The sequence below is a fragment of the Aplidium turbinatum genome, chromosome 1 (genome assembly GCF_918807975.1).
Source record: "Aplidium turbinatum chromosome 1, kaAplTurb1.1, whole genome shotgun sequence".
NCBI classification, from domain to species: Eukaryota; Metazoa; Chordata; class Ascidiacea; order Aplousobranchia; family Polyclinidae; genus Aplidium; species Aplidium turbinatum.
Genome location: NC_137472.1, coordinates 50483470 through 50555558, shown reverse-complemented (window position 1 = coordinate 50555558; position 72089 = coordinate 50483470). Strand labels below are relative to the sequence as shown.

At 38.3% G+C, this 72089-nt stretch overlaps 3 protein-coding genes across 4 annotated transcripts in view; all 3 read left to right on the top strand.

Annotated features, from left to right (window-relative positions):
• LOC145782357 (fermitin family homolog 2-like) overlaps positions 1-2752 on the top strand; it is a 15714-nt gene extending 12962 nt beyond the window's left edge. Inside the window, exon 17 of the mRNA XM_082594145.1 lies at positions 73-2752. Coding sequence (XP_082450271.1) covers positions 73-193 — 121 coding nt within the window. The 3' untranslated portion in view covers positions 194-2752. The remainder of the gene's footprint in view (positions 1-72) is intronic.
• Positions 2753-41279: 38527 nt separating this feature from the next.
• LOC145778814 (uncharacterized) lies at positions 41280-53616 on the top strand. 2 transcript variants are annotated; one of them, XM_082590408.1, is made up of 9 exons: positions 41280-41476; positions 43488-43562; positions 43800-43873; positions 44445-44611; positions 47886-48054; positions 48131-48185; positions 48269-48332; positions 50946-51054; positions 53145-53616. In XM_082590408.1, exons 1-9 carry the CDS (start codon positions 41377-41379, stop codon positions 53280-53282), a joined length of 951 nt encoding a protein of 316 aa, XP_082446534.1. In that variant the 5' UTR covers positions 41280-41376; the 3' UTR covers positions 53283-53616. The 2 variants fall into 2 exon arrangements, with proteins under 2 accessions (XP_082446534.1, XP_082446526.1); XM_082590400.1 differs by having other exon boundaries at positions 44442-44611; positions 53145-53615.
• A 14274-nt stretch (positions 53617-67890) lies between these two features.
• LOC145766789 (zinc finger MYM-type protein 1-like) lies at positions 67891-70383 on the top strand. The gene has a single exon (XM_082578498.1). It carries the CDS (start codon positions 67891-67893, stop codon positions 70381-70383), a length of 2493 nt encoding a protein of 830 aa, XP_082434624.1.
• The last annotated feature ends 1706 nt before the right edge of the window (positions 70384-72089 follow it).

Here is a 72089-nt window from a genome sequence, read left to right as displayed (position 1 = left end):
CTTTTGATGATTGATTCTGCTTGCGTGCGATTTTGTTTCGATTTTTATAGCGGACCGTTTCGTCTTTTTCAGCCCAAAACTAGTCCACGAGATGATCGGAGGATACATTTTCCTTTCCATGCGCACCAAAGATGCAGATGAGGCTTTGGATGATGAGAAGTTTTTCAAGCTCACCGGTGGATGGACCGGGTGAAGAAAATCGAGATTTGTTTCAATTACTTCCGGCATTGTATTTGACGTTTGCAATCATCAACCAACAAAATACAATGAGCCTTGCTGCTAGTCATCATCCCCAGCTGCACTGAGTCACAGAAAGCAACTGCCATGTTTCTATTGGACGTTTATACCCAGATAACAAAATGCGTCATTTTGCATTGATTCAACTTCTGTAGACGTTGAATCAGTGTAAAAATGGCGGATTTTGTTGTCTGGTTGGTCGTTTACGTTAAAGATCATAGCTGTCGAATCAGTTCTTTTTTGCATTACTGTAACAACTGCAGACCTAGATTCAATGCAGAAAAGGACTGATTTGCCAAGTGGGATGATCCAAGACCATGTTTGATTTTCATAATCCAGGTTGACGTTTACGAGTGTTATAAGTGGAAGTATTTCCATAATTGTTTTTTGTGTGTAAACCCTACACAACCCTGTTGAAGCCCATGACTTTTCCTTCGATACACAGCATCGAAACGCAATTGAATAACCCGCCGAACAAGACATGCCTAGAATCAAATCAACTTTGTAATGAGATCTTATCACATTTTTCTTTTGATTGTTTACGTTTTACTTTAAGCTAGAAGTTTTTTCAAAGCAAAACTAGAACGAATCTTATCAAGTCGAAACGAAATTCTCTCAATACTTCATACAAAATCGAAAAAAATAGTTGTTCGACCAGGCGATTGTGCGTAATTCTAATCAGTGGAGCTTTTTAATTCATTTTTGTGGTCGTTTTTGCATTGTTTTATATTCACTTCATTCAAATGTACGTAATATTCTGCCAAGCTCGTGCGCTTGTGTGTTATAAATTTATTTCTTCCTGTGGGCAGCAGCAAATTTTCAATCCGGCCGTAGCATTGTAGACGTACAAAGCTCACATTGATATAGGAATTTACCCAACTTTTACGCATTTACGCAACCTAAGATGTCATCTTGGTGGAATATCTATTTCAACTAAAGTTTTTTACTGTTAGTTTCCGATTGTTAATCACGTTGTATGTACTTTAGATTGCTTGTTTTTGCTAAGGTAGTTTCTGCTTGTTATGTCAGGTTTTTACTCGTAGGCGCAATTATCTTTGTAAGAAATGTTTCTGTCTGGAAATGCCACGATGCCACCTTCTCCAACGCAACCTTTAGCCGGTGTTGTACACATAGGTTGTGTCATTACTATTAGATAAACGAAACAGAGAGCCGCACTTTTGAAGGTACATTGTTTAAAAATTATCTCGTTTTTGACGCGAAAAGATTAGATAGCGCAGTTTTTTATGATTAGTTTTCAGAGGGGACAGTTACATCATTTTTGTAACATGAGAAAACAAACTTTCTTAATTTGTTTATTTTCGTTGATCATACTTGGTGGCGAGGTTCTTGGGGGATGAGAAGGCTAGGAAAACCAATTTTAAAGCAAAATGAAGCGATAAAAATTAAGCTGTCAATTTGACTGCATGCCAGAATCTTCCGTTTTGAGTTTCAAGCTTCCCGTATTTCCGTTTTTTTATTGTAAAAAAACATTATTTTTTGCCCTTTGAAATGTCAGCCATATAATCAACATTGTATAGAAATACTAGAATTTATTGTTATTGACCTTGTATGTTTTTCACAAGTCGACGTTGATAGACACTCAGTTTACATAAACTTGATGCAATGCATGTACAATTGTACATTTTATATGAAGTCCCTCGCCATTATGTGTAATATTATTTTATGCTTAGCTTAAAGAAACACTTGCTTGTATTTGCGTATATTATTCAAAAGTTTCCTATTTAACCATTTTCCGCTTGAGACAACTCAAGCCAATCAGGCCAACGGGAATGCTAATATATCGCATAGCGGCTAAATCTTTCACTTCCGCAAGACGCTTTTCGTCTTCGGTTCATTCTCTGGCCTTGCAAAATTCGTGTTTTTTTGCATTCGGCAGACGTTGAATCAGTGTAAAAAAAGACTGATTTTGCTTGCTGGAGAAGATTTCCTGAACAACAGGAAATCGTTCAATGTTGTGTACGTGCGCAGGTTATGTCATGTCTTGTATCAGTTGCTGTAATGATATTTTTAAATTGACCTGAACGTGCTTTCTCTTTATAATATTGATGTGACCTGTGTCTGCCCCAAACATGTCTTGAAAATCTCCATAGATTTTGTTTTGATGAATTTGGTTAAATTGATGCACTTAAATATTATGTTTTTTGTATCTGGTTTTTATATCTAGATGCGAAACCTTTTGATGTTGTTTGAAAGCTTGGAAGATACAGCTTCACGATAATCTGCAAGAGTTGCTACCTGCTGTACATTCGTTCAGTATAAATGTCATATCTGCGCTGTTAAAAGCATTCGCATTTCACCCACAAACTGCCACTTCTCAGGCTTCCCTAAAAGTGCAAATTTGTGTGGTCGTTAAGAGATTTACGTAGAATTCTTGCGTAAACGTCTCAAGCAAGTTTGCTGTCAGTGTTTTGTCTTATCAATTAAACGCACTAACATTTGTTGATATCGATTATTTCTTCGTTTATCAGCGTAAATATTAATCGGCTCACAAGTTTATGTTGAGTGTATGGCTGGCGTTCGGTTCTCGTCTGAGAATTTACATCTAGGAGAGCTTTTTCTGAATTTAATCACGGCAGCGTTATGCAGGCTGTTGACGTTAAACTGTGGTTTTTATTTAGGTTATAAAAAAGTGATGCTATTGCAACTAAGAGAAAGGTGACAAATATGCAAGGTTGTAAGCTGATGTTGTATTTGCTCTGATGACGAAAATTTATTTGAACTCAAAAGTTCAATTTTATAAGTCAAGTTACATTAATTTTTAAATAAGTGCGTATAGGCTACATACCAGCAAATAAATATATAATAATAATCTAGTTTTATTTGCGCCCATTGCGATTACGACATCATACAGTAGACTGCAACCACAGATGCAATACAACAGGAAACAGCGAAGTGACATAGAGTCTTCGAATCAGCTGCTGCATTATTTTGGCATACCGTTAAGTGTCTGCGCCGAGTCACGACCGCGTGCTCTGGAGCGGTGTCGAACCCACGTCCTTTCGAACGTCACGCAGACGTTTTCACCATTCGGCAACGCAAAAAGAAACTGAAATTACAACAAAATGTGGCTCAATCACACAGTTTTCCAATTAAGTTACGATTACTTCTAGATGTGATTAAATACGCGTTTCAATTGCAAATATTGAATAAATGTTTCAATATTTATGTTCATCAATGATTTTATCAAAAACAGAACTGCATTTGATGAAGATTTGGTTGCGATTTTGAATCCAACTAACGACTCAACAAGAGTAGACTACTGTACAACTTACTACTGTGCAACTTACCAAATGTAATTTTGCGAGTAGAATATTGCTCATAGCTCGAACCGGCCGGTTTTGGTCTGACTCTCTTCAAGAGCTATCGTCAGAATACAATAAACCGTCGAGAGGATAATTTGGGCCCGGTACCAATGAGATCTTCGGGAGCCAAATCAAGACAGCTTTTAAAAAACAAAACACTATATCCAAAAGAATACGCGGTGGTTTCTTCAAGTTACCGGGGCCCCTGGAAACGTTACGGGCCCCTAAACTCATCCCGAGTCCAAAAGTACCTCCTAGACTCCCCTGTTAGCGCTGCTGTGCTGGTCACTACATAATAGTCTATGTGGAACAAAAGTTGTGGCCGCGAACCAAGCTGGTTATGTGTATTTGGCCCAGCAGTGCTGTAAGTTTTCATACCCCTTTCCTAGTGCTCCAATATTGGAAATGATGCTTTGAAACACAGAACTTACAATATCAACATGCTCAGATGAAAATGTAGCCTATGAGTTTAGTTTATGAAATTTTAGAAATAACTGTTCGGCTTGTTGAAATTTTGGACAGATTTGCTAAAGATTTGGGCACAACAGTTTATCTTTCATTTAGTTTTTTTTCTTGAATGATTAAAATTGTCATCTATTAAAGTACTAGGCCTAGAGTATTTATCTAAGCTCACACATATTTAGCTCTCTCTCCCCCCCGAAGTTAGCGCGTGACTAAGCTTCAAGATGAAGTGACGCAAGTTCGACTCTCGGGGCGTGCGCTTGAGCAACGCATTCAAAGGACTGCTCTCCATTCAGCTAACAGCTGATCGAATGCAATTAGCAGCTGATAAACACAACTAATTGCTCTGTATCTGTAGTGTGGAGAAACTTTATTATAAGACATTTTCTTTGCTAGCACATAGGCTAAGTAGTGTGACAACCATGTATTCTCGCCATTTCGGGCAGTAGCTCTAGCAAAAATAATGTTTTTTGCTGCATTGATGAAAGCCGCAAAAAATGGTTGAGGGCCGCATGCGGTCCGAGGGCCGTGGTTGAGAATTACTGCCTTAAACTATTCTTGGTCTGGTTGATTTACTGCAATAAACCACTTTACATGACCAAAAGTCAAACAGACTGCAGCAGAGACCAGTTTTTTTTAGCATCGTCAGTCCAAGCTTTTGAAGCATTTACGAGTGGGTCATAGAAAGCAAACATGTTTTTAGAAATCACAAAACAGAAATGTAAATAAAGCTGAATCATTTTACCGAGATGTAGGCTACGTATACGCTGCAAATTTTACGCCGTAGACTTGTGGCGTAGACTTTTTGTTTACGCTAACGCATACGGCCACGTTTTTTTGGATAGTTGTCGCTTGAGGCTACGCCGTAAAGTTTTCGGGTTTTTTTAGCGCATAGCGTCAACGCATACTTTTTATTGTCTTTTTTTCGCTACAACAAACCAATAAGCCTACATGCCAATGCCTTCCAGAGCTGCAGTTGAAAGAATGTTTTCAATGGGCAAAGACATATTGAAACCAAAACGCAGCAAAATGTCAGATGGACACTTTCAGATGCTTGTGTTTCTTCGTGGAAATTCAAAATAAAACTTGTTTGTTTCGAGTGGTTTATACCAGTGGTTCTCAACTCATGGGTCGCGACCCAAAGTTGGGTCGCCTGATAATTTTTTTGGGTCGCTTGTTTTTCAGGCATATTGTATCTTGGGCGAAAAAAATAACAATAAAAAAAATTTAAAACGTGAAGAGATCGATCACAAAACTGGAAAATATAAACACAAGTCATGAAGCGTTTCATGTCGAGACATCGGAAAGCTTTGTAGCGTGATCGTAGTGCAAGAAGTTTTAACAATTTTCGCTTTTATCATTGTTATTATTATTATTAAATGTAAACCCAACAAAAATTTCAGTCTTAAACATAAATTAACTTGACAAAGTTACGGGATATGTAACGTGCACTATATGTCACGAACACTATGTCGGACAAACTATGACAAAGTTTTCCACACGTTGGACCACGCATAGTCTGGTGTGGTAAAAGGCATCAAAGACAGAGCCCCAAGTGCTGTATGGACTTATTGCTTTCTCAAGAGCTGCACGAAGTGTTGAATGATGTGAAGTGTGTAAACTTTATCAAAACAAGTCCACTAAATCGGCATTTGTTTTCGTCTTTGTGGATTCTGATTATTACCAAGCATTGCTGTTGCACACAGAAGTGCGATAGTTGTCACGAGGTCGTGTCCTGAAGCGAGTTTGCAATTTGCGAGAGGAGATTGCTATCTTCCTGAGGCAACAGAACTGTGTGAGATTAGCCGAGAAGTTTTTGCAAGAAGATTTCAAGGCAAAAGTTGCTTACCTTGCCGATATATTTGACTTTCTGATTTCTCTAAATTTATATATGCAAGGCGACGGTTTTACGGTGATTGATCGCGCCGCAAAAGTTTCTGCTTAACACAAAAAACTCATATTCTGGAAAAGTTATGTCACCAGAGATGAGTACGATATATTTCCTCAGCTAACGCAATATATCTGTGGCAATGAAGTTGATATTAAGCAAACGATATAATTAGACACCTGGAACAGTTTGCCAAAAAGTTTGTGCACTAGGCTACTATGGATAATCTCTAACACTTGATAACCAAAATGATTGGATAATTGATCCATTTGTTGGAAAAGATCTGCCTCAACTTTCCATCCATGTTGCAGAACAGTTTATGGACATAACGACAGAAGTAGCAAACCGTATTTCTTTTGCGTCCTTCAAAGACAAATACCCCAAAGATTCTGCAAACATCCACTTTTGGGCTTCCCTGTACAAAGTGTATCCCACAGTTTCACAATTAGTGATTCAAAAACAGATTCCATTTGCAACAACTTAGCTTTGTAAGTTTGGATTTGAAAACTGAACAGCGAAACTGGCTGGAAGTTAAAAGCCGACATGCGACTATGCCTATGTAAAATAACGCCTCGATTTCAAAAACTCACTGATAGCAAGCCAGCACAGCTATCTCATTAGTGATTTGATAAACATATTATTTTCGGAAAAAGATACTGCTTTTGTAGTGCTGTTTGTTTGCAACACAATCTTGTATGGCTTTTAAAATATTACGACAATTTTCTTGGGTCGCAAGATTTTACCGAACTGAATTTTTTTTTAAATGGGTCGCCTTAAAAACGAGTTGGAAACCACTGGTTTATACCGTGTGAATGTTTGGCACCTAGCAAACAAAATGAGTTTACGCTAATGTATGCGCTGACGCTGACGCCGCCAACTTTTTTTACAAGTTACGTTGACGCATACGGCGTATATGGTTTTTCGAACGTTTGCGTTTACGCTGACGGCGTCAATATTTTTTGTATGCGCGTACATCACTTTTTACATCATTGATTAACCCTAAGCTATACGTAAGTTTACTTCTTTATGACCAATACAAAAAGCTTTTTCAATTGTTAAATAGCAACACTGATCAAGCTAGGTTGAGACTTCAAATCAACTTTTGTCAGACACATGTTATAGGCTACTAACAGTAGTTTAATGTTAGTAATTGCCACTGATTACTTTGTTCAGCTCGAGTTTTATAAAAATGACTCTATGTAAACTAATTCTAAAGTGATCTTAGTTTTATTGATTTTCAAGATCAAGATCATATAAAAAAAAAGTAATCTTAGATCAAGATCACCAAAATATAAGTGATCTTCAAGATCACGATCACGCCCATCTCTGACCGCAACCATGGCTATAAATTCTTTCCTTTGTCGGTAAAATGAAGTAGCCTAAACTTACAATTGGACGCAACGCGAGAAGTACATCGTAAAACAATCTCTGTGTAACGTCTTTTCGGTCTGGCGGTCAGTGTGGGTATCTTAGCTTTTTCTCTGGGTCTTCGAAAGAATAATTATGGTTTGCTAGTGTGAAGACTTCGTTCTTCCAAACAAGACACCTTCAAAGAAAAAAAAATGCTCCAAAGAAAGCGCGTTTTCCTTATTCTTGGCGCCCTAAGAAAAATTTTGAGTTTAAAAGTGCTACTCAGTTCTAGAATTCTACCCTTTTTCTAATGTTTTTAACAATTGTAATTCTTCTTAAACTGCAAGAGACTCATCCTTCAATTGAAAGCGACGTTACGTTTGTTTCGTTTGTTTGTTTATCTTTATCCTGCATTGCTGGAAAGCGGACTTGAGCGCTATGCATCGGTGTACGCCTTCCGACATACACCTGACCCACGCTGCAGCCGACTGCAATGTCTGTTTCCGGTTGTCTACTCTACTTATGACTTAAATTTGGTACTACCCATTACTCGAAATTGATCACTAGGTAGAGGCAATTATCGTTAAGTTTCTTGCCCAGAGAAACAACAGCAAGTGCGGGTGGCTGGAGTCGAACATGCAAGCTCTCGACTGCGAGCCCAACGCGCTAACCACTCGGCCACGGCTTGATTTTCGGAGAGAGCCAACACAACTGTGTGATCGAAGCCAAAATATACAAAAAAGAGCGGACATGTTGATGAAATTTACACTTTTAATAACTCAGTTCTGGTAAAAGTTGTAAATAGCCAGTGCCAGTCTTTGGGGTGTGCAAACCGTGCGATCGCACAGGGCCCGCAAATTAAGGGGCCAACAGTTTACTCAGAAAATGCAGTAATTTTGTCTTTTCCAATGGAAAAATTCAACAAGTGAACTCAACAAAGGAATTAGCAACAAGAAAACATAGAGACTCAACGAGTTCAACCTATTTCGTGCTCTGAACATTTCGTACCCTGAAAAGATCGAGAAAAAAAAAACATAGCCGAAGTCGCTGATCGGAGTTGCCGCAAACATTTCAAAATTTCTCTCGATCTTTTCAGGGGACGAAATAGGTCAAAATTTGATTTTGTTACACGATTTCAGGGTACGAAATCGGGGTAGGAATTTTTCAGGGGACGAAATAGGTTGCATCCCGACTCAACATAGAGACATAGCTTTATTTCCGAAAAATGCCAAATAAAGCATGCTCATATCCTTTTGCTATGCCACCGGACAGCATCATTTTACAGTAATATTCATACCTAAATTTTTGTTGAGCATGCTCTCAGAATGCCCCAAATTCAAATTAATTTTTTTTAATTTTCTGGTTGAGGCTCCCCAGACCCCCCGCCGCTGGTTGTCACCTTTGGCGATCACGCCGCCAACACCGTCCCTCCCCTTTCAAAGTACCTAGCTACACTACTCAATTGGATCATTGTCATTGGGGCACGCAAAGCATATTCCGCACAGGGCTCGAAATAACCTAAGACCGGCACTGTAAATAGCCAACAGTTTTTGTGATGAAAAACAAAATATACTCGCGTAGGCCTTCCTGCGTAAGAGCACTTCAATGAAAAGCCTTTGTGTAGCCTACCCAGGGCCGAATTTAGCCTAAGTCCTGCCCGAGGCAGATGAGAAAAGTGCCGCCCCCAAAAAAAATTTGCGATGGTGATTTTCGATTTTTCGATACAACACAGGCACTTGTTCTCATTTGTCCTCAATGCCGCCATTTTTATAAAACTTCATGAAATTAAAGTTCTTTCGTATACTAGTCTTACTTTTTGGCTTGTTTACATACTTTAAGCATCAAGGCAAGTACACAAAATAGCCTGCAACGTTTCCATCAACCTAACATTGACTAAAAGCATTTTTTCTAGGCTCCTTCAAATTTAGGCTACTAACAGTGAAACAAACCGAACAAAGATTAATAAAAATTGCACAGACAAAGCCTACCCAGACAACAAAATCCGTCATTTTTAAATTGATTCTTTTTTAAATTTTTAAATCAACGTAAAAATGACAGATTTTGTTGTCTGGGTAGTCCTCCATACTAAGCGAGACAGATAACTAAAAGAAGCGCTAAGCAGCACATATTGTTGAAAACCAATCAAGCGTGAAGTACTCTAGGGGCGATGATGACTTGCCATAGGCCTACATGACTTGCTGCACTGTTTATAAATGTGTGTGATGTGATAAGATATTTATTAATTGCTATATATCTGAATATATCTGTTGTGAATTATTATATTCACGTGCAGTATTATCAATGTAATATATTCGTATATTTTGCCGCCCCCAATAATTTGCCGCCCTAGGCAACTGCCTACTCTGCCTACTGGTAAATCCGGCCCTGAGCCTACCGCAGGTTGAAAATCACTATTCTAAGACGATAATCAGACTCTTCTATTTGTTTCATCACAATTTTGTTGCAAACTGTTGTTGTTGTTTTCTCAGCCAACTATTACCAATACTTTTCCAGTAGCATCGGCCCAAGAATTGCGTAAGATTTCTTGAAATTTACACGACCTACCGGTACCTATAGCAATTCAGTACGGTATCCAAGGGCAACGTAAGATTTTACGATTGTTTCAAAATTAATATTTTATGAAAACTTTATTCTTTTTTGTTCTTGATCAAAAATTATCTGCAATCATAGTTCATCAAGTTGTCAACTTTTCAACAAATCTTTTTTTTTTTGACAAGATGCATTTGAAAGAATCTCTGTGAGGTGGGTTAAAACTACAGTATAATCTGAAAACTACCTAGGGCTACATTTTTTTTTAATAAAAAACTATTCAAAATTAATTATAGTAATTAATCATTTCTCAACATCGCTGCAGTCCTAAAGGAAAAAATAAATAGTATGAACTGCCATGAATCAAGAGATTTTAATTGAAAAATACTGGCTTAGGTAAATTAAAGTTTGCTTTTGAAAGTCAAACAGGAATAAATGACAGTAGTGAAGTTCAAATTCTGCAGTGTGAAAACAAACATTTATAGTCAACTTTCTGAGAAAAATTTTGACAGCCACAGATAAAAACTTCAACGATCTCTTTTGTAGGCTTCGCTTTAGTCCGCAAGGAACGTTTAGTTTTTGATGCTGTTTTACCAGCAGGCACTATTGTGTTTTTAGGATGAAGATGTGACCTAATTAGTAGAGAATTTGCAGACATTCTTTCCTTTTTTGAAATGTTTGATGATCAAAAATTGATCTTGATTTCTTTGTTAATTCGATGAACATCATTTTTGTGTTGAGAAAACATCAGGAGGTTACAAATGAAAAAGCAAATCCCTTCCCTAGCCTACTAAGCTAATTACATTTTTCTATTCTCCTTAAGCATAATACCGAACTAATTGTTTGGCACAAAAATAGTACCAGTAGTCATTAGTGCTCCCCTCCTTTGCAACTAAGATTGTTTATGAATCTACCTATGTTTTTATCAAAACTGTGGTAGGCTACTGTAAGTTGTGGTTGAAAATTTAATTAAAGTGGGCGGAAAATCAAGAAAGTCCGTTTTTATTCCATCGTCTTGTATATTATTATCCTCTTGGCTCTAACCCAGCCATTCGCTATTTTTGTAAGTGTAGAAACGACAACCTTTGTAGAGTTATGCCTGCGTTTTCACACCGTGTCCGAATTAATGTTACTGAAAAAGATGTAGCGTAGCCTACATAACAGCAAGAAGAAATCAATTATTATTTTATTGTGTTGCGAGCGTTTTGTGTATTAGCTACATAGTAGGCTACGTAATGTAAACCAATTTTTCTGAACCTTTCATAGTTCCTAGTTAGTGGCAACTTGAAAGAAATTCTGAAAACTCCTGTCCCTCTGCTCACAAATAAAATGTGTATAGCTAAGATGGTAAACGTGCAAAACTTGATAGTAAAAGAGCTTTTAATTAACTCTATCAGTGCAACGTCTATACAGCCTATAAGTCGAAGAAACGCATCACAAACACAAACGAAAAATCAAAGTAGAAAAACAAATGGAATAAAGTCCAAATTTTTTTATTAACTCAATCGGGACAAAACTCACTCTTGGATTCGTTTGAGGACACCTTTTATAATAAATGACTCCGTCGAAGATGTTTAATTCTTATAGCCTACAGCACCCAGGGAGTCTGGAGATAATCTTCAGTTGCCTGGCTTACACCTTGTGATTTTAAAATAAGTTTGAAGATTTTGAAGTAGGCGAGAATGCAAGGAAGCCACTTCTTTATATCCATCTTCAGGCATGCCATTAAGTCTTCTTCTAGGCACAGCCGCATGCCCCTGAACGATATTGAATAGGCGCTTCTTCGAGTGTCGCACCAGTGTCCTCACCACTCACCAATGTCCACACCTCTTGCTGTTGTTTATTGGTGGGTGTCACCACAGTGAAAGCCTACACTCGTGCCCCTCCATGAAAACATCTAGTGGCACCCTCAGAAAGCCTTGAACTCCAATTGACAAATGTTAACTTGGACTACAGTCTTCGCTATACGGCAATGCACATGTAGGCTACAAATCTACAAATAGATAGCCCACGGACTACGGTAGGCTATAGGGCTATTTGCAACATAACGTAGCCTACACCTTTTGCAAGCGTAACAAAATAAGTTGGCTACTAATTTATGCATAATGCTTCATTTATCGACAAAATCCAACTAAAATCAATGCATCTATCATTAAAATGCAAAACCCCAAAATTTTATCGAAAGATTATTGTTAGTAGGCTGCAATTTGGGTCGATTTGGGTAAAGAGGTAACTTTTTTTAAGCCATAAACAGACATAACCCAGCAACAACACTACATTTAACATTATAAAAACAATAAGCTAACGTTTTCGGCTAATCATACAGCCCTTTTCGACGCTTTAAGAAAAATATTTTTAAAAGAAATACTAAAGAATAATACACTATCACAGCAAAATTATGAACAAATCTAAACATTTGAGAAACTTGCTTAATAGGCTTGAAAAGGGCTGTATGACTAACCGAAAACGTTAGCTTATTGTTTTTTGTTTTTATGATGTTAAATGTAGTGTTGTTGCTGAGTTATGTTTGTTTAAAATTATCGTTAGTAATTAGGATATCAAAATAACTAACTTAAGTTGTGTTTGGCAGACAATTATAACTAGAATTGACAGCGCTAGACAACGTTGTTGTATGTTGCAACTTGCAATGATGTCTGGGAGTGGAAGCGAGTATGGCAACAAAAGCGAAGGCAAAAATCAAAGTGAAAATGCAAACACTGCGCAATTTCCAATTGTTGCTATCACCATTACAGGACTTGTAGAAGTTGTGGAATTCATTGTGTTGTTTTTCGTCGTTTACACTTCTTGGAAAACGTTTAAGACGACAAATTCAAGCACTTCAATTTGCTCGTTTATGAGGACTTTACCTGTTTTAAAAAAGGTAGTTTGACATATTTTAGCAGGATTTTTTTGTGCTATTAGCAGGATTGATAAATGGCACAGTTGCAGATGGTGTGGTAGGCGATATATTCCTCCTTGCTGCACTCACAGATAGTGTTACCCCCTTTTATGCATGTTAGAGCTTAATAGTCCGGTCCCAGTGCGCAAACGATTGAACCGCACCCACCGGCCGTTCTTAGCTGAAGCATTCCGATTGGGTGGAGAGCTATGTGTAAGATAAAGCTTTTGAGTGAGGAGTTCTTCCTCCACTCAAAGCTCTGTCGGTGGTCTGCCCAGGCAGCCGCACCGATGGATTGGCCTTCAGCGATTCAGCCTGTACAAATGCTTGTCTTGATTTCCGTCGCCGGGGCTTCTCGCTTGCAGACTCGTAAAGCCTTGAGAAGAGCTGACAACGGAGTAGAGACCACTGAAAACCGAAATTATTGGTAGTAGCCTACTGAAAACAGAAGAAAACGCTATTTCTTAAAAAGAAATATTCAAACAGGTTGTTTTTCTTGCTTTTTATATGGTGTGGAAACATATACATTACTTTTACAGTGTTTCATCGTGGCTGGCATTGTGATATTTGCTACCAATACAATCTTCTTTCTTCGGTTGCTTATACCTTTCCAATTTGACGACAATCTCTGTTCTTTGATTCTCCGAATAACCGGTTCAACGTCCTATAATCTGGCAATGGTATCAGTTTACATGTACATGTGGGCGAGACAATATCTTTTGCATTCGTCTCCAGTTTTAAAGGTAGAACTTATCACTATGTTTAACGTACATCACTACGCATAACTTGTCACTCCGTTTTATCTGATAGGGAGCCTTATCCTACGTCTAGAAAGTAGCCTAGTCTGTAGCAAAAACCCCTCTATGAAATTGCGTCCCAGGCTAACTACCTTAAGCAAATTGTGTAAAAAATATGTAATAAAGTTTTTGTTTTGTCAATTTATGTTCCATCAAATGAGTAAGAATCATAAACATATGTGAAAGAATGCAAAAAGCAAACTTTACCTTGATAAATTATTAAAACCATATGCGTACGAGCAAGGGGGCAGCTGCCCCTTGTTGTCAAAAAAATTGTAAATTTGTGCAAACTGTACAATCATTTAGTCAAATTTTAGGCAATTAGGCTATAGGCAATTACAATGATTTAGGTTGCGAAACAAAATCCCCTTTTTATTACTTTTGATTACATTATTTAGAAAAATTGCAAGTTGCATAAAATATGTAGCCTACGGACTGCAAAATTTTTATTTGGCACACTCATATTCGTGTTATAGGCTATCTTTTGTATAAAAACAAAAATACTAAAATCTTTCTATAATTTTGTGTATTTAAAACTGTAGTAGGCTATCATGTCGATTTGGGAGCTACTAATATGAAATTAGCTTGCATCTGAGCAAACCTTTTATGAAAAAGCTCAAATCAACATGACGTAGTTGCTTCAAATTAGCCTACTAATTTTGTTTATTTACAAAATCGTAACAGTCTATTTGGGTAGGCTACTCATAAGCATCAAATTTCTTTCATGCAACTGCCCAAAGAGTCATTCTTTGTGAAATCATCCAGAAATTTCGGATTTTGTCACTCAAAGTCAAAGATTTTCATGAAATTTTACACAGTTGTAGAATTTAATTCTCTGACCAAAACAATATCCTACTAATTTGAGAAAATTTGGGCTGGTATTTTTTCAAGTTATGGCACTTTGAAACTGGACAATTTTTGTGATCACTCAAGCAAAACATTTGAAAAAAGTTTTAAAATTGTTACAACAACTCAACTTATAATGAAATTTGATCAACTTGTTGCTGGTGCATCATAATGTGTTCTATGCAAACTTAAAGCAACTTTGGTCTCAGTTGAGTGATTTACTACACACTATTCTAAACCTACATTCATGTAATCACTCATATGCAGTGGCGCTGCCAGACCTTCAACAATGGGGGGGGCAAAATACTGACAGTGCAAGACAGTAGCGTAGTCAGTAATTTTGAAAGGGGGGGGGGGTGTTGACGGCCGGCGGGCGAAGCCCGATTTCTAGGGCCTTGATTTCTTGATTTCTTGATTGATTTCTGGGGGACTTCCCCCAGAAAATTTTGAAAAATTACTTTCAGTTTGGTGCATTCTGAGAGCATTTTCAACAAAATTGTGGGTATGAATATTCCTGTAAAATGGTGCTGTCGGGTGGCATAGCAAAAGGATAAGATCATGTTTTCTTCAGCATTTTTCGGAAATAAAGCTAAGTCTCTATGTTTTCTTGTTGTTAATTCCAGGCTGAGATATTTGAATGTTTGGTATTGGCAAAACTCGCTCTTTTAATGCAGTTTCGTTTAAAATTAGACAAACTTTGTTTTAGAGACATAGGTTGATTGCTTTTTTTGCGAGATTATTACAGTTTTATTATTTATCAATTTTCTCCTTGGTTGATCCAAAAAGCTATCTTATTCGTGCAAGACATGCGAATATTGAGAACCGAATATTGAGTTGAAAGATGGTCGATTTAAGATACCTGTGGAAGATATTGATTTACCTAACAATTTTGTGTTGGCGTCAGATAGAGCTGCTGCTTTAAGGAAGAAGGCTTTAAAACAACCTGAACTTTGTGATTTCCTTACTGACACCATGAAGGATCTTAAATCTAATGGCTATATTGAGCGTGCTGGTGAAGCAGAAAATGTAAAGGGATTTGAATGGTATTTACCATACTTTGTGACGTCACAATTAAAAAAGCGTATTGTTTACGATGGCAAGTCTGAATTTCGAGGAACTTGTGTTAATGATGTAATGTTTTCGTGTCCTGATTTGTTAAACTCTCTGGCAGATCTCTTGGCTAGATTTCGGCTTGAAAGGTTTGGTTTCATGGCCGATGTGATTAAATACTTTTTTCACATTTTGGACTCTTCAATTCGTAAGCCCAATTTTATTGAACTGCTTACGTACACAGGCAGTGCTGTTCGGATCGTGAACGAACGCCCTTTGGTATCTTTGAGTGACGACCCTAGGGATTTTACTGTCATCACCCCTGCCTCACTTTTGACCCCATACTTAGACCCAAACTGTGCTGTTGGGCAACCACATGATCGTGACCAACTAAGAAGGGATTATTGGTTCAATTTGTCACTTTCTCAGCAGTTTTGGAGTAAATGGATCAATTTTTATTTGCCAGGTCTTCAGGGCCGGAAAAAATGGCTAAAAATGGCCGAGAATTTGGAGCTTGGTCAACTTGTAGTGGTGGGTTCTCTCCAAGACATTGGTAAACGTGGGAAGTATCAACTTGGGAGGGTGCATGAGGTAGTTCCACAAATTAGGAAATGGAAGCCTGTGGTTCGTAGAGCCAAAGTTGCCGTCTGCAACTATGATGAGAGTACGGGGAAAGTGAAAGTAGACTACGTGTTGAGAGATATTTCGTGCCTCGCCCCCGTAAAGAACACCTAAGTGTTAGGGTTTGAGCCTGGTTTTGTCTGCGGTGGCCGACATTTGTCTGAGCCCAGAACAGTCGGTTATTATCGCAACCATTGTACATAGCGTCATTTTAGCGTGTACCTATATCAGTGATGGGCATTATCGGCGATAATTATCGGCGATAAATTTTTATCGTTTATCGTTATCGCTCAATTATTTTTTCACTTATCGTTTATCGTTATCGCCAAAGGCAATATTTGATTATCGCCGATAATTAATCGCCGATAAATTTTATTTCGGATCAACACACAAGTGGAAGGACCATGAAAAGTAATATTTTTACTAGCCACCTAGTTAATGAAACTAAAATTAAAACCAGTTCTTCTTCAGTGCCTGAAGTGTGTGTGCACAGGTCGTTGTCAGGGAAGGGGGCACGCCCCCTGCAGCGACGGCCCTGACAACACAATAATTTTTAGAGTTGCAAATTGCAATGCAATGAAATGCATGCAACAAGGCTCTTGTTGTTTTGCTGCAATCGGCAATCGCGAGTGAATTTTACAAAATGTAAGCGCACAGGCGGTACAGATTCCTTTGAAGCGAAGCGAAAGAAATTGGCAAGTGGTTTGTGAAAGTGTCGCAATACGAGGCCGCTTTTACATCGGAAACATGGTCTTTCGCGCCACCTCACGATCAGCTATTTTATTCTTGTGTTTTCTTTTTTCGTTGGAAGTGTTAGTTTTTAGTAATTGTCGTAAAAAAATAAAATCTCTCTCTTCAAAAGATGAAACTTACTGTTTTAAGCTAATTAAATCTTTAGATGAGTAGATTAACTAAAATTGCAAGGACTGGCCTTGAGACGTGCGGTTACGTCACAAACTCAGTTTAAAAGACAAAATTCACACACAATAACAACACAAGATCGGTTATAAACTGTAAGATCGATTTTTTTCTAGCTTGGCGATATAACTTTAATCCAAAAATAATAGCCTAACCAAATGCGTAAGTGCCATTTAACTTAAAAAGTTAACCCATTTGTGCCGAAAGTGAAAGCACTTAAAAAAATGTTCGGAAAATTTAAATATTGCATACTTATGACCTAAAAAACATGTCACAATTATTTTTTTCCTAATTGTGTTTGTACTTTTTGAGAAAAAAGCCGTCCTACATATAAGACGCTAGGCAAATCCGTTATCAAATTTCACAAGTTTCTTGTGCGTAATGCTTAAGCGTTATTACATTTTATGATTTTACTTATCGCTCAAAGTGATAAATGGGAAATGTCTTGTTTATGTCTTGTCCTGTCATTATTGTCATCGAGCATTTTATTGAAATGAAAGTTCAAAAAATATGAAGATGAAAATTAGCAAAGTAACACAACATCACTGAAACAATCGGATCTGGATAATCTGGACAGATCGCTCACTTGCCGCCACCATTTGGTGTCACTGCGCAAGAAACTGACATCTCGCGCTGCGCTACTCAAGCGCCTGGCAGGCTCTAGCTGGGGGACAAGGGCTGACACTTTGCGTATAGCAGCCTTAGCCCTTGTCTACTCTTCAGCAGAGTACTGTGCACCTGTTTGGTGCCGCAGTGCTCACTGCCATAACATCGACACTGCCATAAACAGCGCCCTGTGCACAGTGACCGGATGCCTACGTCCCACACCGTTGGACAATCTCCCCATTCTCGCTGGCATCCAACCCGCTGAGCTTCGTCGCGAAGAAGCCACTCTGTCCCTCGGTCGACGGGCACTGGAGCCTAACCACCTTCTCCACCACAAGATCTCTGCTCTTCCAAACGAGCACCCCCGTCGACTGAAATCAAGACACCCATTCGTGTCAGCCGCTCAACTTCTGATGAACGAAGCTGATGTACAAGACATTTCTGCGGCTGCTTGGGCGGACCGTAAATGGAGTTCTGAATGGAAGTCAACCGCCACCAGATTCTATTCGTTCATCCCGACGCCGACACACGCCCTATCGGTCTAGCACTACCAAGACAGGCATGGGTGCGCCTCAATCGTCTCCGTACGGGCGTCGGGCTTTTCCGCTCAACCATGCACCAATGGGGAATGGCCTCTTCCTCCTCCTGTGAATGTGGTGCCAAGGAACAGACCGCAGACCACATCATCAATGACTGCTCCATTATCAAGCTACCTAACAGAGTGGAAGGTCTGCGTGTCATGGATGATGAAACCAAGGACTGATGGCTGCTCTCTAATAGCCTTCCAGTGTTGTCCGGGAACATCGTGAATCTGGGGTGGTAAAAGGATAGACCCTTGGCCCCAGACGCTCACACGACGACGACGACTGAAACAAGTCATTGCGGAATATGATATTGCTTGAAGCATTCGACATGCAGACCGACATCACATTTTTTGCATCTTGTAGTAGTTTTTGCATGACAATAGGCGCATCGAGTTGCGTGGTAAAATTATGCTAAATACAGTATAACCTTTCTCATTTACCTATGCGACATAGCCTACCTCAATCAAATATTTTTATTCCCACAAATACAGTGCCTATATTGTAATATTCTTATCTCAACAACTCACCGTTCTGCCAACAACAAAAAATTATCTGAAATTATCAGTAAATTACGATAATTATGTTTTTGTTCTTAAATAAACACGACTAATTTGACAAGCTTGATGGATTTCACAGTATGCACATTTTTACTACCAATAACGCTTAAGATTACTGATAAATTTTCAAGCATTTTGCGTTTTTTGGAATTTTTTCAATTATTGCTGACTTTGCTGTAAACAGACCTGCAGAAAGCAAAATACAAAGTTTGGAATTTTTTATGGTATTTTCATTTGATTTAATTATTTTGCCTACTGCACGTAAGCGGCACTGTAACTCAATTGATAAAAGCATCCAACTGGTACCTGAAGGTATAATTATAAGCACGGCGGTTACCTCAGTGGTTTGATTCTGGATCAAGAGGTTGAAGATTCGTTACTTACTGCCGCTGTTGCGATTCTATTTATGCATAACTTACAAAAAGTTTTGTCCCTTTACACTACAGTATATTATGTTCGATTTTTCGTCATGTTGATGAAAACAGTTCGTGCTGCATGGGATGGGGCAGCGCTAATCAAGAAAAAAAAATTATCGTTATTGGACATTATCGGCGATAATTTATCGTTTATCGTTATCGCTTAACTTTTTTTTTGATTTATCGTTTATCGTTATCGCTTTAGGCATTTTTCGTTTATCGATTATCGTTATCGCTTAACTGAAAAATGAGTTATCGCGCCCAACACTGCCTATGGTACCAATTTCATGTATCGTCGTGTATTATTCGTATTGTTGTTCATTCTTTGCATGCCCTTTGTATTTGCGTATTAACTTAAACGTGAGTGACTCAAACAATTTGTGTATCATGTGTTTTTATTCATTGGCTCACAATTGTCGTCAATTCTTTTTTAGTTATGCCATGTCAGACTGTCATAACTAGGGGCCGCTATGTTCCAGACAATTATTCACCAAATCAAACGTCATATAAAAAACGTTCAGGTCTACTGAATTTTAGCATATTACGTCATGGAATTTTTCCTAAAAATGAGCCAAAATTGCACCATCGTTCGTAAGACTTGTGTCAAACCTGTTTAAACATGAAACATTGGATCACCACCTTTGAACACCTGTTAGAATTGCGTGACAATGTCTTTCATTATTGCGTCACAGTTACTGTTTACGTGAGTTTGAGATATCGCAAATTATTCTAGTCATTTTAAAATTGTTGCTTGAAGAAGTTGGTCGCATGTTTAACTGTTTTGCTTAGTGCTTGTCAGCTGGACGAAAATTTCCGTCTTTTATCCAAGTAATCTGTTCTGTAGTGACAAGTTTTTAGTGGTGTATCGCGTTACACCCCATTTTCGACAGCTTTGAGGCTATTTTTACAGAAATACAATTCTCGAATAGACGTTTCCTGAAGAGTGTTTCTTTTCGGTCATTACATACAGACGAACGGATCTGGGAATCTTATGTTACAATTTTCCCACGAAGAGATTATGGTTTACCGCTGTGACCAGCCAGTGACATTGAAAACATTTTTTTTTTCGGTAATTCTTTTTGAAATGTATTCTTGAATATTAAGTTTACGCATTTTAATGCTTAATTCCCGGTTGAAAATTTCATTTACTATGTCTTTAAAGTTATCACTCCAAAATCGTCATAGCCATAAATCAGAAATAAACATTGACGAGTATCGAAGGTGCACTTCTTTTGTGAATAACTCTTTGATTCAGCTGTTAGCTGTAGCCTACCTCTACTTATTCTTTTTTTCCGGACGTGAACTATTGATCGTAGGCTATATTCGTATTATCGACAAGACATAGCTAGAAACAACCATTACTTTTCTACTGTAGTTGCAAGTCCAAATTTTGGGAAACCGCTGGAGAAATTTGGGGGACCGGAACGGTCCCCCAAAACACCTTAAAAAAAACACTGGTCATAGCTATTCGTCATAGCCAGTGTTGGGCGCGATAACTCATTTTTCAGTTAAGCGATAACGATAATCGATAAACGAAAAATGCCTAAAGCGATAACGATAAACAATAAATCAAAAAAAAGTTAAGCGATAACGATAAACGATAAAATTATCGCCGATAATGTCCGATAACGATAATTTTTTTTTTCTTGATTAGCGGTGCCCCATCCCATGCAGCACGAACTGTTTTTATCAACATGACGAAAAATCGAACATAATATACTGTAGTGTAAAGGGACAAAACTTTTTGTAAGTTATGCATGAATAGAATCGCAACAGCGGCAGCGGCAGTGGGTATCGAATCTTCAACCTCTTGATCCAGAATCAAACCACTGAGGTAACCGCTGTGCTTATAACTATACCTTCAGATACCAGTTGGATGCTTTTATCAATTGAGTTACACTGCCGCTTACGTGCAGTAGGCAAAATAATTTAATCAAATGAAAATACCATAAAAAATTCCAAACTTTGTATTTTGCTTTCTGCTTAAAAAGCTGTTTACAGCAAAGTCAGCAGTAATTGAAAAAATTCCAAAAAACGCAAAATGCTTGAAAATCTATCAGCAATCTTAAGCGTTATTGGTAGTAAAAATGTGCATACTGTGAAAACCATCAAGCTTGTCAAATTAGTCGTGTTTGTTTTAGAACAATAACATAATTATCGTAATTTACTGATAATTTCAGATAATTTTTTTTGTTTTCTTTTTGAACACTATCATTAAAGCAATGGCAGAACGCTGAGTTGTTGAGATAAGAATCACAATATAGGCACTGTATTAGTGGGAATAAAAATATTTGATTGAGATAGGCTATGTCGCATAGGTAAATGAGAAAGGTTATACTATATTTAGCATAATTTTACCACGCAACTCGAAGCGCCTATTGTCATGCAAAAACTACTAGAAGATGCAAAAAATGTGATGTCGGTCTGTATGTCAAATTCTTCAAGCAATATCATATTCCGCAATGACTTGTTTCAGTGATGTTGTGTTACTTTACTAATTTTGATCTTCATATTTTTTGAACTTTCATTTCAACAAAATGCTCGATGACAATAATGACATGACAAGACACAAACAAGACATTTCCCATTTATCACTTTGATTGATAAGTAAAACGTAATAACGCTTACGCACAAGAAACATTTTGTGACATTTGATAACGGATTTGCCTAGCATCCTATATATGACGGCTTTTTTCTCAAAAAGTACAAACACAATTAGGAAAAAAATAATTGTGATGTGTTTTTTAGGTCATAATTATGCAATATTTAAATTTTTCAAATTTTTTTTAAGTAGGCTACTTTCACTTTCGGCACAAACTTTTTAAGTTAAATGGCATTTACGCATTTGGTTATTATTTTTGGATTAAAGTTATATCGCCAAGCTAGAAAAAAATCGATCTTACAGTCTATAACCGATCTTGTGTTGTTATTGTGTGTGAATTTTGTCTTTTAAACTGAGTTTGAGGCGTAACCGCACGTCCCAAGGCAAGTTCTTGCAATTTTAATTAATCTACTCATCTAAAGATTTAATGCACTCACTTAAAACAGTAAGTTTCATGTTTTGACGAGAGAGATTTTATTTTTTTACGACAATTACTAAAAGTTAACACTTCCATCGAGAAAAAGATAACACAAAAAGGGCATGCCCCCCCCCCCCCCCCCCTTGACAACGACCTGTGCACACACACTTCAGGCACTGAAGAAAAACTGGTTTCAATTTTAGTTTCATTAACTAGGTGGCTAGTAAAAAATATTACTTTTCATGGTCTTTCCACTTGTGTGTTGATCCGAAATAAAATTTATCAGCAATTATCGGCGATAATCAAATCTTGCCTTTGGCGATAACGATAAACGATAAGTGAAAAAATAATTGAGCGATAACGATAGGCGATAAAAATTTATCGCCGATAATTATCGCTGATAATTATCGCCGATAATGCCCATCACTGGATAGCACATGACTATTGACCAGGGAACTGTGTTCTGAAGGCTAGTGCAAATTCGCAATTACCACAGGGAACTCGCAGTATCAGGCTAAAACAGGTCGTTACTACATTATGAAGTAAATAACCATCATGCTGCGAAAAGCGAAACTCAACTTATTACATAACATAACGTTTTTGCCCATCTATTTATAAATATTGTGCAATATCTACAAATTCTATGCTGTAGGCTAGTATGCTTGCATCAGCTTTAGTGTTCTAAGCTCAGTCGACAGCTGTTTTGATGTATATTTAGACAATTTAATTAATATTGCGCAACTTGGGCATTTTTTGTTCTCCCCTCCCCAAATGTTTTGGTTTCGTACGGCTATGGTTATGGTTAAAGCTAAACCTCAAATTAGCTTATACTTTCTACAAAAATTTGTTTTTGACTAAAATTTGACCCATATACATAATATTTAACTTCATTTTCCAGTGTTGCACGCGCTTTAACGATTAGTTTTCTTTAACTATCCTTAGTTTCAGATAACGTTCTTACAAAATTAAGGGGATGTAGATATCACGACGCTAAGATTTAACAACTACTGTAGGCTACTGGAAAGCAGTCATAAAAGCATTTATATTTCCAGGCAGTTCTTCCTCGCTGGCTCCCGATACTCAGTAAGATGTCTTTTCTTATGACTGTTGTATCGTTCTTATTTCCTTTGGTGATAGTTTGGCTGAAAGGAGATGTGTTGGCTGTCAACGTTTCTGGAATTTGTTATCACAAAGGTAAATTACCCAGTCTTAACGTTTAAATTTTAATCCTTTAGTAGTTTGGTTGGTTGGTTTTGAATCTTTATCCTCGGACTGGCAAAGCCTTGATAGGTTATTCCTGGTTATTGTTGAAGTGTTGTTGCCGGGGAATTATTCCATTTACTAGAGGTGCCACTGACTGTGGAGAACAGTCCTGAAATGCGTTGCTCAAGCGCATACTCCGAGAGTCGAAACCAGTTTAGTGCCTCGTGTCCTCAAAAGTGGACACTTTTTAAATCAAAATATCTTCACTTTTCCTTACTCGTTTTTGAAAAAAAATTTACGTGCGGATACCATAAAAGTTGTAGTTTCGTCACAGAAGTCACGTGGAGTTGTATTGTTTGATGTTTTGGATCAAGATGGCATTGAGTTCACGCTTTTAAGCAATGAGTTTACGCAAACTAAACCTTTTCGATAAAGTAAATTCGGCATACTTTGAAATGTAATTTATTCTTAAGTAATGGTTTACTTCTGTCAATTTTGTATCAAACGTAGGCCTATACTAGAATTGTTAGTTCATAGACTTAGGCCTAAACGCAAATCTTTGACGCAGTTGCTTTAATTCTTAATAAAACTTGCTATTTGTGATGTGTTTTCAAAAGTTAACACTGGGCACTTGAGACATCTCAAAATTTGTTAGAATACCATGAGTGGTTTTGTTTGGAATCCCTCCTTTTAGGTTTTGGTATATTATTTGATTGGTTTGTGTACATACTTGATGCCTTGTCAAAACAAGGTGGAGCCTCCTGCTTTTCGAGATAATTAGCATGAAGCAAACTTTGGAGAAAGTAAATCTGTAGTGCTTCGGTTAATTGATGACGTACAACGATAATGAAGATGATGTTTGCTCTCTGATGGAACAAATATTGCACAAGAAAGAAATAGCCTACACGAGAATCTTTTTATACTTGTGAAGTATTTCCATTTTAAAATTGTAAATCATCATCATCATTGTCAGCCATTGTTATTCCACAGCAGGATGAAGGCCTTCCCCATATATTTATAATTTTGTCTGTCTTTGCACGTTTGTGTCCAGTGTTTGTCGAATTGGTAGAATTCGTCTCGCCATCTTGTTTTCTGTTTCCCGCTTTTGCGTTTATTGTCAAATTGTAAATACACGCGAAGCAGAGGCGCAACATCATTGAAAGTTGTCACTGTAGACATAGTGATGCGCTTGATGAATGGACGCTCTCTCCAAAATGACCTATAATTTCTTGATGTATATCAACAACACTGCATCCTCCTCAGAGATGACTTTCTGTACAACATGTTGATTGACAAAAGGAATATCGAGGAACTTATGAACTTGCTTGAGTTGAATGAGTGAGAATGTTGGGAAAGGCGAATGGTGTGAGATGGTACAGGCTTGTTTTGAGAAGGGATGAAGATGAATTTTTGAAAAGAGCGCTGAAGTTGCGAGTGAATGGTTGTAGGAAACAAAGATGAACAAAACTGGACAAATCTTCGTCAAACATAAGTTATTAAAATCCTGCTATGGCCTTGATTTGTAACTTAATTACTTAACTTACTTCATAATTCAAACGTAGCTTTAAGTTCTATAGAAATCTAATTTTTAATTTGATGAGTTCAATCAAATCAGTTAGTTTACAAAGTGTGTGTCGTAGTCGAAGAGATGTATACTATTAGACCACAAAGCACCCACAAAGTTATCAAAAGAAAGTAAAAATTGCAAATTTTGTTGAGTTGAGGACTTATTCTCCACTCTCCAGATCCCCGTCAACCGCTTTGCTTGTTTTGGAGCTCAATATTTACATTGTTTATTTCGCTTAAAAATTTTTTGTTGTTCAGAGCCTAGTGCTTCCCCTAAACTGTTTTTGTAGATCCGTGCTATTGGTAAAATTTCTCAAGATTTTGTTTCGGTAAAACAACCCTTAGCACAACCCTAGCGGATTCTTACTTTTTTGGAACTTAAATTTTAAATTTTTTATTCTTAGAATTTTTACTTCGTTGTAGGCTATCTATGGGTCCTTGATTTTTTTCTACATCCGTTTGTACTGGCCATGGGTCCTTCCTACTCTCAAAAAAAGACAACTTTCAAAACAAAAACTTTTTTAATACTTGTAAAAATTTTATCATATTTGAACACGTTTTCAGTTTCTGCTGTGACTTTGCTACCAGGACTGATGATGGGGTCCACCACTGTCACTCAATCGCTTTATGTAGTGTTGTTCTACGCTACTCTGAAGCTACACCAGAAAGCAAATCGCAAAGCGACAGGAAAAAAGACCAGGTTAGTTACATCAAAATCAAGTTTTTTCTGTGTAAGTTATTATAATAATGGTTTCAGAAAACAATGTTGAAAACTCTTTGAAAAAATTGCAGATTTACTTCCTGATGACGACACACGTAGGCCTACTTGTTGAAAACGTTTGAGTTATTATGTTATATATTTTGTATTGTGTGTAATACATTATGTTAAACCCGCTAAGGTTATTTTGTTTTGCTTGTCTATGGTTCAAAAAAGTAAACTTTCTACCAAAGCTTTATCTTTGAAAAAAAGCAAAGATTTATTTGGTTTCGATACAAATTTTTTTCATTCTGGTTTCGATTCGTCTCATTCTGACATTCCAGCAATTTCGATTCGTTTTGTCATCAAAACAAAAATAAAACAGACAGAAACTGACAACAATAAAAGCGCATTTAATTTTGAAGTAGGCAGTAGTCCAGGGGTGTCCAAAATTTTTTCTCCAAGGTGGGCCAGATTTGATAATGCGGAAGTGTCCACGGGTCAACAGCCTCTAATAATGCTGTTTTGCGTAAAAAAGATGCATATGTGGTATTGTGGTAGTATATTGTATCATGGCGACCTTTATACACAAGTCATGACGAAGTACAGCTTCAAATTTGACTGGAGACCGATCTGTTAATGGCCAAAATTGATAGCATATGGCAGGGGTTCTTAACCGGGGGTAAATTTACCCCCTGGGGGTAAATTTCACCTACCGAGGGGGTAAAATTACTGAATCATAAATTAAAGCAAACTTTACTTTTTCAGTTATTAAAAATTTGATAGTGTTGCATTCGATTTTGATTCACATTTATGCTTAATGTAAGTTTTCGTCTTTTTTTTTTAGCTCCACACAAGAAGACTGTCAGTTTCATTGCAGCAGCGTATGTGTGCTACATTTTAACTGTACACAACCTAATTAGGACTTCGACCACAAAGTGGATTGCAACTTTGCTAAGATTGCAATTTCCTTTATTTGCATTTCTTGGCATGGTTGACGAACACCACGTTAGCTCAGTGGTTACAAGCCCGGCTCAAGATCACTCGGCGCTGGTTCGACTCTCGGAGTGTGCGCTTGAGTAACGCATTTTAAGGATTCTCTCCATTCAGCGGCACCTTGTGGATGGAATAATTCCCCGGAAACAATCGGAAAACTTCACTCTGTCAATCTCGGAAACCGGCCCTGCGTCAAGAGTTGACAAACAAGTGATGCCAAATGCAAAACTACCAGGAATAACCTATCAAGGCTTTGTCAGTTAGAAGATAAAGATTCAAAACCAAACCAGACACGATGGCATCACAAGGGGCCACCAAAACGGTGGGGGTAAATTTTACTGTTTTTTTTTCGGCAAGGGGTAAACGAGACAAAAAAGGTTAAGAACTCCTGGCATATGGTGATAGGTTGACTAATATTCAATAAACATAGTTTTTGTGTATATTTTGTGTGATTTTGGGCTACTTTTGTGCTCTTGTTACTACATAAATAATTAATAGATTTTGGCACTTGTGCTGGAAATCCTAAAAGCGTCTGGCAACACTAGTAATAAAGAAAGGCTTGTCATTTTTGACGTTTTATTAGAAATTTCGTAATAATTTGAGGTTCAGTGATCATCAATCAATCATCAATCATTTTATTTTTCGTCATTAACGCGTCAGGGACGAAAAAGATACTAACTACAAAAATCGATACAAACCTACCAGCAGGTTTTTTTTTTTTTTTTTTTTTTTTTTTATTATCTTTATCCTGCATTGCTGGAAAGCGGACTTGAGCGCTATGCATCGGTGTACGCCTTACGACGTACACCTGACCCACGCTGCAGCCGACTGCAATGTCTGTTTCCGGTTGTCTACTCTATTTATGACTTAAATTTGGTACTACCCATTACTCGAAATCGATCACTGGGTAGAGGCAATTATCGTAAAGTTTCTTGCCCAGAGAAACAACAGCAAGTGCGGTGGCTGGAGTCGAACACGCAGGCTCTCGACTGCGAGCCCAACGCACTAACCACTCGGCCACTCCTGCCAACGTTAACGTTAACGAACGGGAAAAGGTGGCAAAACCTTGAAAGGTTTAAAACGTGCCTGAATGAAAAAATTATCATACTTTGGCAATTTGGATTCTCTAAACTATATTTTCAAAGGGATAAAAGAAAATTAACCTTACAGTTCAAAATCAAAATTACATAGGCCTTCAATCAGGCTTCCAGTTTCTACTCCATTACCAAGGCCTGTGTATATTGATCGCTATATATATTGCATAATTTAATGTCATTTTATGCAGTTGTTATGCAACAAAGCAATAGGCTATACAAGTTTAAGTATTTTGTAGTACGGTATACATATCACGAGATGTAATAAGTTAGGCTGCATATAAGTTATTTGCTTTTGTATCAAAAATTAACACATCCAGGAACTTTTTAAAACACAGCTGTGTTAATTGAAGTATGAAACTGACGTCTTGATTTCGGTATGCAGGTTCAGTCTTGTTTGTGGTAAACTAATGTAAAATATCACTTGGGTTGGAGCAGGGGCGTTGACAGGAGGGTCTAGGTGGTACTTTTGGACCTGGGCCCTGATTTAAAAGATTCCACCCGACTTCAAACATTATCAAGATCTTAATACAATCAGATCTAAAGGAATTGCCATCAGAGGTTAAAACAGCCACTTCAGCCATCAGAATGATCAGATGGTAAAATACCGAGCCCACTTCAGCTCTCTGGTGGTAAAATAGCCACTTCAGCCACCAAACAATAAAATAAGATTTTAGTCTAGCATAGTGATTTCCCTAACCACGAATATTTAGTGAAATAACCCGAAACACGAATTTAAAAACAAACAGGCTAATATATGTTAAAACTCAAAAACTGAAATGGCACAGGTAAGAAGATTGCTAACTCTATTTCTGCATTAAAGATTAGACCAAAACCGCTTTTTAGATTGCAACACTCAGCAATGTTTGTCTTAGGCCCAAAAACCTTTCCCAAATCAAATTGAAAACTTTCTGACCATCTGCACTAACTTTGCTGTAAATTCTCTTCTGGTGAGCCCAGAATGACCAGTGAAACATCAATGGAATTGGGAAGTAATACTCTAGCGCCATGTGACAAATAAAAGTTCAAAAAAGCAACCGCTAGATAGGAATAGTAAGTTTTGTGATTCGGAAAATTTTAAGATTGCGCAAGATTTGCCAAACGACAACAACATCAATAAAAGTTTGTACACAACCTTTATATTCATAACATTTTCAATGAAGAAGGCCCGAAAATAAATTGGTACCAGGCCCGAGAAATCTTGTCAATGGCCCTGGGTCAGAGTCGCTTGTCAGCTTTGATCTCAAGCGGTTCTTATTTAAGTTTACAACCGAGAACGTCTGCTCACACAAATGTGTTGAACCGAACAAGCGCAACATTTTTTTTGCAAGCTTTTTTGCATTTCAGGAAATTTGTTTTTATCCAGCTGCTGGTAAAAAGGCACGAGCAGGGCCCACAAGAGGGGGGACAACCGGTGCATTGCACCGGGGCCCGGTGAGTTCAGGGGGCCCGACGAAATGTTTAAATTCACACGCTAAAAATGTCGATTTCCACAGATTTTGCATAAAATATTGTTATTATATTAGTTCCGTGTTTCGATTGGGCTCCTCATGGGTAGGCCTATGCCCTTTTTTTACACTACAAATTTTAAATTTTTTTTAGTTTAAGGGGACCCGACAAAATGTTTAAATTTGCGTGCTAAGGTCGATTTTGTATAAAGTATTGTTTTTTTTATATTAGTTTCGTATTTTGGTTGGCCCATCATGGGCATTCCTTTTTTAAAACTAAAGAATTTTCAATTTTTTGAGTTCAGGGGGGCCCGACAAAATGTTTATATACGATCGCTAATGTCTTATTAATTTGGCCAGGCTAAGCATCGAATCAAAACTAGCCAAAACAATTGATTTTGACACAATCATCAGAAATTTTGCTGGTAGAAAGGCCAGAAAAGCTCCTCTAAAAAGTATACAGGCTTTATCTGAATGGTGTCCGGTCGTTTGATCAACAGACTTTTGGTCGACAGTCATTTGGTCGACATACATTTGGTCGACAGACATTTGGTCGACAGACATTTGGGTACCATGTGAATAGGCCTGTTTCAGAGTGTAGAGTTTATGTGATATTTCAGTGTGTGCAGGCCTTAAATTTGCAGTTTATGTGGTGGTCAAACGTGTCCAACTGAACTGCATCCTTCGGCTTGTTAAAAATGCAACACCTACTCATATTAAATCATTTTCAAATTTACTGACCACTTGCTGTGGAAATGAAGAGAAAGTGACCCTCAATCCTGCTTGAATGCAGTTTCACTCAAACAAGCAAAGAAACCAAAGGAGTGAAAATAAGAAGCAACAGCCTATTGATCCTGAATCCCTGAAATGAACTTGGTATTTCTTAATGTTATAAATCAATAGCAATGCGTTCATCCTAAGTTTGCTCCCCTAGTTTCTGCAGATTTCAAGGTCAGAAATGGTATTGTATGTTAATGCAAAGCTGTATGCACACATATGCAATGTTATGTCAGCCATGCCAGATTTTATTGCCATTTTTATCTTTGTGTGTAAGTAGTAGGCTATGTATCTGTAAATTTAAAGTTGTAGGCTAAACACCACTACAATACTGCATTCTTTGTGAAATAATGGAGTGTTAAACCTAATGTATTCTTTGTATTATTTTTTAAACAGATCTGATTTTAAAATAGAAACACTGTCCGGAACACCATGTGTGCATTGGCCTTGTGGATTAACGCGCACCGCAAATTTTGCTTGTGATTTGTGAGATATCATGCGACATGTTGCGCTGGGGGGGCCTGGCAGCAACATCTGCACCGGGGCCCGGCAGGGCTCTTGCAGGTTCTGGGCACGAGAAATAGATGTTTAGTTTAATAGATGTTTGAATGAGCGGGGAATCGTTTCTAAGACTCTGGACCCCCTTTGCTACTGATCACTCATTACTATTCCCTCCAGGCAATGATTCTGACCTTTTTGCAAGGAGTTTGGCTGTGAGAAAATAATGTCTTTATTAATTCATCAAAAATGCAAGTTGACTTTACATGACTTCTGTGTGTCTGCACGCCAAAAATAACACATTGTGTGCAACAACAGACGCATGCCATAAAAAAGCATATCGCGAGCCTGACTATAGATCGCGGGCAGGACTTTGAACGCCCCTGTAGTAGGCTTTGCTTTGAGTCAAACTATGTCAAAGATTTCTTTTCGACAAACAATTCCTTCGTCCGCATTTGGTTTTTGCTAAGTTTTGCGTTTCAAATTATCCAATGGCTTATAGAACTTGGAGAAGAATTTTGTTTAGCTTAAATAAAATTAATTTCCATTAGGCTACCCTTGGTAAAATAGGCAACCCATTTATTGTCTAAAATTTATTTAGTCATTTTTAAACTTAGCAAAAAATACGAATTGTTTTTTTTTTAGTTCAAATCGCCTTGCCGCTCGATGTCTACAGTTTACTTTGTTGGCTGTGACATCGGATTGTGTCGCATTGGCTGCTATCAACATATTTGGATCTTTGATTCCAGAAGCCGATGTTATACTCTTTCCGAAGGTCGACCTCTTAATCAATTTGATGTGCATGCTGTTTTGCTTCAACGGCGTAAAAGAGTAGGTACAAACAGTAGCCTAGGCTGTAGCCTATAAGTTTAAGTTGGTTGCTCAGACTAAAATATTGCTCATTCGAGTTGTGACTTATCTTGATACATTAGCCTATTTTTATTTTTAAGAGCAGTAGGCTAGCATGAAAAAACTCTTTACAATGCTGGTGAGCAGTGTACCTTCTAAGGTGCGCAAATGTGCAGTAGGCCTAACACCAGACCAAATTTGTGCAGTGTGATTTGATTTCTGCGCACTTGCAACGCTTCAAATTTAAAACAAAAGCTTTTACGTTTAACTTTTACTGAACATATCTGTGATCTGTTGCATTATGCTTAAATACAATACTAAAGTTTGCGTCAAACAAAAGCATTGTCAAATCAAAAAACTACAAAAACAAGAAGTCAAACCTTTCAGGGGGCAAGTCTCCATAAGATCTAACCTATTTTCGTAGCCTATTTCGTCATAGGCTACCTCAACTTTTATACTATCCATTCTTTCTTACAAGTTTTTTTGGTCTGAACTCAGTGACGCCAACTTTTATTTCTAGATCCGCTTCTGAGTGATGGCCAAATCTTTCTTGACTAAAGCATCAGAAATGATAATAATTAATAAATAACGTCAGTGAAATGAAAAGTGTGTGACCATCGAAAAAACGCAAAAGCAAAGAAGGACTGTTTGAATAAAGTTGGCAATTTATTCATGATCTTTGATACTTCGAGATTAGCTACTTCCAACAATTCGGAAATTAATTAATTGATTTGTTCTTTATTCTCGAACTGATGTAAAAGCTTCTTTGAGAGCTTAATCCTGGCAATTTCGCATAAGTTACTTTTAAAGGCTTTGAACCACTCACGCAGGCCTGGTGACCAAGGTTGACAAAAGGAAGTTTCCTATGGTTGTTAAAGTGTTGTTGCCACGGAATTATTCCATGCACTAGGTGCAACTGAATAGAGAGCAGTCATGAAATGCATTGCTCAAGCGCACACCCCGAGAGCTGAACCAGCGCCGCTTGATCTTGCCTCGGGCGCGTAATCACTAAACTATCTGTGGCTACTTCGTAGGAGTTTTGAGTTTTGAATCTTTATCCTCGACTGACAAAGCCTTGACAGGTTATTCCTGGTAATTTTGCATAGGCCTACTTGTAAAGGCTTATGACGCACGGCCAGTTACCGAGATTGACATATTGAAATTTTTCGATTGTTGAAGTGTTGTTGCCGGGAATTATTCCATCCATTAAGTGCCGCTGAATGGAGCGCAGTCCTTAAAATGCGTTGCTCAAGCGCACACCCCAACAGTCGAACCAGCGCCGCTTGATGTTGAAGCTTCTTCGTTCACGAAGTTACGCGCTAACCAACTGAGCTATCGAGCTGATTTTTAGAACAGGGGTTCTTTATCAAGGGTGCGAAACCTGTTACCAGGGGGTGCGAAGATGCTAAATCATTAAAGTTAGTTTTGAAAAACGTAAAAAGTGACTAGTACTTTTTGGGTTATTATAGGAGGGGGAGCAAGAACTTGGTGAACTTAAGGTGGTGCCTACAAGGCAAAATGTTAAGAACCACTGTTTTAGGGTGTGTAGCCTACTTGAACAAGGAACTTCAAAATTAGTTTTTCATTCAGCGGTATTTGATGGATGGAATATTTTACAGAAAACGAGCAGTAACTTCATTCTTTCAGCTTCGATGACCCGGCTTGCTTCTGTGGTTCAGATTTTTTGCAAGTAAACTTGCAAGGATTAATTTTTTTTTTATAATTGCGAGATAAAAATTCCCACTCAAAAATATTTTTAAAGACGAAAAGTATGATGGATCAATCAGTTTAAATTCTAAGTAGGCTATCTCGCTCAAAGACACAACGAACCTAATGGGATAAATGAGGAGGATGTCAAAGACTCCTATAAAGAGCAAATTGCATCTCACCGTTCGCTCAGTGGTTACGGGCTCGATTCAAGATCACGCGCGCTAGTTCGGCTCTCGGGGTGTGCGCTTGAGCAACGCATTTCAGGACTGTTCTCCATTCAGCGGCATCTAATGGATGGAATACTTCTCCGGCAACAATATTTTAACAATTGGAAACTTCACTTTGCCAATCTCGATAACCGTTCCTGCGTCAAAAGCCTTGATAAGTAGCCAATGCGAATCTACCAGGATAACCTATCACGGTGTCAGTCCAAGGATAGCTTCGAAAATGAGAGATCGTAACAAATGCATGGCTACAAAAAAAATAATTATGAAAAAATTAAACACTGCAACAGGCAATCACACAGCAAAAATTACTGTAAGACTCAATGTAAGCAACTCACTGCTTTTTAGTACAATGAAGAAGTTTGTTGCCATGATGACGTGCAATCGTGTAACTGATGGCCATGAGAGCATTGCCTCAGATAGATCTGCATCTTCAAGACGACCATCAAGAGCTGTGCAATCCACTGTATCTCAAAGAGTTGAAGAAGTTTGAGTGACTTTTACTATTCTACAAACGTTTTCTTTTGCTCATCTTTGTAACTTACAAAAACAATTTCTTAATTATGTGTCATTTGCCAGTTGCTATAGTGCTAGGCTGATGGCATGGGCCTACTCCTACTTCGGATCAAATGATGTTTTATATGCTAATTGATTAAATTAAGATTACCTGACTGCCCGAAAAAATCCTGCGTAATTTAACTATCTGATTTCAATAGCTCCTTTCACATGCTACTGTATTGTTGTTCTAATTTTTGAGTTATCAGATGTTCATAATTTTATAGATAGGCTACAACAAAATGAATTTAATTAGGTATTTCAGAATTATGAAACAATATTAGAAATTAATAAATTTTATCAGTCGTCTAAATTGTTACGTACAAAGTAGGCCTAAACGAATTTATCAATCTTCTTTTCTTTCAAAGGTCGAATGCAAACTCTTATAGCCTATGGTCTGCTCCTTTTTTCTATTTATTTTCTGAGTAGGTTGATAGTGAAGCAGGAGTCTAGAAAACGTGACTCAGTAGTCTACACCTCTGACCGTGACACACAGTATGGAAACCACTAATTTAAGTGAGCATGACACTTTGTTCGTGCTCTTTGATAGCCTACGTTGAGAGTACCATAGCTTCTTTTAACAATTGATCAAGTTCGTAACAATGATTCAACCCTTAAAGCAGGAGTGCTTAACCAGGGCTGCGAGCAGGGGCGCCGGAACGATTTTTGACTGGGGGGGCAAGATTACGAAAAAAGGGCACTTTTGTTTTCTAAAAGGCTAATTTTTTTTAAGATAAGATATAGCGATAATGCTAATCTATCAGCTCACTATGTATTGAGTAATGATAGCCTACAAGTGTCCGGTATACCCTACAAAGAAGGGCATCATGCTATGTTATAATGATGTAACCTACTTTCAAGCCTTAAAGCAGCCTGCTACCATGGCCGCTAAGTAGTGCTTGAATGACCGCCGGTGCTACCTCCTCAATCGGCCAAGTTTGGCCACCGGTCTCTTCTAGCCAATTATTTAATTTCGCAATAGAATGATCGTGGATTAACTGTCGAAACTATGTAGTATCAAAGAGTGACGCAAAATTAGGTCAGCGCGTCATAATCGCCACTGTTGCATTGTGCGGGAATATTTGTTATTGATGGAATATATCCATCTGCGATCGCCAGCGCTGTAAGTCTTGTTTGTAATTCCCGACGTTTATTTTAACAAAGTCTTAATCCGAAGTGCTCATTTACATCGGCTGGCAATGTTGTCGTTTTTATGTCGATTCGATGTTGTCGGACATTGAATCGTTGTTAAAAAGGAGAACTAGATTAGTTGACATCCGAGGGGAAAACATTTTTTGATCATATTTTGCAAAAATTATGCTTCTTTTAGTACCGGTAATGTCCTTCACATCATTGAAATACTTATTTTATTACCTTGCCGTCATCGTCAACACATGTCGAACGTTGTTTTTCGTTGCTAAAAAGAATTCTAGGGGAGTGGCGAACTTCTTTAAAATCAGCCACATTGGAGACACTCGTGCGAGTGTCGTTAGATGGTCCTGCAGTACTGGATTACAATCCCAATAAAGCAGTTATTGCGTGGTGCAACGATTCTATTGTAGGACGTCGCCCAGGCTCAGACTTCAACAACGCTAAGTGATCATTTTAGCATTGTTGCAAGTTTAATTCTATTTACTTGTGCTATCGTTATTTTTATTTTGTATTTTGGCCTCCAAGCACGCAGATTTGGCCGCCGAGAAGGAGCTCCGGGTAGGCCACGATGGCTGCCGAAAATGAACGAGTTTTCAGGCCTGTTACCTTTGTTGCAAAATTTTCTGCCGTAAATATTATTTTGCGGCAAAAATGAAAGATTATAATTAGGCTAAAAGCGAATAGCAGAAATTGTTATATTGCAAAATGTGCAGTAACTTACATGACTTTAAAAGGGCATCATTGCCCCCCCTGCCCCTCCATCTGCAGAAAAATTGAGGGCAGGGGGGCATCCGCCCCCCTGCCCCCCCGCTTCCGGTGCCCTTGGCTGCGAGAGCGGGCATCAAGTTCCGACGTGGCTACCAGGTAGGCCAGCCTGATTTTACACATTTTAAAAATGGTTTGAACGGCTATTGCAAAAGGTAACAAATTCTTGCCAGCATTCCAGAAAGTAGGCCACCTCTGAATTAATGTTAAGTTTAGGCCTATACTGAAGCTTGTTTGTATTTTTATTCATGATTGATTGAATCCTTATCCTCGGACAGGGAAAGCTTTTTAGTGATATAAACATGTAACTTGGATATTTTATAATTAAACTGCAGTAAATTGAATTAAAAATGATTTATTTGGCGATGTCTGACAACACTTGTCTTTTATTTTTGGGAATCAAGTCATTATATTTGTTTCGATGGCGCAATATAACCAGAGATGGGCGTGATCTTGATCTTGAAGATCACTTTTTTTTGGTGATCTTGATCTAAGATCACTTTTTTTTGTGTGATCTTGATCTTGAAGAACAATAAGATCAAGATCACTTTAAAATTGAAGTTTACTTGCTGGAAAGAGGCATTTTTTTAGAACTCGTACTGTACAAAGCAGTGGCGGATTCAGAACGTAATTTATGGGTGGGCCTAGGTGGTCACAGCGGTAAACCATAATCTCTTCGTGGGAAAATTGTAACATAAGATTCCCGAATCCGTTCGTCTGTATGTAATGACCGAAAAGAAACACTCTTCAGGAAACGTCTATTAGAGAATTGTATTTCTGTAGAAATAGACCCAAAGCTGTCGAAAATGGGGTGCAACGCGATACACCACTAAAAACTTGTCACTACAGAACAGATTACTTGGATAAAAGACGGAAATTTTCGTCCAGCTGACAAGCACTAAGCAAAACAGTTAAATGTGCGACTAACTCTCAAGCAACCATTTCACGAATGACCAGAATAGATATCAATATCTCAACGCAGTACTGTGACGTAATAGTGAAAGACATTGTCACGCAATTCAAACAGGTGTTCAAAGGTGGTGATGCCATGTTTCATGTTTAAACAGGTTTGATACAAGTCTTACGAACGATGGTGCAATATTGGCTCATTTTTAGGAAAAATTCCATGACGTAATACACTAAGATTCAGTAGACCTGAACGGTTTTTATATGACGTTTGATTAGGTGAACAATTGTCTGGAACACTAGGAAATATCTTGGTGGGCCTTTTATGGGCTGTTGAAGTGGTATCATGCTGTGAAATAGTGATGTCACAGACAATTCAGTGCCACTTATTTGTTCTAGTGTTAAACATTGATATTTTTTTTTCATTAATCTGGTTTTGGGTGGGCCAACTGTCAATCTGGGTGGGCCTGTACCAATCAGGCCCACCCGGTAGATCCGCCCCTGGTACAAAGTAATTAGTGGCAACTACTAACATTAAGCCACTGTTAATACGATATGTGTCCAAAGACGATTTAAAGTCCATCTAATCTGGTCAGTGTTGCCATTTCAAATAGAAAAAAGTTTTCTGTGGTGGTCATAATAAAGAAGTCAACTTCTGTGTAGCCTACTTTATGTTGACTTATAATAAAAATGATTAAACTTTGTTCACAATTTCCATGTGTGAATTTTAAAGAAATGTTTGCTTTCTTTGGCTCAATTTTAGATGTTTCAAAAGTCTAGAATGACGGTGTTAAAAAATCTGGACTCTAGCCGACTTTGGTCATGTAAAGTGGTTTATTGCAGAAAATCAACCAGACCAAGACTTGTTTACAATGTTTAGGGTCTGAGTATGGAGCGGTTTGTCTGACCGAAAACCTCTGAACTTTTTTGATTACAGACAACAGTATCAAGGTTGCCAGATGGGTCAATGGTGCAATAAACATTGACATAATACAGTGAAAGTTAAAACTACTTAGTAACACGAATAAAACTCCCACATAAACCAGACAAAAATTTGGTAAAAAATGATGCAGTTCAGAGTTTATTTTTATTTATTTATTATAAATAAAAAGCATAACACTAATTTGTCGACTTTTTCAGTACTAGTGTGTGTAACCTCGGCCTTGGGTGTGACGTTGCGATTATACGCAAACTACGTCAACAATTGATAGGCCTAAATAGCAACAGTCACTAACTTATTACAATTCTTAGGCCAGCGATCGAGTAGTTAAAAGTTAGCAATACCAACTATATACCTTTACCCAGGTTGCTTATAGTAGGCTAGTTATTTTATGCAACATCATTGATCAAAAACTTGATTTTTTTTCAAGTACACAAAAAGTGATCTTGAAAGTGATCTTGATTTTCAAGATCACGATCTTGATCTTCAAGATCACATAGTTTGGTTATCTTGATCTTGATCTTCAAGATCACCTATTCTTGGTGATCTTGATCTTGATCTTCAAGATCACCAATACTGGTAATCTTGCCCATCTCTGAATATAACGAAGGAAGAATAATCAAACAGTTGATATTTCAAGTTGGTTACTTTATTCCTATTTATTTTAGGCTACAATCTTCAAATAAAACGTGGCATAGATAGAGTAGCCTACTAATAGTAGCAAACTTTTAGATGATCATTGCCATATCTAGTGAAAGAAATTGCCACAGCGTTAACCAACCTGCCCAATGTCTATTTGATGCAGGGCTGTGGAATCGGAGGGATTTTGACGTGTTCAGAGAAGGAAAGTGATAAACCGAGGAGCCGGAGTAGTATATTTTTCGCAGGACCCCACGGCCCTGATATGATGGTTACCTACTTTTCAAAATAAAAATTTCCTTCTGCAAACATTGGTACAGCTTGAATTAGGCATTTTTGCAAAGCTTATCAGTGTTGCCAACAAACAAAAAAACTCTGTCGCTATTCGCTAATTCAAAGAAATTTCAAGGCTGCAGTGAACAAGAAATGATGGGTGTCTTTAAATGTCGCAAACCTTGTACAGTTGTGTTGATATGGGTAGTACCAAATTTAAGCCATAGCCTAAGTAGAGTAGACAACCGGAAACAGGCATTTCCGTCGACTGCAGCAGGCTTGCCAGGTTGGCCCTTTTGGGGCCAAATTTGTGGAAATTGGCCCTTTTTAGAAGTAGTTGGCCCTCCAAAAAATTGTTTGGCCCCTTGGCCCTTTGTTTTCAATATTTGGCTCTTTTTGGAACCAGTTGGCACATACTATCAAACTAGCTATTTAAATAAATGTCTTTCAGAAATTGAGACTGAAAAGTGTTATTACGATTTTTTAGACAGTGTTTAGCTGACAATGTTTATGCCAATGCCAAAGATTCGAGTGGAAACACTGTAGAAGATGAAGATTTGGAATTATTCTTGTAGAATGTACGGTAGACTGTGTTGTAATGTTGTAACGTTATTGACGTTGTTAACGTTATTATGTTTTATTAGCAACGTTATTAACATTATTGAACAATTTGGCTCTTTTTTACCCAGTTTGGCCCTTTTTTCGACATTGTTTGGCTCTTTTTCTCAAAGGCTGTCTGACAACCCTGGGCTGCAGCGTGGTTCAGGTGTACGTCGGACTCGGAAGGCGTACACCGATGCATAGCGCTCAAGTCCGCTTTCCCGCAATGCAGGATAAAGACATGAAAAACAAACAAATGAAAAACAAAGATATATAGCTATGAGACTTTCTCAGCCTACATAGAATAAATAAGCTAGGCTGTGTTGGTGATTTTACAAGGCTTCTATTGTGGCAGATAGAGCTTGTGCAGCTGGTAGCTAGGCTATGGCTTTGAGTAAGGCTTGTGCGTTTAACCCACAAACGCATCCACAACTTGTTGATTACACGCAGCACGCAACAAACTAACAACATAGATGGACGCAAAACTTATGTAAATGCAACGCAATTGTAAGAAAGCAGCCTCCTGAGGGTTTGTAAGCAACGCAGGAAAGAATGCAAAATTACACAGATTCCAGAAACAATTATTTGTGTCAATAACAACAGTGACAATGCCTGACAAGTGACAATGGGTATTTATAGGTACCCACACAAGATTTGTGACATTTAAAGACACCTGAAATGGTCATTCAATGAGAAAGCTTTACTTAGTATGAATACAAAAAATCACAAAGTTTGAAAACCTCAAGCTTTTGGAGGTAAAGAATTTTTTAAATCAAGGCAAAAGAATACAGACACAGTAATCCCCACTTATTAAGCATTTGCGGTTCTTTTTGTTTGGATAATAGCAAAACAATATTCCCAATCTTAAACAAGATTTTTAACTTAATAGCAAACAGTTATTATCTTGGAATGTAACATAATTTCAAATAAAAATATTTGAAAAAAGAAAAGTAGGCTACATACGAAAACAGTTAAATTGAAAAGTGCATTTCAAAAAGAAATAGTAACAGACCACAAAGTGGTACTGGTAGAATGCAAAAATTGATTGCAAGGACTACTGTAGTACCATACATGCAGTATGTACACTCTAGTGACATTACGTTTTTGTAAAATGAGTGTTTCAGCTCATAACGTTAAACATTGCAGAGTAGAATAAAGTTTTTACTTTTGCAACAGACAGGGAAAAGGTAAAGATAATAAAAGTAAGAATAAACGTGCTACTGATGAGAATTTCTCAACTTGCATCAAAAATTATTATGAAGTGAGGTTTGTGTAAAATAAATCGTAAAAAAATGGTATAATAAGTTAAAGTAAAACAAAAATTAACATCTGCCACTCACAAGAATCCTGTTTTTTGCTTTTGCCTGAACGGAGTCACACCAAGTAACATGTAAATATAAAAGACCAAAAAGAAAATGATTTGGCATTAAACAAAATGCAAAGCTAACTCATGGTTCATTATGTAAAATATTTGTATCACCGTATTTCAGAGTCCCTTAGCATCCTTTAAATAAGCAGGCTTCTAAGCTCCTAGAGACCAAGGCTGTTGAGAAGTAGTTAAATGGCCTTCGAAACTACTGCACTGACAGGCCATGTTTGGTCGTCGGCTTCTACAAGTCAACATTTCTCCACTCCGTTGGTATTTGAAACTATTTTTTCTCCACTTGCATTTGCGTTTCAAACTTTTTTCTCTTCACTCGCAATCTTTTTTCATGAACAAGACAAAGTCTCTCAAACACTGACAAGAAATACTGCTGATAAAAGTTTTGCAAACAGTCTGAGCATCGATCTATAAAAACGCGAAGGCTAGCTCTACACCAACTTTGGACTCAGTGAATTTAAACACAACTGCAAATATGTCTTTGAGGGCTTTGTTCTAACCTGAATGAATGCAAAAACGCAGTACCGGTATTAGTTAACAAATTTTTAATAAATTTTTTATTTTAGCTGCCGATTGCAAGAATTTGGCTGCCGGAATGGAGCTCTGGTCGTCGGAAAAATAAGGAGCTTAGAGGCCTGAATAAAGTTTCTTTATATCTATATCCAATTTTTTGAAAATACTTATTTTTGACCTGATAACTATTTTGCACCAGAAATTGTATGTCTAACCCATGTTACATTTTTTATAAATGCAATTTCATAATGTAATTTTTTCCTAGCTAAAAACTCATTGACGTTTTCCTGTTGTTGCAGTTTTATATAATCTTATGATTTTCTGTTGGATGTGTGCATTAACCAAGATTATCATATTTGTTTAGTTATTTGATAAATGTGCTTTTTATAATGTCACAAACTTTTTTCAATTACAAATGGTACAAATGTAAACACCAACAGAATTTATAGAAATCTTATGGTTCAGTATGGAAACATTGGATTTTTTGAGAGGTGAAACGAAAGAGCAACTCGCTGCACTTGGTTATTTTGATATATCAGAAGAAAGAATGAAGCAGATTAAAAAAGGTAGTACAACTTTCAGCTGTCTAGCTGCAGTCAGCCATATTTCATTTTGTTATACATCTGTTGCACTTGTTTGTATAATAAAACAATGAAAATGATTAATACTACAAAAAGTGCTCAATGCTAAGCAAAAAAGCAAAACAGAGCGAATTAAATCAAATATAGTTATTACTATCTAAACCCTTGACAGCCTGTTACACCTAAACGGATCATCAGAAGGTTCTTTTTTCAAATAGAAATCTGATTTCTATTAACTATATTTGATTGAATATAATATAGGCTAAATAGTTATAAATGGCCTATAATATGAATGGTAGGCTACATGCATTTTTGCATGTTACTTAGGTAGTAAGTGCATAACAAAGTATAGTAAGCTATATGCCTTTTCTGCAAGCTGGACATGTTTAGTGAGGTTTTGTCTAAAACGTAATTGGCTGCGAAGTGGTGGTAACTGGTAAGGTAGGTTATAACCTATTGTGTTTGCTGATAATTTGTTAATGTTAATGCCCATAATGTCAAAAATAGAACAAGTTGGGTTAAAAAAATTTGTTTTGAAAAGCTTAACACCATATTTCAATACAGTAAATTGCGAAACATTAAAGTTTGTTTAGTAATCATGTTTTTCACTTGACCTACAAGCAAACTTCAGAGTAGTCACTAACTACAGCCAGTCAATAATTACAAAGTTTTCAATTGTTTGAACCTAAAGTATTCATGATGCTGTAAGTTTAACTTTGTCAAACTAAAGTTTTATTTCAAAATATTGTACTATTGTTTCAAACAATTAAAAACTTCTTTAACTCACTTGGTAAAAATGTTGTTTTTTCATTTTTGTTTTCACAAAAATTCAGTTTAGCATATAAGAAATAGTTTGTTTTGTCTATAAATTAAAGTAATAGATCAATAACTCAACACAGTTCAACCAGACAAACCTGCTTCCTTTGTAAATAAGAAGCAAACCAAACCAATTTACGAGCAACTAATGTATTGGTGAAGAACCAATTGAAAACAACTTGCATTTAAAAGTTCAGTTCAGTTTGTTTTTATTTCTGACCATCACAACGACAAACAATATATTCCAAACTTAGCAGAGGTCTACAAAAGGGTAGAAGGTACCGTATAAACTTACAATGACATGAATTTAATTAGTCATTGATTTTAATAATTAGATCAGTTTTTGAGCTGTTTGGTCAATAAAAACTTGCCTCAGTAATGTACCGTACCAAACGTCAAATAAACTCTTTTTTTTTTAAATATTTCACTCTGTTACTTATTGTCCTGTGATGCTGTTGTAGCCGGTCGTTTGGTCGACAGGACGTTTGGTCGACAGACATCTGGTCGACAAGACATTTGGGTTAGGGTTAGGTTAGTTAACTAACCCTAAAATGAATCGTTCTGTCGACCTAAACGGAATGGCCCATTTCGGTGAGTCCGATCCCTTAACGGGGGATTTTTTCAATTTTTTTTTTAATTATCAGGTACCGTAGCCTAATTATCATTGCCGTTTTAGGGTTAGGGGTTTAGGGTTAGAGGTTAGGAACTCACTGAATCGGACTCACCGAATCGGACTCACCAAATAGTAGCAGACCCCACCCTAACGTCCTGTCGACCAAACGTCTGTCGATCAAATGACCGGGTACCGATGCTGTCGAGGGTGACTGTGGGCGTCAAGGTAATAAGCTAACTGTCAATATCCCTGAAAAATGGAACCACGCTTCACTGGATTCATTAGCAAACAACGCATTATGCTTCACCGATCAGCACCGCCCTGATTGGTCAAAATGAGGGTGTAGTTTCAGCACAGGGGATTTTTTATGGTATGGTACCTTTTGGAAAGTTGCATCCGGCAACATCGTAAATCTGGGATAGTGAAAGGATAGACCTACAGCCCCAGAGGCTCACACGACGACGACTGCACAAGATTCTTGTGGTTTTGACAATTGTGTAGAGCTTCCAGATCTGCCAAGTAGGCCTATACTTGTGTAATCAGTTATCAAGATTGTATTTTTTTCAGATTTGTTAAAAGTGACTGAGCATTGTCGATCGACAACTGAAAATCCATCTGCCGTTTCTTCAAACTCTTGTCGCGGTGAATATCTTTAAATTTCTTTTGTGTCTATATACTTATAGAATATAGACCGCTTTTTCTATCTGAGTTACTCATAAAGAAATTAATTTTGTGAGCTTCTGAAGCTAAACTATGTGAGCGGACAAATGAGCTGATTTAATAAGGCACTCGTATACCTGCTTCAATATGCATTTTTGTCATGAGTAACGATTTTAGTTTTTTCACTTTCAACTCCACAACCATGCTCATGCTTAATAGATTCCAGTAGAAAGTTTGGCACAATCAGAAGAAGTCAACAATCTGAGTTCTGTTGCCTCCAACCACGCATAAAGGTTAGTATTTGAGATACAGTACATAAGATTAGTGATGAGTCCTTATTCTTGGATAATGCTTTAGTTAGATCCTTGCTGATAAAATTTTGATCGTTAGGCTATTTTTAACAACATAGACTGTGTACCGGTATGCACAGTGACCTCAACAGTGCTTTTTCAAGATATTGTTTGTTGTATTTGCATTGTCTATCATCTGCATTTGAATTTGCAAATGTGAAAATCGATTATTTCGTTTTACCTTTGCGAGACAACGTCCGGGGAGGTCTATGGAAAGATCTCGTTTCGGTCGACCCTCAGGATCAAGTAGCATGGAGAAATACCATCAGACAGAGTAGACATTTGTTTGTTGGCGTCTAACCATCGTAATACGGGGAACAAGAGTCGTTAAATCGTGTAGACAGAGATAGATCAATAAGAATGAAGGTGGGATCGAATTGGTTTAGCTACTGCCTCTAACAAACCAAAAGTACTGCGCGGTAACAATTAGAATGTAAAGTAGTCTACATTGGGTACTGAGTAGTGTCGACAAGTGTATTTTGCATTCCATCACTTTTTATTCTGTTTTTAGCAGCACAGAGAATTTGTACAATCTGGAGAACTTTTAAAGTTGGAACCATTCACAGCTGGCTGCAAAATTGTTCCTACAGCAGAAAGAGAATCAAAACACAAAAATTCAAGGTCTGAAATAAACGCTACTGATTTAACAACTGAATCGGTTAGTAAAAGAACGGCACTTCGGTGAGTTGTAACTTCAGTTTTGTGTTTTTCCAACAGCAAAGAAACTACGGTGTTAAAGTTATTACAGTGTAGTAAAATCATTATAGTATGTGTTCTGCAGTTTGTTATTGCAGTTTAAAACATAGCCTACCACTATATGCCTTTACTTCATCGCTTTTTTTTGTTTACGTCACAGACTAGTTTGCACATATGTGGAGGACTGGAGCAGTGCCGGTCTTAGGGTATTTCGGGCCCTGTGCGGAATATGGTTTGCGGGCCCCAATGACAATGATCCAATTCAGTAGCGTAGATAGGTATTTTGAAAGGGGAGAGGGGGTTTTGACGGCCGGCAGGCGAAGCCTGACGGCGTGTTCGCCGAAGGCGACACCCAGTGGGGGGGAATCTCCCCCAGAAAATTTTGAAAAATTACTTTGATTTTGGTGCATTCTGAGAGCATGTTCCACAAAAATTTGGGTATGAATATTACTGTAAAATGGTGCTGTCCAGTGGCATAGCAAAAGGATAAGATCATGTTTTCTTTGGCATTTTTCGGAAATAAAGCTGAGTCTCTATGTTTTCTTGTTGCTAATTCCTGGCTGAGATATTTAAATGTTTGGTATTGGCAAAACTCCCTCTTTTAATGTATTTTCGTTTAAAATTAGGCAAACTTTGTAACCCCCAAACCCCCACTTGGCTACGCTACTAATCCAATTTGTTTTAAGAAAATCGGTTTACTTTTACTTGGTTGCGTAAGTATGGAACAAAAGCATGAATGAAAATAGGAAGTGGCTATTTTTCCACACTTAATCCCATGGTTACAATCAGGTGTTGGCAGAGTTAGGATTAAAGTTAGGAAGGGTTAAGGTAAGGGTTAGAGTTAGGAATAAGATTAGGGTTTAGATTTTTGCCCAGGACTAAAAAAAATTCAAAAATACAAGTTTTTGTTTTCAACAGCTTTAAACTTGTCTCAAATTAGGGTAGAATTCTTTATCTGGCAAAACTATTGAGGCTATTATTACACTATATAGTGTAAATATAGCCACAGCCATGAAAATACATCAAAAACACAATGCTCAACTTCCAAGAAATGTGTGCATATTGTCTTATGGGAATATTTAAGCATGAACTATAACAATGCAAAAGAAACAAACCCAACCAAATGTACCTGTGCAACAAGGACTCCTTATTATGCTTAAATTGTCGGAATCTATCTGAACTCAGAAGTAGGTAGGCTACATTGAAGTTGTAAAATGCTTGCAAAATGTCCAGCAGGTTCACTTTAGAAAAAGTTTTTACTACTGTACAACTGCTGGCTGTCAAACTCAAAGTAACCCTGCAACTGAAGGTGGGCAATATTCTCTGTCAGAGTCATTTTCTATATAATACACTTAGTACAGTGGCAGAGCAGCATTTATTTAAATTGTTTGCCTCATTCCTGCAAATGCAAGTTAAAACATAATCAAGCAGGCTAGAAATGGATTCGTATATCATGAAACTAAGCCACAACAGGCAACAAGGGGAAATTTTGAAGACGAGTGAAGGTGTTATTATTGAAGACATCATGCATCAAGTACGTAAACCATGCATCTTAATACTCTGCGGTGAAATACCTCATGTTATACATTGAAAAATAAATTCAGCTACTCTATCCAAGGAAAAGGCACATTGAGATGTATATCTCTATAAGTTAAAGTTACATTTTGTAAGCACACTAGCTCTTCGAGCAAAGACTTGGCGTTCAGGTCATTTGGGTAAAAATTAGCCAGCACATCACACTTAGAGGAAATCAAGCATTTTTGCTATTGATTTATCATTATAAGAAGCAGCTGGAGTTTGAATAAGGCAAAGCTGACCTCAGAATTTAGTAGAGTTAATCTGTTACCACCAGTAGTGACATCATTTAAGATGTTGTCAAACAAGTAGACTCACTGGTGTCATTACTGCAACTAGTATATTTTAAAAACTTAGAAATTGAAGAATGCTTTGCATAATTGCTCAACAACTCCTATTTTAAATCTTTTTTTTTCTTTGCCCCACTTTTACAATGATTAGGTATAGCTAATGGATAAATTACTCTATTGTTGAGCTCAACAACCTTTGCTGGTACAAAAATTACATTGATATATCATCAATCAATCAACGGATTATATTACTATTCAGTGAAAAAAATCCAAACAATGAATAAGTGTAAAATGTAGCCTACTGCTCAAACTGTATCTAAGTACAATAACAAGTGTATTAAGATTTAAAAATTGTTTAGGTTGGGTACTACAGAGTAATCAACTTGAAACAATTTGAAAAGATCCGGGCCCCTTAAATGTTATTTTTGAAGCTATGGAATAACAATGACATTTCAGTACTGGAAGTAACATATGTCTAAATACAGTTGCTACAAGATTGAAATTTTTGGTTTATGTTGTCACTGAGCAACGTTACACATTTGGTACATGGCGTTTTGAAAAAAACTGGGCCCCTCAATAGTAGATTTTAAAAATTACATGCATAGGGCATAATAATCGGAATGGCCCGTTTCGGTGAGTCCAACTCGGTGAGTCCGATTCGGTGAGTCCGATCCCTTAAAGGGGGATTTTTTTAATTTTTTTTTTAAATTATCGGGTACTGTAGCCTAATTATCATTGCTGTTTTAGGGTTAGGGTTAGAGGTTAGGAACTCACCGAATCGGACTCACCGAATAGGAGCAGACCCCGTAATAATGATAGTTTAATACTGGAATTAACATGCATTTAAATTTTCACAAGAGTGAAGTTTCCTGAATTGATAGAATATTAAGCAATTTGATACATGGCGTTTAAAAAATCCGGGTCCTTTAAATGTTTAGTTTTAAAACTACATATATATGGGCATAATAGCAATGGTTTTGTATTGAAAGTAACATGTATTCTATTTAAACGTGATTGCCACAAAATGAAATTCTGTTGTCACACTGCAATGTTAACTATTTGGCACATGGTGAAATGTCGTGGGTGGCCTAAAAGCATGTAAGCTTGTAAAGGTGGCCCGACGCGACAATCTCAGTACTTGCCTCACCCTAAAGCCGCAACTGACTTCAAGGATACCGGTACTTGCTTGTGAATCGAATTAAATTTTTTCCATTAGAAATAACAAAAATTACTGCATTTTCTGAGTAAATTGCGGGCCTCTAATTTGCGGGCCCTGTGCGATCGCACGGTTCGCACACCCCAAAGACCGGCACTGACTGGAGGTACACTCAAATATATCAAGTCGGTGCAATGAACTGATAATAATCACTGATTGTCTTTTTGAATTATTGTAGTAAACAGATCGTTGGAACAGCATGCCTGTGCGACAAAAATTTTGTTAAAAACACGAACTTACAATCTCATTGGATTCACGAACTTTCTCTGGATGACTTTGATCCTCGACTTCGCAAGGTCCCACAAAAACAGCAGCTACCTCGTCGACCGCGCACTGCCAGACCATCAGTAAGGTTGCTTGGGTCTTACTGTATGTGTACAGTTTAACGCAGCAGCAGCTTAATAATTTTTTGTGCTTTTGCAGTGGAAAAAAGACTGTCACTTTGATGCGTTTCCAGGCCGCTACCAACCCACTTCATGTGAGACTATTGATTAGCTCTGAGATACTGTTACACTGCAGTGAACAAAAATAGTACAGTATTTGAGAGTTTCTTTGTTGCAGTTATTCGAGCAAACACTACAAGTCCTTACACTTTCAATCTTAACAGGAACAACCCTGCAAAGAGGTAAGAAAGACTGCTGCAAGATCAGCACTTTTTTGATCAAATTACTTTTGCAAAAATATAGTTTGCTGTGCAAAATTTATAAGTAAGGGTGGGTAATTTTAATTTCAACTTAAGCCCTGATGAAAATATTTGCAGCACCTATGGCAATTGACGTGAGCACCGCACCCCAATCACTTTCAGCTGGAGCTGCTAGATTTGCAGTCAGATGTAAAGCTGACATAAGTATTCAAATGTGATCATCTACTTCATTTTTGGATTCGATTCCCAGAGAGAAAGTATGCTCACTTGACAGCCAATGCATTGAAAAATGCCTCTGTTCAATATAACTTTTCTGTTTGAAACACTTTTAGCAAAATGGTTGGAATTAAACCCAAATATGACAACCGATGGACGAACCATCATTTTAACCAGCTTTTGAGTAAGCCTAACGAATATCAATATTACCCCCTCGTTATGGGAAACTTATTGAAAGTCTAAACCAATACCAAGTTTCACGTTAAATTGCATTTCTTTTGTTACGGCCTTTTACAAGATTTAAGCTTTGAATGTGGCCCTCGTGCTGAAAAAGGTTGAGAACCACTGCTCTAAAACCTCTGGTATAATTTTTTTTGAAATTTCCCTCCCTGACATTTGAAAAAAAACCTCACCCTACTCTGAAAATTACTTCTCGCGTAGAATTGCCTCATGTTGTATGGATGTCACTTTTTGTTTATGGTAGTGATCTGTTCACGCCATTTAAAGTTTATGACGCATTATAGCTACTTCTCCGAAATCCACAAATAACATTTGAGTTTAAACATTAAGCAAAAGGCTATTTTTTTAGGTAAGTTAAGCAATTGCAAAACTTAGGGGAAAGGTGCTTGTTGCAATCAAAAAAAATTGTCTGCCCCGATAGCTCAGTGGTTACGCGCCCGGCTCAAAATCAAGTCGCGCTGGTTTGACTCTCGGGGTGTGCGCTTGAGCAACGCATTTCAGGACTGCTCTCCATTCAGCGGCACCTAGTGAATGGAATAATTCTCCGGCAACAACACTTCAACAATCGGAAAACTTCACTATGCCAAGCTCGGTAACCGGCCCTGCGTCAAGATCCCCTACAAATATGCGAAACTACCAGGAATAACCAATCAAGGCTTTGTCATTCCGAGGATAGAGATTCCAAACCAACCAACCAGGTGGGCAAAACGGACAAGCTAACCTCAAAGTGTTCCATTTGAGCAAGCAAATTAGATATCATGGACCTACTACGTTTTTTGAATTAAGATGTTACTTTACAACAACTGCCCAAAGTATGACACTTATTTTTGTTTATTTACTAAAAATGATTTTTATTGTCAGTGTCCGCTTTGTCCCGGGCAAAACGGACATAATATGAGACCACTCTGTCTCGTATTTCATTTTGTTAATTAGTTGTTAAGGTCAAGCAAAATTTTGTGAACTTGTTAGAATGAATATCCATAAACAGAAGCAGTCAGGTTTAATGACCAAGAAAGTTATTTTAATGAAAGCTTTTCGCCGCCATAAAGCCAGATTCTTCAGTAGTCTTATTCAAATAGAATCAGACTAACTGTTTGTCTAACAATAGGCTACTTGACAAATGCATCTTTGTTGTTTTAGTTCTCCAAAACAAACTAGCTATTCGTTTGAAAACAATTTCCACTACTAAAAAAACTATTGCTTCTTTTAGGCTTTGCTACAAATGATATGTCTGTTTTTCTCCAAACAAGCTACCTAAGAAAGTCTATAACTATAAGCAAAACTAAAATATGTAGAAAGCTCATTTTTTGGAGGATAGTGATCCATTGTTGCATAGCCTACCTATGTTCAAAACTAAAAGAAAAGCAGAAATTTTTCAATAAACACCTAAATAGGCCTATCACATTTTAGAAGACAAGTTTTTATAATAAAGTACTAAAAAAGCTATTTCGACCTCCTGGCCGCCGAGTGTTGCACAAAAGTTTCAATTTTTTTGTGTGGAATATTCATTCAAGTAGTTTTAGCAGATAGGGAAAAAAAATTATTTGCAGTTTTTTTAAAAAAGCAAATGTCCGTTTTGCCCGCCTTCCCCTACCCCAACCAAAATTGCACACTTTATTCCATCCTCTATTTTGCTAAAAAATTAGCCTAGAATATTCCAACAACTATAACCAACTGACTAACCTAAGTTGGTTTGCAACCCTCACGTTTGATCTCTACTAAAACAGACTTTCTTTTAGCTGCTGTGTCGTAACAAAAAAAAATGTTCAAATTGTTGCAATCAAAAAAAGTTTTTTTTTCAACATTAACACAATATTTCATTCTAAATGCTGAGTTTAGTACACACAACAAGTACCTGTAAATTCAATAAGTGGCAGTAGGCTATGGGTTAATGGGTTATATCCTTAGTTAGTCTATTCTCTAAAAGCGGAAAAATGCCCGTCGACTAGTTTTTTCACAAAATTAATGTTTAACATCTTATTACTCATTTTATTCGAGTTTCCACTTCACAGTACCTACATATAAGTGGGCAACAGCTCGGTTGTATGGTTTTAGTAGGTAGCCTACGTATAATGCTAAACTGTATTTATATACTAACAAAACGAATACAAATATTAATACAACACTGTAATTGCAAAGGTATCAACAATACAAAGATTACTGGAAAAAAGTGGTACCTCCCGGAGAAAGTTGTCACGAAGCATTAAGACAGAAAATTAAAGCAGAGATGATGTACAAAGATGACTTGGTTGGTTTGGAATCGTTATCTGACTGACAATGCCTTGATAGGATATTCCTGATAGTTTCGCATACTTGTAGGCTAGAGGCTTTTGACTTAGCCGTTTACCGAGATCGACAGCGTGAAGTTTCCCGATTGTTGAAGTGTTGTTGTTTGTGAATTATTTCACCCACTATGTGCCGCTGAATGGAGACCAGTTCCGAAATGTGTTGCTTAAGCGCACACACCGAGTTGATCCAGCGCCGCTTGATCTTCCGGCGGACAAGCACGGCCTGACTTTTCTCGTGTAAGTTATAATATATTAATTAATTATTTAAGAATGTTTTTGACACTTAGATGCACCAAGATTTGACAGCAATATCCCATACATATTTCGGCCATACAGCTGACATCCGTTGTTATGAGAATCATCATCATGTAGGCTACCGTCTCCGAGCCGAAGGTTGGCTGTCATATGCTTTCACACGTCACGTTGTGACGCTACTTTTTTGCTTCTCCGATACTTGACAACTGACAAGTCAACCCATCCTTTGTTTTGTTAAATAGTTTGCCCATCTATTTTGCAACCTGAATCTTTTTCTAATAGCTTCGTTTGTAAAGTGTTTTTATAATTTTAATATTCCTCTGTAGCACTATAGTTGAAAAGCATTAATTTTTCTGTGATGTAGGCTAGGATTGTAGGTCCAACTTACACTTCCATATGACATACCGTAACTGGTTTGATTCAACAAGATAATAGTCTCAGTTTTAATTGCAAATATATATCGCTTAAAAATTCCTTAAATTTCCAAAATGATACTTTTGCTTGACCGATTCGTTTTTTACATCAATTCATTGATGCATCTCCCATCTTGTCATGAAATGAAATAATTCCTGTTGTGAAGTCATAAAAGCTGAAACTAAACATTTTCCAGCAGTTCAAGACAGAAAAAATATCGCCTTGAAGCGGTGTTGCCAAAAAAATTGTGCGTAAGTAAAGGCAGAAAGTTTAGGATTTTGATATTTCTTTGTCTAATGACCTGAAAATATAACGATCTTTTCCAATAATTTACTAGGGTAGGCTGCAGTAACGAGCCACCCCGAAACAGGAGTCTAACTGCCCCCCCCCCCCCCCATGGCTCGTACGTCAGTCACATATAGGCTACTGCAATATATGATTGCGTGAATCTTTATCCTCGGACTAGGAATGCTTGTTGAGGGCTTAATCCTGGCAGTTTCGCGTACTTGTAGAGCAGGGGTGCCCAAAGTTTTTTTTAGCCACGGGCCTCATTCTGCTATTCGTGGGTCTTTGCGAGCCGCATTACATATTTTACTCATTTTTGTCCTTCGCTTCAAGACTGTAGGGTATATTGTAGGAAAGAGCCACGAAACGTGTTCAGTTATAGGCTACAATCAACCCCATTTAATTGGCCCACGTTTAATCAGACCATCTCCCACTAAAAATAGGCTTTGTTGTTAACTTTTTTTCACACATGTGTTTAGCGAGACTACATCTCCTTGAAAAAATAATCATTTTCCCGCCTTGTCGGAAATTTTTTACACTCACTTGCTATCTTTCGTTTCTTGGGTGCTAGGTACCATTTCTGGTGACTGGCGGTAAAAATTTTTTTGCTTAATTTTGTTTCGGTAACAGTTGCGAAGCACTGCTTTTATGGCTGGCTCTATGTAGTGTTAAAACTGAGAGCAACAGAGACGCTTCTACCTTTTTCTCGACCTTTGCTATGTTGACGTGTATTGTGTTTGATATGATGGTCAGAAATGAAAAAACAACTGAACTGAGCTCCAGCTGCTTATGCAAGTATCAAAATTTTCCGCGGGCTAACAAAAAACTGGACCGCGGCCGCAGTTTGGACCCTGTTGTAGAGGCTTTGAACCACTCACGTAGGCCCGGTCACAGAGATTGTCAGAGTGAAGTGTTGTTGCCCGCTGAATGAAAAGCAGTCTTATAATGCGTTGCTCAAGCGCACACCCTAAGAGTCGAACCAGCACCGCTTGATCTTGAAGCTTCTTTGTTCACGAAGTCACGCGCTAACCAGCTGAGCTATATAGGCTACTGTATAAGTTGGGCTGAACAATTAACGTACAGGCCTTTTTTTAAGCCGCAACGAAAGTACGCACCAAACATCTTCACAATGCGAACCAACAGAAAACGATCAGCTCTCAGACGGGAAGTTCGTTATGCCATCGAAAATGGATTCCTTCCTATACCTGAAACATTTAACTGTTGTTGTTGTTAATTAATTGTCTCAACTTGTGTTTGTTTTGAATCATCATAATTGATACTATCAATGCAGCTTACATAATTAATTTATCTAGGTTACTGCATCCCAGCCAAAAGATTTGCTGACTGGGATCCTAAACTTTTAGTGCAGGCCCTTAGGGGCAAAAATGAGCATCTTTAGGCTAAACGTGTTACACGTTGTTTTTTTGTAGTTGAGGAATCTAACTTCAATTTTAGTGGGTGCCGCAACTTTTTGGGTCACGTAATCACCCCCAAATCGGGGGTTCCCCCCAAGTCAATTTTGAGCTCTTTTCACGGCATTTTTATGCAATTAGATACGTTATTTTTTTACATTTGGACTGACTGCCACTACAAAATGCACGAGATAAAAATCACACAAAATTATGTTATTAATGACGTCATTGTGACGTCATGTATTAATTTTTTGCTTGTTTTTTTTCTTATTGTAGTCGCTTGTTTGTTGTTGGTGTAACTTTTTTGGTTACAATAAGTTACCAATGGTTTTTCAACTGATTTGATTAGTATTGAGTGTCAGTACTAACATATTCAAAATGTTAAGGAATCCAACTTCCGGAAAGTGGTTATTTTCAAGATAGCTTCCAAGATGGCCGCCAAACCATTGAACAAAACAGTAAATTGACCATAACTCAGTCATCATATGACCAAAACATGTAGTTTTGGTGTCTATATCTAGGTTTTTATACCCTGTGAAGTCAATGAGACTATTCTCAGAATTTTTGAATTATCTGATAGCCTATAAATTCAATATGGCAAACCAAGATGGCCGCCAAACCATTAAAATAACAGTAAATTGACCATAACTAGGTTATCATATGACCAAACGTGTAGTTTTGGTGTCTATATCTAGGTTTTTATACCCTATGAAGTCAATGAGACCATTCTCAGAATTGTTAAATTATCGGATAGCCTATAAATTCAATATGGCAATCCAAGATGGCCGCTAAACCATTAAAATAACATAGTAAATTGACCATAACTAGGTCATCATATGACCAAAACATGTAGTTTTGGTGTCTATATCTAGGTTTTTATACCCTGTGAAGTCAATGAGACTATTCTCAGAATTGTTGAATTATCTGATAGCCTATAAATTCAATATGGCAAACCAAGATGGCTGCCAAACCATTAAAATAACAGTAAATTGACCATAACTAGGTTATCATATGACCAAAACGTGTAGTTTTGGTGTCTATATCTAGGTTTTTATACCTTGTGAAGTCAATGAGACCATTCTCAGAATTGTTAAGTTATCTGATAGCCTATAAATTCAATATGGCAAACCAAGATGGCCGCCAAACCGTTAAAATAACAGTAAATTGACCATAACTAGGTTATCATATGACCAAAACGTGTAGTTTTGGTGTCTATATCTAGGTTTTTATACCTTGTGAAGTCAATGAGACCATTCTCAGAATTGTTAAATTATCTGATAGCCTATAAATTCAATATGGCAATCCAAGATAGCTGCCAAAACAATTAAAAATGTACAATAACAATGTATTGTTTATTAAACAACCCAGTAAATTTCTATCACAGGGATTTCTATATACAGGGTCATCAATATTTAGCGTTACAATCTATTTCATCCATCGAGGTTCTGGCTAAAGAGTCGAGAGTGTCGTATGGGACCATGTCAACTTTACTCCGAAAGGACCTGAAGATGTCTCCATTCAAGCATGTCAAGAAACAACAACTTTCTGCTCAAGTTGTTGATAAACAACTCCAAAGATCCCAGATTCGTCTTTCCTGCATTCAGGATGGCATGCTACCAAATCTCGTTTTCAGTGATGAGAAGAAATTTGATGTTGAACATCACTTTAACACCCAAAACGATCGGGTTTGGTCGAGGGATGGGATGAAGCATCTCGAGTGGTAACAAGGAAACAATGTGCCACCTCAGTGATGGTCTGGGCAGCCGTGACAGAGTCCGGTAAAAGACCCCTCTTTTTCGTTGACCAGGGGGTGAAATTGAACCAGCAAAACTATCGAGATGACATCCTCGTTAGCGCATTGTTGCCCTGGGCCCACAAGCACTTCAAAAAACGTCCCTGGTCTTTTCAGCAGGACTCTACACCATCACATGGGGCTAAAAATACTCAGGAGTGGCTTTCCGAGAATGTCCCGCACTTCATTCTCAAAGAGGAATGGCCCCCATCTTCTCCCGATCTGAATCCCCTTGATTTTGGGATCTGGTCATACCTTGAGAGCAAGGTCTCGGCCACTCACCATCAAAGTTTGGAAGCTCTGAAGGTGAAACTGCAGAAGGAGTGGGCCAAAGTCCCTTAGAAAGTAATTCGTGACACATGCAAGGCTTTTCCTAAACGTCTTCAACTAGTTATTGACGCAGATGGAGGACATATTGAATAATATTTTGTGTATTAATTCTCTATTGCTTTTTCCACAATAATACATTTGCCAAAATTCTAAATTTTCTTTCATTTCATAAATATAACCAATTTAAGTTGTAACGATAAATACTGATGACCCTGTATAGCCTATTTGTGTTAACTGAGCAGGCATAAAGAGCTCATACGATGTGGTCATGTAGACTCTTGACATAATCAGCGTAAAGAAAGCAAATGGATCAAGTATTACTAATGCTCATCGCTGTCACTCTCGATGTCATCGTCTGTAATTATGTGATTGCTGTATGGACACATGAACCAGTTTGGCATGGTCCACATCCAGCATGGTATGGTAGCACATATCTCCGGCAACTACAGTGAGGTGAACACGATTCGCAAATGCAGTGATCATTTTCAGTAGGTTGTCCGGGGCAGCTTTTATGTCCATCATGATTGGAACCATCTGATTATTGTCTACTTTCCATCCCCAGTCTAGAGCATCCATACCATCTTCAGTAACCTACCCATCCTGACCATAATCTGGTAGTAAACTCTGAGGCAGTGGAATTTGGTAAAGGATGATGTAGGTGGCAAAAGTTCAGGGTGAACAAAGGATTTGGCTGTACTGGAATTATTGTTATTGCTTGCAATTGTAAAATTTTAAGCATTTGCAAAACTTATAATGAGAGTATTTGATCGCCTTTTTCGGAATAAACTTACCTTTGGTTCCTGAATTTGAAGTTGTCTAGTTTTAATAATGTAATGATGACGTCATAAAAGATGTAATCATGACGAAACTACTTTTAGGAATTGTGAAATGGTTTTAGTAACCGGTACTCCAACTAAAACCAACAGCAAACGACCAAAATAGGTTAAAAAAGCAAAAAAATATATGTGATGACGTCACAATGACGTCATCAGTAAAATTATTTTGTGTTTATTTTGTCTCACTTATTTGTATGTGCTTTTTAAGTTAAAATATACAAAAATCAAATATGTAATTGCACAAAAATGACGTAAAAAGAGCTGAAACGTGATTTCTGGGGAAATCCCCGATTTGGGGGTGATTACGTGACCCAAAAAGTTGCGGCACCCACTAAAATCAAAGTTGGGTTGATCAACTGCAAAAATATGCAAAAAAACAACGTGTAACACGTTTAGCCTAAAGATTCCCCTAAGGGCCTGAACTACTTGTCATCTTGTATTTCAAATACAGGATGTTTGTATATAAGCTTAGTTTCGGGAGAGAGTTTGCTTTTTTATACCAAAGACAGGCAAGACACAACAATACTACAGTACACTGAGTACAGGGTTGAGCTTTACAACAGTATATTTTTTACATATTTACAAATAGTTTAACATTCAAACGTTTTCGGCTTTGTAACGTCTTTTGCAACGACGCTAACTGGACAGCTATTTATAGATCTAGAATGAGATGTCCGAACTAGGGAACGTTCAAATATTACGTAACGCCTTCGAGGGGGAGGGGGGGGGTTATGCAAAGCGTTACGTTAGCGTCACATCGGGGGGGGGGGGGTTCAAGCGAAACGTTACGTAACGCTTTACAGTACGGAATGGTAGTTTTTGTGCTGAATTCGTAGTGAAAAAGCGTTACATGGGGGAGGGGGGGGATTGAAAAAAGCGTTACGTTGGCGTTACATGGGGGAGGGGGGGTCAAAACTTCGGAAAAAAAACGTTACGTAATATTTGAACGTTCCCCTAAGCATCGAGAGTTTGCGGTGTCATAATTAGCATATTGCTTTTGAAGCTTATTTAAGATGAGGTTTGGCAATTTGCAGTGCAGTAGGCTATGGGTTTGATAAAAATTGTGAGAAATATGTACCGGTAACCTATTTCGACGTATAACACCCGTGTTATCAGATCAGTTGGGAGTTAACTGTCCTTACCTGACTGTTTAGCTGTTGTGAGGGGTACACTGCCAACTAAAACTACAATCTCAGGCTAAGCTCCCACAAAATAATTGCACTTTTACCAACAAATAGGTGGATATTTGTTATTATTGTATGATAATAAAACCAGAGACGATACTGGTGTTCTTATCAAACAGTCAAAAATTCACGAAATATCTGACGATCTTCCACCAGAAAACCGGTGATTATTACGTCCTTTGCGCAAACGCTAGACAGTGCAAAATTTCCGTTTACAAATCAGTTTTATTATTGGTGCAAAAACGATATGGAAAATACATGAATTTAGCTCCAACAAAAAAGGATGATAAAACTCCGGCTATTGCGGCAGTGAAACGGTGACAACCAACAATATTAATTTTCAAATTAAAATCTTGAAATGGCCAAAAAAATACATAAATACGCTGTTGTACCAGGAAAGCAGTTTTATCGTAACAGCGTCAAGCAAGCAAAAACTGCAATTGATGAATCAGTTGACAATGACAGCGAGTCAAGCTGTCCGATGATGATACTGTTGGTGTGTTCTAGGGTGAAGATTCAGATCGATGATGACAGTCGGTTAGCATTTAAAAGAAGACTCGACAATACTTTAATTTCTATTGGGCATAAACAGATGATGTTTAAACAAAATATATATATATATATACTGTATATAACAAAAAAAAAAACGTATTCCATTGGGCAATCCCCAACAACCCACCATGGCTTACCCAAGCATCAGCGAATTATTCAGCAAGAAAAAAACATGTCAAAGACAGTTAAGGGATTGCAAGAAAATTTTGCAAGCGCTATTGGTGTTGCTTCTGACCAACTGCAGCAACCAGCTTTTTCAATAGATGAAGGATGTACAAGTAAAGGCGGATGATTTGGACGTACTTTTGTATGATATAAAAGAGCGAATAAAAAATGCAGATCACAAAATGAAGCTGATGCTTTTAACATGTATACCAAGATCACGATCTATTCGCAAAACTGCCTGATTTCTTTAAAGTTTCTGAGTATTCTGTTCGTTTGGCTTTAAATTTAAAAAAATAATAAGGTTTGTTAGCAGCACCCAAAGAACCAAAAGGAAAAAACTTTATACTTGATAAAACAATCAAAGCTGTTGAACATTTTTATGAGGGCGAACATTCCAGACATATGCCAGGGATGAAAAATTTTGTGAGTGTAAAAAAGAATGTACATGAACAGAAGCGGTTACTACTGCGCAATTTAAAAGAGTTGCATGTGGAATTTAAAAACAAACATTCAAATTCTAAAATTGGATTTTCAAAGTTTTGTTCACTTCGCCCCAAATCATGCTGACTGCCTTTTCGTCAGGATCTCACAGCATCTGCGTGTGTACTACACATCAGAATGCCATTTGCTTGCTGAGGCAACGAAGTTGTAGCGGACGCCGAGTGGTAGCTGCTACAGCAACATCCCGGGTACCAGCGCGTAGCGGGGATGATCTTGAAAACAATACCTTACTCCTTTTGCGAGTATGAGTTTATTGCAAAGAAATGAATCAACTTCTACGTCGGAACGTTGTTGCCAAATAATGCCTTGAATTTAAATAGAACGAGCTAAACTAATTCAAAGCATAAAAATTACACTACAGCCATAATTAAACTAATATCGCGATTTCCAAGAAAGGAATCCGTGGCAAACTGACTGAGAAAATAAGGCACCACACAACTGGCCGACAAAAAAACATACTGAAAACTCACAAACTGAACTGTGTTTCACGCTGAACGATTGATTTTAAAGGGGCTTAGGCCTATTGCTTCAAGCAATGCAGCATGTGTCAAATGGTCAAATGCGCAACGCTACAACAACGTAAAACTACGTATGTAAATCAAACCGAGGAAACGCCCTAATCTTCAGCCAGCGTTCCAAATTCCTAACAAGTACAATTTTCACAATGGCTACAATTTTCACAATTATAGCTACTAAGGCAAACACAAAAAGGGCCGCGAGCGCTACAAAGTCATCCGTGGGTTACAAAGAAATGATGAATTTGATTGTCTGCGATGTTAAAAATAAGCATTGTATGATGCACGGCTGTGAAAGTTGTCCCGGCAGTATAAATTTACAGAGTTATTTGTCAAATTTATTCGAATTAATAATCATCACAGATATCTCTTTTCAATAATGGATATCGACAGATCGCTCCCAGTTAATTATTCGTACAGCTCCAGTTACTGATTTTTTTGATATTATTGGAAATGCATTTGACAAACTCACAGCACGTTTTTATATAGCAAAATGCCAGTCAAATGCTCTTAAAATACAAAAAGATAATGAAGCTATCGCTCTTCTGGACTTTGCAGAAAACTATCGATTCATAGTCCAGGATGAAATTCAAAGTTTTCACTGGAAAGTAACCCAATGTACTTTACACTCTGTTGTTATCTATTTCCGACTTAATAATGAAAATGCTATTTGTCATAAATCAATCTGTTCTGTTTCTGATGACTTAGAGCACGACACAACCTTTGTTTAATGAGATTCAGCAACGTACAGCCAAATTTATCCAACAAAATATTCCAAGCGTAATTCAAAAGTGAGTTATTATTCTGACGGGTGTACACTGTACAGGACAGTATAAAAATTACAAGAATATCATGAATTTGTGCCACCATAAAAAAGATTTTGGCTTGGATGCTGACTGGACTTTTTTTGCCACCTCTCATGGGAAATCTCCTTGTGACGAAATTGGTGAAACTGTTAAACGCCTGGCAGCACGTGAAAGTTTGCAGAGACCATATTCGAATCAAATTCTTGATGTAGGCTAAATTCAATGTTGCAGTTCTGTTTGAATGCAATGAAAGGAATACAATTTGACTTTATCAGTAAAGAGAACTTGGAATGTGCTCGTAAGGCATTAGAATTGCGGTACAAGCTTGGAAGCACTATACCAGGAACTAGGTCTTTTCATTTTTATCAGCCATTGTCTATAAACGAAATCGTATTTAAACGAACACGTGATGATAAAGAAAATAATGGTTTTTCATTTATGAAAGTTCATTCATATATTCAAACCAGTTGTATGGACTATGTAGCTTGCAATTATGATAAGTTTTGGTGGATTGGTTTGGTGCTTGTACCAACAAAGACGAAAGAGATGTTCAAATTCGATTTATGCACCCACGCAGTGCAGGATTAAGGTGAATGCTATTCATCTTCTTCTTTCGTTTGAGACTAGATCAAATTTCAGGGCAGGTGGTGGAGAGCCAGGTGAGTGTAGCTTCGTCCAGCGTTGCTATACCATGCGTTCCATTTGGTGCCTTGTAGATGGGACATTCGAGAACGACATGGTCAGCAGTTTGTTCCTCCGCGCCGCATTCGCAGGCCGATGAGGGAGCCAGACCCCACTTGTGCATGTTGGAATGGAAGCGACCGACTCCGGTTCGGATTCTGTTGAGCTTGACCCAAGTCGGCCGAGGAAGGTCCATACCAGGGGGGCGCGCCACCGGGTGGGGCATAAAACCATGTAGTTTGGTGTCGGTGGCGCACCATGCTGCATTGTGGATGCTATTGATGCTGCAGCATTAGGCCCATTCCTGAAATAGGCCCAGACGAAAACAGACGTGAATTTTCCGGACGCTGAACAGTTTTCCTTTGCTTAATTAACCCACAAATAATTCTTATTATGAAATTTGTAGTCCGAATTTCGCACGCCTAGGCACAGTGTTACGCCTAGGCACGTAAGATAAAGCAAGATTTTGGCATAGACTACTTATTTAAGATGAAAAATTATAACACTTTTCGAGCTGTTTCAGGGCCCTTCATTACTTCAGCCGCAGATAAGATGCACGGCTTTATTAACTCTTCCCCAATCGTGTATGCTTTTTTTGGTTTTAACTATTCGTAGAGAAACTAGATAGGATTCATGAAGAAAGGATTTTTCGGTAGTCGTCATCTTTTCATTTGCTTTTTTTAATCGTTCATATCAGAGAATATTCGTCCAAAATATTCAAGTGGCTTGCCTTCAAGATTGTTGTGCTTTGAATGAAAGTGACGAACAACTTTAGAAGGTTTCATAACGTCATTTGGCAGAATTTGGGAGCACACCAAACATTAGGGCCGTGACGATTGTTCACTACCCGGAACTATTGTAAAACCAAGCTCCAAGTATTTTTATTGTATTGCCTGACAAATTCCCCTTTTTGTTTCTTACTTCCCTCTGTGACACTCAACTTATCTGCATATGCCCTTTTCGTAGTTTACATTTGCACCTACTGATACTTGGTTCATTTCCATTTTGAGAATTATTTGTTTCAGAAGTCTTAGTTTTTTCCTTCTTGTTAAAATACACTTGTTGGTTCGTTGATTCCATATTAATCAGTGACGATCGGTGAGGGAAAGCAGTGCTTACCTGAGCGAAAACTATGCAAAATATAATGACTGAATTCTAGGTTTAACTTCTTATTATTTTTATCAAGTCTATTTTAACTTGAAAATTACTGTGTTCATGACTAGAATTACTCATAACGCTTGTGATCAGTCTAAGTCCTCACCAAACCGCATGTCTTGCCTATAAATGCCAATTAACGCAAACGCTTTTGTCAGAAACCATCACTGAAGCTCCAGGGAAATCAACTTTCAAAATTGCTTACCCTACATTGAAAAACGCCTTCGTTTTATCCAATCCTCAATCGTTTTGCAAAACGACACCAGCTGCTTAGCCAATCAGATGTGTTATCTGGTGTTATCATAGATATCTTACATATAGATATGCAACTCAGCAATCGTGGAATTATCGTCACGCTCGACTGACTTTATGGACACAATCAACAATCAAGGTTGCCAGCTTGGCTAGCGTATCTATGGTAGGCTATTATTGTACGGTTTGGGCTTGGCGAGTAGTGGCTTTTGAGCTCCTTTGGAATATTTTGTTTGGCGTATATTTCAAGTTTTCACAGAATAGCCTACTATGAAAAATCAAGACAATAATCTTTCTTCACGTAGGTTATGCAACTTCTGTTTCATGATCGTTGGAACTATCATTTAAGCTTATTTCCAGTGACTCATTAAAGCTTGTTGTAGGCAGTTTACGAACCTGAGATAGAGGGGCGCCGGAACAATTTTAGGACGAGAGTTTTAGGATGAGATATAGCGATAATGCTGGGCAACTCGTTCGTTTTCCCGCTATTAGCCATGAAAGTCGAAATGTGAGACAGATGAATAATTGCATTAGCTTGAACAAGAAACGAAAGGTAAATTTCACATTCATAGCATCACAATCTGCTGCAAAGTATAAAATGTGTCCACGGGATAATTTGTGTGGGCCTACTGTAGGCTATAGGCCCTTATAATTTGGCTAAAAGCGAATAGCAGAAGTTGTTAGCCTACCATTGCGAAATTTGCAGTAGCTTACATGACCTTAAAAGGGCACCATTGCCCCCCATCCAGAGAAAATTTGAGGGCAGGGGGCATCCTCCCCCCTGCTGAGACAGCTTCATTAGCATCACGGATCCAACCGCGAAACCAAGACAATTTTAATGTTTGGTACACACCATAACTAGGCTACCAAATGCTATAGCACAGCTTTCGGTAGCCAGCAGTAACTTTCATTTTGGTAACACTCAGTAGATTAATTGAATAAAACTTCAGCTTGTCCTGGAAATACAGCTCCAAAAAAGGTCTTTACCTACTTATCAATGGTTGACAGGCTTGTTGTTAGGCATTGTCGGAAATTTTCAAGCATTTTCAGGGGTTGTCAGGCATTGTAGAGTAGCTACTTTCAGGCATTGTCTAGGATTTCCAGGCATTGTCGATCATTATCAGTGGTTGACGGGTTTGTTAGACATTATAGAACATTTTCAGGCATTGCCAAACATTTTCAGGGGTTGTCGAGGATTTTCAGGGGTGGTCAGGCATTATAAAGTAGCTACTTTCAGGCATTGTTGGGAATTTCCAGGCATTGTCTAGGATTTCCAGGCATTGTCGATCAATATCAGTCAGTGTTTGACAGGTTTGGTACGGTAGTTATTATGGAACATTTTCAGGGATTGTCGAACATTTTCAGGGGTTGTCGAGCATTTTCAGGGGTTGTCAGGCATTGTCGGTAATTTCAAGGCATTGTCTAGGATTTCCAGGCATTGTCGATGCTAGACAACCCCTGAAAATGTTCGACAATGCCTGACAAACCCGTCAACCACTAATAATGATCAACAATGCCTGGAAATCCTAGACAATGACTGGAAATTCCCAATAATGCCTGAAAGTAGCTACTCTACAATGCCTGACAACCCCTGAAAATGCTCGACAATCCCTGAAAATATTCCATAATGACTACCAAACCTGTCAAACACTGATATTGATCGACAATGCCTGGAAATCCTAGATAATGACTGGAAATTCCCAACAAATGTCTGAAAGTAGCTACTCTACAATGCCTGGCAACCCCTGAAAATGCTCGACAATTCCTGAAAATGTTCCATAATGACTACCAAACCTGTCAAACACTGATATTGATCGACAATGCCTGGAAATCCTAGATAATGCCTGGAAATTCCCAACAATGCCTGAAAGTAGCTTCTCTACAATGCCTGACAACCCCTGAAAATGCTCGACAACCCCTGAATATGTTCGATAATGCCTGAAAATGTTCGACAATGCAGGGGGGGCGGACTGAGCTGAAGCCCAGGGCCCCCACTTTTGGGGACCCCCTCCTCTAAGAAAAAAATTAATTTTAGTTAATTTTTGGTTGCACAGCTGGAGTTTGCTGCGTTAATTCGTATCTCAACAAGCAAGGGCGGCTCGCTTAGTGGTGTAGCCAAGGGGGGGGGGGGGGGGGGGTTTCAACCTTCATTTGGCACGCGTGTGACGTCATGATATTGAGAATGATGCTTTCAAACTCTTTATGTCTCTAAAACAAAGTTTGCCTAATTTTAAACGAAACTGCATTAAAAGAGCAAGTTTTGCCAATAGCCTACCAAACATTCAAATATCTCAGCCAGGAATTAGTAACAAGAAACATAGAGACTTAGCTTTATTTCCGAAAAATGCTGAAGAAAACATGATCTTATCCTTTTGCTATGCCACCGGACAGCACCATTTTACAGGAATATTCGTACCCACATTTTTGTTGAAAATGCTCTCAGAATGCACCAAATTCAAAGTAATTTTTCAAAATTTTCTGGGGGAGGTCCCCCAGACCCACCGCCTCTGGGTGACCTTTTGTCTGCCGGCCGTTAACCCCCCCCCTTTCAAAATTTCTGCTTATGCCACTGGGGCTCGCTCCACATGTGCACCACTGCTGCAGCACCCCTGCCCCGCCCCCAGTTATTCAATTTCTTTTTGTATGATGGTCTCCAACTGCAGTGGAGGAAGATCTTTTTCAAAATTAAAGAGAATCAAAAACGGAGTTCGAAGTTCTTCCCGGCAAGAGCGAGTTTCGAATCTTTCGCTTCTAAGCATTGAACACGATATTTTGGATTCATTGCATTTTGAAGAATTGATCAGCGATTTTGCCACGAGAAAAGCAAGAAAGCGTCCATTTTGAGTTGATATGAACAATTTTCTAGGGCAGCAAACAAAATGACTACAGTACGGGTACCGCCTACCAGTTTGCTGTTTCTTTTTTGGTTTGTACTCCTATGAACATGATTCTGTTTTTATCGTGTGAAGCTGACAAACAATTTATAGTTCATACATAAAGTTGCGGACAAAAACAATTTTTGTGAAACGATTAAACATGCTTTGATTGCTCTGTATCTCAACAGTTTTGTGTTTAAGTATTCGACACCAAGCACTAAAAGTTCATTGTCATTGCTAAATTTGCTTTTCAACCAGAAAACGAATCTTTTCCGAAGAAATACTGTTGAAAATTAACCAGGTTTTGCTTTCAAAAAGACAACTAGAGAACAGTGGCGTACTTAGAGAATAGTGGCGTCGCTCAGGTAAGTTTGAGAGTTTGTGCCCCTCCAAAGTCAGCATTAAACGAATTATGTCATTTTGTTGTTCTAAAAATAATGCTCCTGTTTAATCGCTTTTTTCGATCTCAATCGCAGCAAAGGCACAGTACCAACTACACAATACACACAACTCGGGGTTTGGAGGCGGAACCCCCAGCTGCTGAGAAATGCTTTTAGCGTCATTGATCGATAACCTTTTAGCGAAAAATGTCACTTGATAAGGGCCCCCACCTTCAGCTCAGCCCAGGGCCCCATAAACCCTTAATCCGGCCTTGACAATGCCTCACAAGCCTGTCAACCACTAATAATGATCGACAATGCCTGGAAATCCTACACATTGCCTAGAAATTCCCAACAATGCCTGAAAGTAGTTAGCCTACTTTACAATACCTGAAACCCCTGAAAATGTTCGACAACCCCTGAAAATGCTCCACAACCCCCAAAAAGCCGATAATGCCTGACAATGCCTACAATGCCTGACAAGGGGTATTTAGAGGTACCCTCTGTGACTGTGATTTGTTTTCAATCGCCAGAATCTCCATAAAGCAGTCCATGCGGAACGAGAATGTGACGTCATCACAAGCAATCCATACGTCAACTTGAAAACAAAGAAAGTTTTATTTAAACAAAAACCAAAAAAATATATTAAAAATAAAGTTGTTTTGCTGTGCCAAGTTTAAAGTCAATACATACAGCCATAGCTACGCTGTTAGCCTTCAAACATCGTTACGCACCACTGAGTTGCATATCTATATGTAAGATATCTATGGTGTTATGGTTAAAGTTGCTTTCCCAGTGACGTCAATGCTAGGGTTGCCATACCGTCCGGAAAATTCCGGACATGTCCGGAATTTAGTGTTAAATTTTGCGTCCGGAAGGAATTTTAAAAAATGCTCAAATGTCCGGAATTTTATGATGGGCGTTTTGGGAGAATTAGAAATTTTTTTTCTAGAAAATTCGCTCAGCCAGCTCATTTTACTGCATCTGCAATCGTACTGTGCAACACTGCCATTTTTTTTACTACGAGGTTGTACGAAATTATGATGTAACAGAGCGTTTGATTTATCAATGATGTTTACCACTTAGAACTTTATGGAGCTTTGGAACTTTCTTGAACTTATTGACCGTTGTGCTGAATCAGAATTGGTTAGATATAGATCACATGCTGCGAAAATTACTAGAACATTCCAACAGACTATAAAAGCAGGCGATTTCGCACATATAATCAGAGATTTACTTGAAATGTCATAGAGGAAGCCTAGTGAAATTTTGATATAGAATCCTTGACTAATTTTAATGGCTAATAGTTCGGTAGCGCATATATGGTCTCATGAAATAGTCATGCACTGTCCGGAATTTTGCTTTTTCAAATATGGTAACCCTAGTCAATGCGTATCTCATAGCGGCTGCTTTTGGTTTCAGGCGAAAGGAATACAGCCTCTACACATGAGTGATTTTGTGCTTGTAACTATAGGCTACTGAGTACGCTGAAAATAAAGCTGGTTCTCTTACCAAAAAAAACATAGATTCAACAATAAAACATGCAATTCCAAAGGGTACATTAACTAACCAGTACTGAAACAGCACAAGTGTTTTTTAAATTCTTTGAGTCAATAGACTGACATCACAAGTTCAGAGCAAATATACTTGTGTTCTTCAAGAATGGGCTAGCTTAATTTATAGGCTAATTATTTGCTCTTTACTAGTGCACCAGTCCAATGCATGTCTTAAATGCTTACAGATGACATTGACAATAAGTTTTTGTGCTCAGTCTAAAAAAGCAGCCAACATTCTAGACTAGTCCCAGTTTGATTGATTGATTGAGTCTTTATCCTCGGACTGGGAAAGTCCGAAGATGTTGTTTTGGAAATGCTCTCAGAGCGCACCAAATTGGAAGTGTTTTCAAAATTTTTTGGGGGAGGCCCCCCAGACCCCCCGTGTTATTCGATAGACTGGCCCTCAGCATCATTATAATTGTACGCTGTGGCCCATTGCGATAAACAGTTGCACGCCCCTGGGCTAAGCCTTAGGAATAGATTAGGTTAAGGCAGTAAGATTAGTACTCATTATGGTTGGGAAAAGAGTTAGCAATCATTATTGTTGAGTTCAATGTTGTTTCATTGCCGGTTCACAAGCTAACACCGTGCAAACAACTGCCGGTTCACAACAAAAAATGATGGAAACCAGTGTCAGTTTATAACAAAAAATGATGGAAAGCATTGGGGTTCACTTGGACGCTAGCGACTGCCTTAATTCTAAGACAATTGCTAATGTTTTTTTTTTGCACTGTGACGTAGGCTAAATATACGGCGTTGTGTTTATTGTAACGGAAGATTTCAAGTTAATGCGATAAATTTTACGGTTCCACAATTTACAAATTTAGCTGCGTTTTGTGCACGCTTGCTATGGCGTCTCAACTCAGTGGATGGGATAAAGCGAAAAAGAAAAGAAGCAGCAGAACAAGAAAAGCTTCTGGCGAAATTCCAAAACTGAGTTCATACTTTGGAATGCGAGCAGCTTCGTCTCAATTGCCTGCGTCGGATGCGATTGCGAATTCGAGCGCTCCTGAAGACCAGGCCAAGCAAGATGAACCTGATGAGGAAAGAGAGGATAAAGAGCGGGAAAGTTCAGCGGAGAGAGCAGAGGTGAAAGGAGACGCTATCACTGGCGAAGCACTGGCGCAAACGCTGGAGGATATCACCAATGATTTAGGACAGTGGGGTAAAATCAACGCTGACACTCGAGAATATTGGGCCAAGAAAGGTTCAAAACACTGCCAACACACTGAATCGATGTTTGAAGAGAGCGCCAGACAATACCTAGGTGAATCATTCCAACGTCGATGCACTAAGACCTTCTTCGTGCGTACGCATCCGCTCAATGGTGAAAAATCCTATAGACAATGGTTGTGCTACTCGCCTTCGACCGGGAAGGTGTTCTGCTTTGCATGCAAGTTGTTCGGTGGTAATGCTGTTCAAGCAACCAAGTTCGTATCCGGCGGTTTCGACAATTGGAGGTCAGGCGAATCCAGAATAAAAATGCATGAAAGCAGCGATGGTCATCGCAAGGCTATGTTGTCTTTTGCGAGCCGACAGAGGGAGGCCGGTCGTGTTGACTACCTAGCCGCTAAACAGGTCGAGGAAGAGCGGTGTTACTGGCGCCAGATTGTAAAGCGGCTCATCGACGTTCTGATATTCCTAGCTAAGCGTGGCCTTGCTATAAGGGGCGCGGATGAGATCATAGGTTCCCCTCATAATGGTAACTACCTTGGCATCATTGAGTTGTTGGCGGAGTACGATACTCTGCTGGCTAGCCATATTAGAAAATATGCGAACCGCGGGAAAGGTCACATTTCTTATTTGTCATCCACAATTTGCGAGGAGCTGGTGCAGCTCATGGGACAAAAGGTGCAGGACACCATCTTGAAAGAAGCCAAGAAGGCGAAGTATTTCTCTGTCTCGATTGACTCTACACCTGACGTATCACACCTCGACCAGCTAACGATTGTTATTCGATATGTTCTGCCGTTGGGTCCAGTTGAACGGTTCCTGACATTCTTGCCTATGATGAGACACACCGCTACGCACATGGCTAGCATACTTCTGAACTTTCTGAAGGAAAATGGCTTGGATGTTACTAACTGCAGAGGCCAGTCGTATGACAATGCGTCAAACATGTCAGGACGGTACAACGGTGTCCAGGCAATTGTGAAGCGAGAATGTAAATATGCTGCTTTTATTCCATGCTGCAACCACAGTTTAAACCTGGTAGGAGACCAGGCTGTTAATAGCTGCGCTGGCTGTACCAGGTTTTTTCATTTTGTCAATGGACTATACGTTTTCCTGTCTGAATCGACATATCGCTGGCAGAAACTGAAGAATCGCTGCACATTAACGCTCAAAGGTTTGTCTGGAACCCGATGGTGTGAACGTGCAGATGCTGTCAAAGCGCTAGTAGAAGGGTGGAAGAGCATTCAAGAAGTCCTGGATGAGCTTGCGGCAGATAAGGAGCAGAAGGCCGATACGAGAAACCAGGCCGACGGATTTTCGCGCAGGATGGACGAACTTGAGACAGCAGTTATGGCGACTGCCTGGAACGATATCCTATGCCGTCTCAACAGTACGAGCATTAGCCTCCAAGACCCTACAGTCAGTCTGAATACGGCAACTAGTTTATTGGCATCACTGGTCGACACGATTCAATTTGCACGGGACAGATTTGACGTGTATGAGCAGATGGCGATCGAAAAGGTTCCTCACGGCGAATACAAGGCTGAAGAACGTCGAGGCCGTAAGCGAATGCCTGATGAAGGAGCTGCAAACGAAGAAAACCTCACCCCTAGGGAAACATTCAAAACCCATATATATCTGGTCATGATCGACAGACTGTTAGCTGAACTGGAAAAGCGAATGAAGGCGTATGAGGATATATCTACAACATTCGGATTTCTTTCGGAGCTAACGTCATTGAGCATAAAGCAGATCGAGAATAAAGCTCAAAATCTCGTTTCCTCGTATCCAGATGACTTGGAAGACACGCTGGTGGCTGAGCTCATACAGTTTGCTGCATTTATGCACACCCAGAAATCGGTGAGTGTGAACGAGTCAGCAGAGCTTACCATGTACAAGCTTTTGTCGTCGTTGAACCTTTCTCAAACATTTCCAAACGTCGAGATTGCTTTGCGCATCTATCTGTGCTTGATGGTGTCTAATGCCTCCGGCGAGCGGAGCTTCTCAAAACTGGGAATAGTCAAAGGAGAGCTGCGGTCCTCGATGAGGGAGGAAAGGCTAAACATGCTGGCGCTTATGAGCATTGAACATGAGGTGCTGAGCAGCCTTGACTGCACTGACATGATCGAAGATTTCGCGCTTGCTAAGGCTCGAAAAACAGTAGTATAAGTAAGCAGCACTAGCGCAGCATTGACAATATGCCAACGTTAAGTTGATCTGGATTAGCCTTTTCTTCATTAACTCCGCTTTTCAGGCAATATTGGTATTGAATTGTGTTGGTGTTACATAGCCTGATGTTACTCTCGAGTTTTTACGATAACACGTCGTTATTATTATTCATGTTCATTAAAATTTGGCTGACTGCGTCGAAAGCAATAAAGGCTCTTTGGTCAGAGTGTCGAATGCATATGTGCCAATGCCTAGAAAAAATAGGTCTGTTTTTGCGCTGCAGCATCAGGCCCAGTTTCGTCTTAATCCGGCCCTGCCCACACGGACCTGCAACCAGACTCCACTGGCCGGTACGAGATGATGTTTGCTGGGTGCCGGAATCTCACATTCTTTGCAAAATTACTACACCACCAAGCACATCCGGTTATAGTCGCAGCTATACCATTCCCAAGAAGAATTGAATTTGATCACATTGAAATTTGATAAATGAATAACATTCTGTAGTTAAATAGATGTTTGTTACTGTTGGGTGTTGGCATGTTTGATGTTGCATGATATTCTTCGGGTTATGATTTTTTATTGCTATTATAAGTAGAACTTCTAATGAACAATTTGAGACCGTTTTGCAAGTTGGCCACTTGGGCACCCTGAAATATTCAGTGCGGAAGTCGATGTATCAGAAAATCTGGAAGCAAGTTTTGAAACACAAATTCAAGGGTTGTTGCAGAATTTTTAAACCATCATTTTTGAATTCTTCAGGGTTCAAAATGGTAGTATACCAAATTTGGGCCCGATGTGACAATTATTAAGAAAGATATTAAACATTTTAGTCAAAGCAGAGATATAAATACAAGAGATAGGCAATAGAATCTGCGTACGCTCAGGCGGCGATGTTGAAAAGCAGTCACGGTTGACTGGATAGGGTTCAAGCGGCAGCTCTCGATGCTCGCAAACTGCAAAACGTGATAATTTCAAGCAGTTTACACAGAGGTTTACAGGTTTAGTTAGGAAGTTCCATGGAATCTGATGATTTCCATTCAGTTTTGTAGAGCTTGCATTATAATTCGTCTATTGGCAAATTAAATATGGTAGATAACTTAATTGTTATCAAGCTAAGTTATGTACTATTGACCAGTCGGCAACAAACCTAGCAGATTAGCCCTTTTGGATTTACTGTTCATTTTGAGAGTATGTGTAGTAAGCAGCAAGCAGGTTTAGCAAGAGTTTCAGTTTTTAAACTAACTGGCAAAATACTTAGTCATGGGCATGGTAGTTCTTATCGCCATTTGCAAGATTAGGTTATGAATTGTGGTGTATTTTACAGTTATGAATTCTGTTGTTATAATCATTCATATTTGTTTTATAATTTCAGGAATGTTATCATACTATTTATTTGCAGTTATTTATTAGATTATGCCAGCTTCGAATTGTTCAATCCCTCAGTGTCACACGGATAGAAGTAAAAGTTTTTCTATATTTACTGTCAATGTTTATGCGAAAGGGAAGTACAAAGAGTGGCATAATGAAGTTTTGAAGAAAGTCATACTGAAGTACAGAGATGAACGTGATCCAAGAGATAATATTAAACAAGTTCTTCACAAAGGAAATGCTGGAATTTGTGAGAAACATTTTAATGCAGAAGACGTAATAATAAATGCCAAAAGTAGCAGTAAATCTTTGAAGTTTGGTGCCGTCCCATGCTTGAA

Coding starts and splice junctions, on each gene's coding strand:
- LOC145778814 (XM_082590400.1), top strand. CDS start 41,377: ATGGAAACATTGGATTTTTTGAGAGGTGAAACGAAAGAGCAACTCGCT. Junction 43,874..44,441: donor GCCTCCAACCACGCATAAAG/GTTAGTATTTGA, acceptor TTCTGTTTTTAG/CAGCACAGAGAATTTGTACA. Junction 44,612..47,885: donor AGTAAAAGAACGGCACTTCG/GTGAGTTGTAAC, acceptor GAATTATTGTAG/TAAACAGATCGTTGGAACAG.
- LOC145766789 (XM_082578498.1), top strand. CDS start 67,891: ATGGCGTCTCAACTCAGTGGATGGGATAAAGCGAAAAAGAAAAGAAGC.